General features: G+C 45.8%; 3 protein-coding genes across 6 annotated transcripts in view; 2 read left to right on the top strand and 1 right to left on the bottom strand.

Annotated features, from left to right (window-relative positions):
* Window positions 1–4,440, top strand: part of LOC117962298 (peroxiredoxin-1-like) — a 6,179-nt gene extending 1,739 nt beyond the window's left edge. For 2 of the 3 annotated variants that reach the window (XM_059008139.1, XM_059008140.1), the window contains exons 2-6: window positions 138–252; window positions 1,051–1,204; window positions 2,175–2,297; window positions 3,215–3,345; window positions 4,164–4,440. In XM_059008139.1, the coding sequence (XP_058864122.1) occupies window positions 150–252; window positions 1,051–1,204; window positions 2,175–2,297; window positions 3,215–3,345; window positions 4,164–4,249 (597 nt within the window). In that variant the 5' untranslated portion in view covers window positions 138–149 and the 3' untranslated portion in view covers window positions 4,250–4,440. The remainder of the gene's footprint in view (window positions 1–137; window positions 253–1,050; window positions 1,205–2,174; window positions 2,298–3,214; window positions 3,346–4,163) is intronic. The other variant, XM_059008141.1, reaches the window with a different exon arrangement.
* A 5,611-nt stretch (window positions 4,441–10,051) lies between these two features.
* Window positions 10,052–12,178, bottom strand: LOC117401971 (transcription factor JunB). 2 transcript variants are annotated; one of them, XM_059008098.1, is made up of 2 exons: window positions 12,005–12,178; window positions 10,052–11,637 (listed from the first exon to the last, which is right to left on the bottom strand). In XM_059008098.1, the coding sequence occupies exon 2, from the start codon at window positions 11,609–11,611 to the stop codon at window positions 10,712–10,714; it is 900 nt and encodes a 299-aa protein (XP_058864081.1). In that variant the 5' UTR covers window positions 11,612–11,637; window positions 12,005–12,178; the 3' UTR covers window positions 10,052–10,711. The 2 variants fall into 2 exon arrangements, with proteins under 2 accessions (XP_058864081.1, XP_058864080.1); XM_059008097.1 differs by having other exon boundaries at window positions 10,052–12,178.
* Window positions 12,179–49,220: 37,042 nt separating this feature from the next.
* LOC117402088 (protein Hook homolog 2-like) lies at window positions 49,221–67,424 on the top strand. The gene is made up of 22 exons (XM_059008035.1): window positions 49,221–49,431; window positions 50,976–51,058; window positions 51,673–51,745; window positions 52,527–52,577; window positions 52,677–52,809; window positions 53,121–53,188; window positions 53,916–53,978; window positions 54,216–54,296; window positions 56,769–56,923; window positions 57,354–57,494; window positions 57,750–57,951; window positions 58,241–58,351; window positions 58,673–58,760; window positions 59,103–59,172; window positions 59,315–59,452; window positions 60,565–60,652; window positions 61,799–61,833; window positions 63,046–63,128; window positions 63,500–63,603; window positions 64,021–64,128; window positions 65,317–65,388; window positions 66,648–67,424. Exons 1-22 carry the CDS (start codon window positions 49,387–49,389, stop codon window positions 66,786–66,788), a joined length of 2,133 nt encoding a protein of 710 aa, XP_058864018.1. The 5' UTR covers window positions 49,221–49,386; the 3' UTR covers window positions 66,789–67,424.
* The last annotated feature ends 3,569 nt before the right edge of the window (window positions 67,425–70,993 follow it).

Genomic DNA, 70,993 nt, shown 5'->3' with positions numbered 1-70,993 from the left:
ACACTGCCGACTTGCAATTGTGATCTGTGATGTGTTGGCATTTATTACATGGGAATGGGGATGGAGGGCAGGGGTATTGATTTTTAAAAGGTGTCTGACCGCTAATGCATTTGAAAACTCTCGTTTCCTTGCATCAGGGTAACATCGGGATGTCTTCCGGGAACGCTAAAATCGGTAAACCGGCTCCTCACTTCGAAGCCACCGCCGTGGTGGACGGACAGTTTAAGGACATCAAGCTTTCTGACTACCGAGGTACAGATTAAACTCTCCCTTGTAGAACAGATTGCAGCTGTTTGTGTTTCTGGATGCTGGGCGCTTTGCAAGCCCAGACTCTGAAGCTGAGGGGACGCAGAGCTGCTTTGTGGTTTGGGACTTTGGTTTCAGGAGAACAGGTTTCAGTGCCACTGCGAGGCACACCGGGGGAGACTTGGGGGTTTGATACAGAAAAGCCGCCTCAAACTACAGCTCTGGCCAAAAGTTTTGCATCACCTAGAATTTTCGGATTAAGACCATTTTTTTAAACATAATTTTAGATCTTTTATTTAACATTGTGTAATCAAAGAAAATGCTAAATATGGCAAAAGTCTACCTGGAAGCCACAATAGTAATTATTATTATTATTATTATTATTATTATTATTATTATTATTATTATTATTATTATTATTTATTTCTTAGCAGACGCCCTTATCCAGGGCGACTTACACTTGTTACAAGATATCACATTATTTTTACATACAATTACCCATTTATACAGTTGAGTTTTTACTGGAGCAATCTAGGTAAAGTACCTTGTTCAAGGGTACAACAGCAGTGTCCCCCACCTGGGATTGAACCCACGACCCTCCGGTTAAGAGTCCAGAGCCCTAAACACTACTCCACACTTTATGAAGCAGAGTGAGTTCATTCTATAGAGGGGGGGGGGGGGGGGGTGATGCTAAACGCTTGGCTTCAAATGTCTGGCTTTGTGTATCCCTCCCATGAAGTAATATTTCAGCGTTCCTTGATCTGGCGCTCCATCTCCACCGCGTTTTTCGTTTTTCGTTTTCAGGGAAGTACGTGGTCTTCTTCTTCTACCCTCTGGACTTCACCTTCGTCTGCCCCACCGAGATCACCGCCTTCAGCGACCGCGTCTCCGACTTCAAGAAGATCAACTGCGAGGTCATCGCAGCCTCCACCGACTCGCAGTTCAGCCACCTGGCATGGTGAGTGATCCCCGAACCCGAGCCCGGAGCAGAGCTGTGCTGCAGGCAGGGCTCCCCAGCAGCAGGCAGGGAGCTCGGGAGGGGAGTGTCTGTGTGCTATCTGTCTCTGCTCAGTGCAGGCAGGGCGGGTATCTGTGGAGTGCAGACGGGCATCCACGCCCGTGATAAAAGACTCTGGCTGCTTCAGAGCAACCGTCCTGCCCACGGGGAATGCAAACTCATCGGAGTGTCTTAACTAGGGACCCCAAACCCAACGGAACCAATCGTGTGCTCTATTAGATTTTGTAGTTTTGTTCTCGGCTCCTGAAAAGGTACAGATTTCAAGTTGGTTAACTTCATCTCCAGCTGTTTTTAAAGAGGTGAAAATGTTTCACACTGTCTTATTATTATTATTATTATTATTATTATTATTATTATTATTATTGAGTCATTTAGCAGACGCTTTTATCCAAAGCGACTTCCAGAGACTAGGGGGGGGTGAACTCTGCATCATCAACAACTGTGTGTAGGAGGCTGTGTGGTCCAGTGGTTAAAGTAAAGGGCTTGTAACCAGGAGGTCCCCGGTTCAAATCCCACCTCAGCCACTGACTCATTGTGTGACCCTGAGCAAGTCACTTAACCTCCTTGTGCTCCGTCTTTCGGGTGAGACGTAGTTGTAAGTGACTTTGCAGCTGATGCATAGTTCACACACCCTAGTCTCTGTAAGTCGCCTTGGATAAAGGCGTCTGCTAAATAAACACATAACTGCTGCTGCTGCAGAGGCACTTCCAATAGGACCTTGTTTGTTTTACGTGTCATCTGAAGGACGGAGCACAAGGAGGTTCAGTGACTTGCTCAGGGTCACACACACACAGTGAGTCAGTGGCTGAGCTGGGATTTGAACCTCCTGGTATCGAGCCCCTTTCTCTAACCACCGGATGACCCTCCTTCAGAAACGTGTCGCGTTTTTAATCCCGCCTCCTGTTTTTAGGATCAACACCCCTCGTAAGCAGGGGGGTCTGGGCTCCATGAAGATCCCCCTGCTGGCGGATCTCTCCCAGTCGATCTCCCGGGATTACGGGGTTCTGAAAGAGGACGAGGGGATCGCTTACAGGTGAGCAGGAGCGTCGCGTCCCGGGATCAGCGGCTTCCTTATCCGGGAGCGTTGCTGGAAGCACAGGATCGCTTCACCAGCTTTACTACGTGCTGCGATGAACTAGAAATTCATTTTGATTTATTTCTTAGCAGACGCCCTTATCCAGGGCGACCTACAATTGTTACAAGATATCACATTATTTTTACATACAATGACCCATTTATACAGTTGGGTTTTTACTGGAGCAATCTAGGTAAAGTACCTTGCTCAAGAGTACAGCAGCAGTGTCCCCCACCTGGGATTGAACCCACGACCCTCCGGTCAAGAGTCCAGAGCCCTAACCACTACTCCACACTGCTGCTGGTTTTGATCTGTCTCTATATCCTCCTGTATGCCCTTTAGTCATGAATTTTATTGCATTTAAATTTTTAAACAGTTTCTATGGAGTTTGAGAAGTCAGCCCTGCCAGTTTTTTATTTTTTTATTATTATATATACAAATTAAAACATACCTACAGCTCTGGCCCAAAGTTTTGCATAACCTAGAGTTTAGGGTTGAGACGTTCATTTTAAATTGAACTACATGAACACAATTGAGAGATTTTGTATTTAGCATCATGTAATCAAAGAAACTACAAAATGAAATCGCAAGAAAAGTCTACCGGAAGCCATAATAGTAACACAGCAGTATTTCATGTTCGATTTTGAAATGTTTCATTTTTTCAATGTTTTTCGCGAAGTATCTGGGAAACTCCAAAGCGGTGTGGAATTCAATATGTTAACGTCACGTTATTCAGCGGGTTTCGTTCGACTGCATGAAGCAACGTTAATTCTGATGCATAATGTTTGGCCGCAGCTGTATTTGCATTATAAAATGGATTCACTGTCGGCATAGAGGCGGAGATGTTGACCCTGGCTGTGTTCTGGTTTGCACAGAGGCCTCTTCGTGATCGACGACAAGGGAATCCTGCGCCAGATCACTGTCAACGACCTGCCTGTGGGGCGCTCGGTGGACGAGACCCTGAGACTGGTGCAAGCCTTTCAATTCTCAGACCAGCACGGAGAAGGTGAGAGGAGGAGGAGGAGGAGAGGGGGGGAGAGAGGAGGGGAGAGGAGGAGGAGGAGGAGAGGGGGGGAGAGAGGAGGGGAGAGGAGGAGGAGGAGGAGGAGAGGGAGGGAGGGAGGGAGGGAAGGAAGGAAGGAAGGAAGGAAGGAAGGAGAGGAGGAGAGGGATAGGCGGGAGAGGAAGGGAGGGGGGAGGAAAGGAGAGAGGAGGAGAGAGAGAGGGGAGGAGAGAGGAGGAAGGAGAGGAGGGGAGGAGTCTGCACACACTGCACTGAACATCAAGCGAGGCATCGATGAACAGTTTGAATGTATCGTGAACAACAGAGCTAGCACACCATGATCATATTGCAAACATTACCAAGAAAATATACCACTGTGTTTGACAGACCAAGAGCCCCGAGCACCGCGCAGGATCGCTCTGTGAGAATTAAAAAGTGGCTACTGCACTTCGGAGATCTGTCGTGTGAAGGATCTCTGATTTCTGATCTGCAAGCCGGTGCAGATTTTAAAGGATTTCCTACAGGAGGATTCAAAGCGCTGTGCTTCAGCGTGACAAAGCAGATTAATTAAAACTGAGCAACAGAACATGCAAATGAGACTTATTTTTATCAGCGACGGTCTGGAGGTGTGTGTGTGCATGTGCGTGTGCGTGTATATTTAGATAGACACATTAATAATTACACATGCACTTTCCACAGTTTCACATGCCTGTTTAATCCTAGCCGATGGGCTAGTTCTTAACGGGGGGTAATGGATTTGAATTGTACCTCCCAGTTGCTCCTGTGCTTCACTGAACTGGTTTCTGTCGTTCTTTCCCCAGTTTGCCCAGCAGGCTGGAAGCCGGGCAGCGACACCATCGTCCCCAACGTGGAGAAGAGCAAGGAATATTTCTCCAAGCAGAAGTGACGCGAGAGCGACATCCGTCCTCTGTGGGGTAGCGAGCACTGATCTGACAAGGGCGCCCCTTGTGTTCTAGCGAGGCACTGCACGCTGAGACCTCAGGGCTTCCCACTTTATTTTAGTATTTTTCTTGATTTGTAAGAATGAGACAAAGTGTTAAGTTTGTGCAAAAAATAAAAGCTGACATTTCAAAACTGGTGCGCGTCTGTTTTATAATATATGTATATGTGAGTGTGTGTTTTAGATCTGTCTGTCCTTGATTGGGTAGCAGTCTTAACATACACTTCTGTAGGCATGGCAGATTGTAATACAAATATTTATTTCTTAGCAGACTTACAATTGTTACAAGATGTCGCATTATTTTTTACATACAATTACCCATTTATACAGTTGGGTTTTCACTGGAGCAATCTAGATAAAGTACCTTTTATTATTATTATTTGTTTATTTCGCAGACGCCTTTATCCAAGGCGACTTACAGAGACTAGGGTGTGTGAACTATGCATCAGCTGCAGAGTCACTTACAACTACGTCTCATCCGAAAGACGGAGCACAAGGAGATTCAGTGACTTGCTCAGGGTCACACAGTGAGTCAGTGGTTGAGGTGGGATTTGAACCGGGGACCTCCTGGTTACAAGCCCTTTAACCACTGGACCACACAGCCTCCTTACTCCAGCCACCTTGCTCAAGGGTACAGCAGGAGTGTCCCCCACCTGGGATTGAACCCACGACCCTCCGGTCAAGAGTCCAGAGCCCTAACCACTACTCCACACTGCTGCCCGGATTTTAGGTTTTAGATTTTGGTTTCTCGAATTGCGTTCCGTGTGTGTGTGTGTGTTTTAATTAAATATTCAGACCGCTTGTAGAATTGGGTTCATCGCAGTGGAGCATTGGGTCGCCACTAGACTGCAGTTGCTTGGGCCGCCACTAGAGGGCACCACAGCCACGTGGAGAGCGGTCTGGAAAACGCATGCGTCATGTTTACAAAGCGCCTGGAATAGAAGACGCTTGCTTGTTTTATTACAAAGTGACTAACTGTTTGTTTTTATTTTAATGTATTTATTTGGGGGGGGGGGGGGTTCGTCACCCTATAGAAATAACTAATTTTGCTTCATACAGTCGAATGAAACCTGCTGAATAATGTCGCGTTAATATATTGAATTACACACCGCCGCTTTGTATAGTTTTCCACATATCAAAAAATTAAAAAATGTGACATTTCAAAATCTAACACGAAATGCCACTGTATTACTATTCAGCGTGATCCAGCGTGTTTTTGCCGCGTTATTTGTGTTGTGAAATGTGCGTCAGAGAGACCAGGCTTTGGTCAGACACGGTAAAGGGCGGCAGCGTTGAGCGTCCACCACTAATGATTATTTTCACGGGCAGCCGACCACAGCTGATCTCTAGGGAGGTGTTAATTACATGCGCGTCCCGACCCGACCGCCGGGTCCCCACTGCTAAAACTAGGAACGCACCCTTATCACTCTGAACAGTAGCGGTGCTGTCGACAAAAAAGACAAGAACGCGTGTCTCCTTCTCCTACCGAAAAAAAAAAACCTCAAACCGGCCGGCCAGTCCTTAAGAGAGCAGCTGCTGGTTTGCCCGTTTGCTCCCTCAATCATGGGCTGGAAAATAAGAGCCTACGAATCCGTCACTTCTGTGCTCGGTCAAGTTTAAACACGCTGCGGCCTCACCTGAGATGGATGAACAAGCCCAAGATTATATAAAACACGCGAATGGGAAATAAACTTCGTTACGCAGGGGTTAGCCTTTGTTTCAGAACTATATTGTTGTAAAGCGCAGGGGACCCAGGCTCTTGATACTGTATCAATGGTTCCTTCCTTACAGCTGCGTGAACAGCTCCCAATAGCCAAGCTACAGACATGAGGCTACTCATGCTGTGAGAAATCTAGAGGAGATTTAGCAGGAACCTCATTCTATAAACTCCTGGCTCCTAATAATACTAGACTTCATTGAGGGGAGCTCTGAACCCCAGGACTGGGTGCAGCAGCAGCAGGGCTAGTGTGAGTTTGTAACCCTGCTCAAACTCCTGGCTCCTGATCATTTCAATATTAATAAGACTTCATTGAGAGGAGTTCTGAACCCAAGGACTGGGTGCAGCAGCAGCAGGGCTAGTGTGAGTTTGTAACCCTGCTCAAACTCCTGGCCCCTGATCATTTCAATATTAATAATAATACTAGACTTCATTGAGGGGAGCTCTGAACCCCAGGACTGGGTGCAGCAGCAGCAGCAGCAGCAGGGCTAGTGTGAGTTTGTAACCCTGCTCAAACTCCTGGCTCCTGATCATTTCAATAATAATAATAATAATAGATTTCATTGAGGGGAGCTAGTGTGAGTTTCTAAAGCTCGGCAGTGTGTTTGTCTAATTGTATAAATGATATACTTGTGTGTATACTGTATATACACACACACACCTTTTAAAACTACAGAAAAGGTACTGAAAAACATTGTAATGACAAACATTTCGACTGCCTTTCTCTTAATAATAATAATAATAATAATAATAATAATAATAATAATAATAATAATTGGAATAAAATAACCCAGGAAGATCCCAATTTGCTGACAGGATGTGGCATTGTGCTGGATTTTAAAAGGCTGGACCGAGTTAAAAATAATAATAATTGAGAAGCTGACATATTTGTATTTTTTTGAAGTCAGCTTCCTTCCTTCCTTCCTTGCTGCCTGGCAGAGAAAGTTTTGGGATTCTTTCAGGGCGACGCATTCCCGTTGCTGGCAGGAGAGGAGAGGAGAGGGGAGAGGGAGAGAGGGAGGGGAGGAGAGAGGGGGGAGGGGAGAGGGAGAGGATGCAAACGTCAATCTTCTTCCCACACAGGTTTCTCCAGCCAACTCGGAAAACCCAGCATTCCTCAACGCAATGTCACTTCCTGCCATGTGAATATCTGTGCATGCACAGCCTGGCCACTTTATTAGGACCTGTCTGTCTCCCTGCCTGGGTTTGGTGTGGGGCTTGTTCTCCTGGTAAACTCCGGGTCCCCACACTGATGAGGCAGAAGGATCAAGCCTCCCCAGCAATGCCTGCACCCAGAGGGCAACGGCTGCTTTCAAGACTATAATGCAGCCGTCCACCATGCCAGCAGAGACTTCAGAAGTGAAGACTTCCCTGGATCTCAATGCGATTGAGCACGTGTGGGATGAGCTTGCACGATCGTCACCCCGATCCCCTGCCGTATCGCTCTATGGACTGGTTTTGTGAAATGACTCCCTGGAGACGCCATCCAGCACCTTGTGGCGTCTGTGCCATGTTGTGTCAAAGCCGTGATTGGGGTGCAAAAGGGTGACCCAACTCGCATGGGACGGGGGGGGGCTAAGAGGAGGGGAAGGCTTCTTATAAAGCTGTACCATCAGGGACTGTTCAAGGGGAATTTATTAGGAAGGACAACTACATCAAGATCGCATTGAAAATGGATCCTGTGACATTAAGGGGCGGAGCCTTTAATGGGTCAAGCGGTGACGTCGCCTGTCTAGAATCCTCGATGTCAGCCCGGACTGTTCTGCAGTCAAAAGGATACCCTGCGCTGCCATGCATGACACATACAGGTGTGGCTTGCTCGCTAGAGCTCCTGCAAAACACATTAACAACACCCTGCACATCCAGCAGCCTCCTCAGTCAGTATAGCTAACTGCTTTAAATACATGGCTGGTCCCAAGACTTACCGCTGATGAGCCAAGCTAATCACTCCCCACAAGCCTTGCTTTGTGTAGAGCTGCTTCATAGCCCTACCCAGCTATCACATCTTAATCTGAGGCTTACAATGGATCAGCTATTTATAGAGGTGCAGCTCATTTATAAAAATTACCTTAGCACGATCTACACCAATTATCACCTAGAGTGGTAGACTGAACTGCTCCCTCCCTCCCTCACCTCCCTAAGAGAAAGGGTGCTCCCTCCAGTCCAGGGCAGGCTTGAGGCATGGAGACTGAACTGCTCCCTCCCTCCCTCACTCTACTAAGAGAAAGGGTGCTCCCTCCAGTCCAGGGCAGGCTTGAGGCATGGAGACTGAACTGTTCCCTCCCTCCCTCACCTCCCTAAGAGAAAGGGTGCTCCCTCCTGTCCAGGGCAGGCTTGAGGCATGGAGACTGAACTGCTCCCTCCCTCCCTCACCCCCCTAAGAGAAAGGGTGCTCCCTCCAGTTCAGGGCAGGCTTGAGGCATGGAGACTGAACTGCTCCGTCACCCCCCTAAGAGAAAGGGTGCTCCCTCCAGTCCAGGGCAGGCTTGAGGCATGGAGACTGAACTGCTCCCTCCCTCCCTCACCCCCCTAAGAGAAAGGGTGCTCCCTCCAGTTCAGGGCAGGCTTGAGGCATGGAGACTGAACTGCTCCCTCCCTCCCTCACCTCCCTAAGAGAAAGGGTGCTCCCTCCAGTCCAGGGCAGGCTTGAGGCACGGAGACTGAACTGCTCCCTCCCTCCCTCCCTAAGAGAAAGGGCCCTTTGGACAATTTCAGCTAGTGTCTTTAGTGTCTAGATGAATTGATAAGTATTAATTACACCTTTTTCAAAACGTTTCTTCACAGTAAAAGCACAGCAAAGCATAATACAGCACGGTAACAGGTAAGGTAAAGCAGATTGTATTTTATCTTGCTCTTAATTGTATTATCACTTGTACTGTGATTCTTGAAATGTATTTTTGTTTACGACTGTAAGTCGCCCTGGATAAGGGCGTCTGCTAAGAAATAAATAATAATAATAATAATAATAATAATAATAATAATAATAATAATAATAAACGTGGAAGGAACTGTGGTGTATGCAGATCCGTGTTGTTACCCGTTAGCGTCTTGTTTTTTTATAAAAAAAAAATTTCCTTTTTTTTTGTATTGTTTTTTATTAAGGCTGCTGACGCACGCACGCACGCACGCCCGTCGCAGTGGAATTGTTTTTTTTTTTTTTGAAGGGTAATGAATTGAAATAGACGGTCTGATTTGTGCAGCGTTGCTGGAAAGTGTCTGTCCTGGATCTCGTATTTGAATCTCTGCTGTTTTCACCACCCGTGGTTTTAGAGCGCCGGGTAACAGCGCGGTATCTGGGAAACTCCCCCGGCGCCTCGTTTATTTTCATACTAAGGCAATTTGTGTTACTGACATCTACCCAAAACACCTAGCTCTGACCGGCAACGTGGGCGGGGGTTCCCGGAAAGCCTCTTCGTGGAACGTCACTAGCAGCTGCAATGACCATATATGGACATCTTTCTTGTGCGTCAACAGGAAAAAGCCCCCCGACGCGCTCACGTCACGGCTGCCACAGCCCGCCCGCCTGGGTAGCTGTTGAACTCTGAACACAATATCTTCTGTGTTTATTACGTTTAGAAGTTGTTTTTTTTAACCACACTACACCCGAAATAGAAAATGATTTTTAGGAAAACTAAGCTGTTTTTAAAACTTTCCCATGTGATCGTTTTAGAATGCACGACAGTATTCTGTGTTCTGCAGTGCAGGAAGTGTCGATGCTATAGCCGGCTATTGTGTATGAAAATCTCTTCAGAACTGTGTGATGCTGTATATGGTTCAACAGGTTCAGTAATTCATACGAATCACAGCAGCAGGATCATGCATTATGTTCTGCGTTTCGAGAAACGACAGTGTGTCACAAAACTAAACAGATCGTTTCCTTACTCTAGTCAAATACCATACTGTGCTGTGATTCAATCGAGATTCTCGTGTAAATACAGAGGCTGTGACTATCTCCACCGATTCCTATAGATCATATTATACACACAGCAATACACTGTTATATATAAAGAAACGAAACAGCGAACCGTGTATCAATTTTTCTCAGAGACTTTAATTAAATATTTCAAAACACAAACAGAAACGTAAACAGACCAGTTAATAAAACTTTTGCATCCGGGATCAACCCGGTACAATAATAATAATTTAAATCATTTTCAAAACGCAGCATCATAATGACATCGTGGAAAAAAAATAACAATACAATGAAGAAAATAAAACACACACACACACACACACACGACACAGATAAACGGTTACTAGTTTCCTGAAATGAGTCAGATATTTAGCACTAGTTTGACCGCTTGCTCGTCTTTCACGCAGTGTTTCTGTGTTACACGTTGCCTGTACTGTAACAATACGACAACGTAAATTCTCCCTTTTAAAAAATACAAGTCACTGGTCCCTTAAGATCCGCTTTTCTATCCCCATTCTACCAGAAGTACCATTCATCCAACCCGCTCCACTTCCATTATGACTGGTTTGGCTACATATCTCCCTCCCTTTGCAAAATGATATCAATCTGGCTCATTAATAACAACCCTATCCAACAGCAAACACAAGAATGTTTCACCAAATGCAGTGCAGTGAAAATAGTCCTGTTTTTTTTTCTGTTCTGCATTGTTTTACACAATAAAACATTTAATACAAAAGTCTTTCATCCAGTGTTTATATTCTTGTTTGTTTGTTTGTTTTTAAAACGATTGCATCTTGGAGGTAAGCATGAGCTGACACCCGCTGCTAACGTGGGTCATGACTTTCTGTTTCAGCTGAGCCACCTGATCTCTGAGCACCGTGGCTGTGCTGGAAAGACCCGCATTGTCCGATTTCAAAGCCTTCACTTTGTCCTCCAGGCGAGCGATGCGTTCCAGTTTCCTCCGCCTGCACTTGGTGGCCGCCTGTCGGTTCCTCAGCCTCTTGCGCTCGGCTTTGATGACCTCCTGGTTCTCCATGTCAATCGGGGACATGGAAGGCGAGTCGTCGCCGCTGTGGAAGTCGGGCACGGTCTGCGGCTCCTCTTTGAGGGAGACGAGGCGGTGCGGATGCAGCGCAGAGGCGGCTGACACAGCGTGCTGGAAGTGATGCGGGGTCCCGTGTTGCTGTTGGTGTTGGTGGTGGTGATGATGGTGAGGCAGGTAGCTAATCGTAGCCGTCGGGAAATTGGAAGCCGACGTGAGGCTAGTGTTGGGGCCGTAGCTGTTCAGGTTGGTGTAAACAGGCGTATCCGGCTGTAAGGAGGAGCCGTAGACGCTGGAAGGCGCACTGCACGTCGTCACTCCGCCGGCTCCGATGGACACGTTGGGCGGAGCCATGTGGTTAATTTGATGGAGCTCGTCCAGAGCTTTGACAAAACCGTCCGCGAACCCCTCCTGTTCTTCAGTGATCCCCCTGCTGTAGAAGTACTGTCCCGGGGTCGGCGTGGTGGTGATGACACCGTTGCTGTTCTGGATGATGAGGCGCTCCAGCTCCGGGGAGGCGAGTTTTAGGGAGCCAACGTCCTGGGACGCGGTGTAGAAACCTCCCCGGTCCGCTCGGAGGTGGGACTTGAGGTTCCTGTACGGCTCGCTCAAGTTCAGGCTCATGTTCGGCTTCATCAGCTTGTAGTCTTGGAGAGCCGCGTCTGGGTGGCCATAAGCAGAGAGAAACGAGTCGTCATGATAAAAAGTTTGTTCCATTTTTGTAGACATAGGATACAGAACAGCACCGCTGATTCCGGCAGCTGTATTATTATTATTATTATTATTATTATTATTATTATTATTATTATTATTATTATTATTAGTCTGCCGAGCAGTAGATCCTTTATATTGTATTACAAAACCGGGCAACCCCTCGGTTCTCAATGCAGTTAATAATTGTCTTTCGGGGTTATGAAACCACTCTTTTTTCCTCTTTAGAGTCCACTACACAACTGTCAAAGAATGTCTCGCTTCAATTCAAAGTAAGCAGTTTTTTTTTCCAAAGTAAAGTTGAGAAAACTACCGTACCGATCGCCGGATATGTTTCCTTTTCAACCAGCGAGGGAAAATGCTGTAACGCCTCCTTTTTTAAAATCTTCTAAAAACAGAGAGAAAGATCTCAGAGAGACGCTGCTGTATGCAATCCGCGAGTTTGCAGCCTCCTACCGATCTGCACAGTTCTGTCTCAAGACAAGCCCCACATGCTTATATATATATAAACCCGGCCAAGCCCGGCTGCTCGCTAATTGGCTGTCACGCTGAAGTAACCACACCCTTCATCGAGACGTCACAGTTTATGACGCGAATGCCAGGAACTCCGGCTGTAAACAACCCACTGGGTAAGAACTGCGCAGGTGCGGTCTTGTGACGTGAGCACACACTGCAGCCTTGGGAGCAATGCATTTGAATCCACACAGCAGCTTTCTTCTGTTGATTGGAAACCGGGCTGATTTTTTTTAACGGTGTACGATATGTCCTATATATATGTATGTATGTATATATTTACAGAATTGGTCAAATGGTTTAGCATCGCTCTATAGAATTAACACATTTTGCTTCTAATGGGGAGTAGTGGTCAGGGCTCTGGACTCTTGACCGGAGGGTCGTGGGTTCAATCCCAGGTGGGGGGACACTGCTGCTGTACCCTTGAGCAAGGTACTTTACCTAGATTGCTCCAGTAAAAACCCAACTGTATAAATGGGGAATTGTATGTAAAAATAATGTGATATAAATAATAAAGTCGAATGAAAGCTGTTGAATAATGTTACGTTAACATATTGAATTACACATCACCGTTTTCCATAAAAATTGGAAAATGGTGACATTTTGAAATCCAACATGAAATACGACTGTACTGCTATTAGGGCTTCCGGTAGGCTTTAGCGATATCATTTTGTCGTTTCTTTGATTACACGATGAGTGCAAACATCATATCTATAAGCACCTGTTCAGAACATTGATATAATATAATTTGATTCATTTTTGTGTTTCTCAGAAATAACAATGAAAATCTTCCTTACAGTAATTGAAATCCCTCTAGTCCGGGTCTTTGGACCTTATAGGCTTCTAAAAGTTATTATTATTCTTATTCTTATTCTTATTCTTATTCTTATTCTTATTATTATTATTATTATTATTATTATTATTATTATTATTATTATTATTATTATTATTATAACCCTACCTACTGCGCCACCAACACTCCCCAATTCAAAGTGTGACATGCCAATAGCGCTGGCGTGCTGACACGCAGACGCGCCCAGTAAAGAAGCCGTGTCCTTCACATCTTCATATACCGGTATGTGTTATAATGAGGTAAGAGTCCGTGTTGACAGATCTGAACAGGTTTGTGCCAGCATTGCTTTGCTTCCCCGTAGGCGGGGGTTTGCTGTGCCAGGCTGCACGGGCGCGGAGATGTTTGCTTATATCCACTGTAGCGCTATTGTGTGTATTCCACGCGTTAAGGTGGGGGACGGTGACTTCATGAAAGGTCCATTGAGATTAATGGCTTTTGTGAATGCATAGCCCCAAGTCACCGAGTCGCATCTTAGCGCGCCTTTTCTATACCGCGACTTCAATTGCATGTCAAATCAATGCAGGCAATACAAATACAATGTGGGAATAATTGATAAAAAAAAATCTATCTCGGACTGCAAGTGCTTCTTCAGCTGGATAGTAAAGCGGAGGCAGTGTGCTGCTGCAGAATTCAAAGCGACCCACATAAGCGTTTGATCAAATTACAACGTGGGCTGCATCGTTCTAGAACGGGACCAGCAATCTTCTCAGCTTCCGGTACAGTCAGGCACCTGCTCAGCTATGACCTGCAGTTCAGCATCCCCCTATAGAATCAACTCACTCTGCTTCATAAAGTCGAATGAAACCTGCGGAATAATGTGACGTTAGCATATTGAATTACATGATATTGTAGTTTTCCATACACTTAATGACAACAAATTTGAAAATGTGACGTTTCGAAATCTAACATGAAATATACTGTACTACTATTATGGCTTCCAGGTAGACTTTTTTTTTGCGATTATCATTTTGTAGTTTCTTTGATTACACGATGTGAAATAAAAGATCTAAATTATGTTCATATAAATATGCACACAAGGCTAAGCGCGTACCCTGCACACAGGAGCCGGTTACGCGCATACTTAGCCTGTGAGATGATCATGTATCAGTAAAACGGGTCCCCAGAGCTGGCCAACCCCAGACAGAAGCTCAAGACAGCACACACACGTGTTTGCTGAAGAGCACTGCAACCAGAATTATCCCGGGTTTAAAAGGCATGTGGTATGCAGACAGGCTAAAAGAATTGAATCTATTCAGTCTTGAACAAAGAAGACTACGCGGCGATCTGATTCAAGCATTCAGAATCCTAAAAAGTATTGATAATGTCGACCCAGGGGACTTTTTTGACCTGAAAAAAGAAACAAGGACCAGGGGTCACAAATGGAGATTAGATAAAGGGGCATTCAGAACAGAAAATAGGAGGCACTTTTTTTTTACAGAGAATTGTGAGGGTCTGGAACCAACTCCCCAGTAATGTTGTTGAAGTTGACACCCTGGGATCCTTCAAGAAGCTGCTTGATGAGATTCTGGGATCAATAAGCTACTAACAACCAAACGAGCAAGATGGGCTGAATGGCCTCCTCTCGTTTGTAAACTTTCTTATGTTCTTCAGACACTGGCCGGACACGTCTGACAACAAATTCTGACTCCAGACGTACAAGAACATGTCTCAGCGTCTCAACAGTAGACTTGTACAAACACTGGCAACATTTTTGTGTTATTACGGTATTCAAATGTAAGTCCTATCATTCTCGTTGCAGTGGGTTGTCTGCGCCGCGTTCCTGGTTTAAAACAACACAGGTTAACAACCCTTACTTGAGCGCAAAGAGTTCATCTCCAGTGAAATGGCACTGAAGCGCGCATCTTTGTTGCCTTGTCCTTTGCATTTAGCTACATGGTCAGTCGGCTTTAAGAATGCCTTGCTTTATTTTACAACAGCAAAGCGATCCCTCAGAGCCAAGGAGGAAGCAGATTCACCGACAACCGAGGTTGCATACCCGATCCCTTAAATGGTCTTGATGGCGCGTTGTTCTTCCGGCAAACTGGGCTCGGCCTATCCTGCCTCGGACCGGTTCCAGCGCAACGCCCTCGGGGTCTGTTTGGAAATCTAGGCGGGGAGGCTAGATGACGAGTGCCCCGGAACAGATGAGAAGTGGCAGAGCCGGCCGGCGCTCAGGTGGAACAGGGGAGCGTGTCTTGGCTTGAGGAAAAAAAAAATGGAAATGCAAAAAAACTGCCGACTCGCCCTTTTGTCAGCTGGAAAGGAGCGGTGAGGGGTAATCTCTGCCCCAAAAAACAAGAATTATAGGCCTACCCCTTCCACACCCCCTCCAGCTGACTGAAGGGCGAGTCTGCAACACGCTGTCGTTTTTACTGCATTATATTTACTTCAGTAATCTAGTAATCCATTATATATATATCCAGAATATTTCCTGGTGTTTGTACTTGCTTGCGCCCTGGCTTATATAAATAACAACACAGATTATCCCACCCACACACAATGACAATTTCACTACAGTTTTCGCGTATATATACATATATATATATATATATATATATATATATATATATATATATATATATATATATATATATATATATATATATATATATATGAGCGTAGATGCCAAATACAATACCAGGCTGCAATTTATTATTATTATTATTATTATTATTATTATTATTATTATTAATAATAATAATAATAATAATAATAATAATAATAATAATCAGCAGACACTTTAGTAATAATATACCAGTAATAATGTAGCTCTGTTTCTGTTTCCCTGGGTGAGGTTGTTAATAAGATAAGGGCTCGCCCTGTAACTCCCATTTGAATAGAGGGCGCGGTTCCAGTATAAAGTCCATAAGCTCAATTGACCTCGTACCAACTGTCTTCTCTGGGCACTGGGCCCACGCACTTAGCACTAAATATGGGTATGCAACTTTTTAACCATTGAATTCCCCCAGACGCACTGACACATTGAAGACTAGACTCGACTTGAGCGGTGTGACGTGGTTTTTGGACAGTAACAGTCGAACACAGAACATTTGAATAGATCGTTTTTAGCATTATTTTTAATGACGTTTTTCAACAAGGAGCACATGTAGTTTATTCTAATGATTCAAATTAAAGTCTAAATGTTTCTGTCAGTTCTGCAGACACAGCCCCCTTCTGATGATTTCATGACGCCTGGATACATAACGGGAATCTGCAGCCTAAAAATGGACCCATGTCTCGTCGTTTTCCTCCCCCCCAGTGATGATAAAGCTGCTCCATTTCCTCAGTGTTGAGCTTCACAGCCGGTGTGAAATACTCGGGGATACGTGCTGTAAACACGTCTGTCATTTTTACACTTCTGAGAGATTGCACACGTCTCCAATGGCAGCGTGTTGATTTACAGCGAGTCAAATTACACAACTCGGTGCTTCACGGGTTAAAAAACACACAAAGCTGCTGGCATCGGAGTTCGTTTGGGAAACAGCCATGCAGGAATGTGCCAAGTCGTTTACGATAACCTCCTCCCTCCCTCTCCCCTCCCTCCTTCTCTCTCTCTCTCTCTCTCTCCTCTATCTCTCCTCTCTCCCCCTCTCTCCTCTCTCCCTCTCCTCTTTCTCCTCTTCTCTTTCTTCCCTCTCTCCCCACCTCTCCCTCTCCTCTCCCCCTCTCTCCCCTCTCCTCTCTCTCTCCTCTCCTCTCCCCTCTCCTCTCCTCTCTCTCCTCTCCTCCTCTCTCCCCCTCTCTCCTCTCCTCTCCTCCTCTCTCTCCTATCTCTCCTCTCTCCCCCTCTCTCCTCTCTCCCTCTCCTCTTTCTCCTCTTCTCTTTCTTCCCTCTCTCCCCACCTCTCCCTCTCCTCTCCCCCCTCTCTCCCCTCTCCTCTCTCTCTCCTCTCCTCTCCCCTCTCCTCTCCTCTCTCTCCTCTCCTCCTCTCTCCCCCTCTCTCCTCTCCTTTCCTCCTCTCTCTCCTATCCCTCCTCTCTCCCTCTCTCCCCTCTCCTCTCCCCTCTCTCTCTCTCCCCCCTCTCTCTCTCTCTCTCTCTCTCTCTCTCTCTCTCTCTCTCTCTCTCTCTCTCTCTTCTCTCTCGGTATGATGGAGAGCGTGTGTGGGCAGGATCCTACACGCACACGGTAAATACTCGACAGCTCTGCTATACGAGGAGCTTTTGCTATATAAATAGACATTTGCATAACAGTCTGGTGACTATAGCAAACTCTGCACGTACACACTTTATTTTTTAAATTAAATGATAAATATATGTCCCAAAACAGCTACTTTCCATATAGGCATAAGGGCAGCAGTGTGGAGTAGTGGTCAGGGCTCTGGACTCTTGACCGGAGGGTCGTGGGTTCAATCCCAGGTGGGGGACACTGTTGCTGTACCCTTGAGCAAGGTACTTTACCTAGATTGCTCCAGTAAAAACCCAACTGTATAAATGGGTAATTGTGTGTAAAAATAATGTGATATCTTGTAACAATTGTAAGTCGCCCTGGATAAGGGCGTCTGCTAAGAAATAAATAATAATAATAATAATAATAATAATAAGGGTACCGTGTAGTGTAACAAAATCCAGACAGTTATCGTGTTCACAGTGTAGAGTCTGACGGACAGATAGACTTGACTGACTGACGCGCGATCAGGACTAAACATCACAGCCCTTTGATTTTTAACCGAGGTCTCATCAGAAACATTTTAAACAACCCGGTGGACGGATGATGACTCCCTGATGCGTGACGTCCAGTTCAAACGCAGGTGCGACAGTTCGTTCTGACAAACAGGCGCAGACATACCTGCCAGGAAGTAAAAATGCGTTTGTCGTCAGGTCGAAACGTTTCTTTTGCTTAGTCATATTATTATTATTATTTTTTTTTTTTTTTGGGGGGGGGTTGTAATCTCTCCTTACTATGACAATACCGAGGCAGTTATCGAGTCATTGTGAAAATATGATAGTGCAACTTTCACAGCGACAAGTGAAACCCTAGCGCACTTCTGACAGCAAAAGACTCAAACTGCCTCAGCACGAATTGGGTCTGCTGGGGCTGTAACATCTCAGACAGGAAAACCGACTTCCTCTAGCCGGCTCTTCGGCTTTCCACGCGGTTTCGTTCTTAAACACGCTTAATAAAATGTTCTCTTACCCTGCCCACGCTGCAGGCTTGGATACCGGCCCAGGAAAGAGAACTCGCCTCAACTGAAAAACTAAAGTATAAAGGTTGCTATGAATACTGAATCAAGTCTTAGTTTTTCATTGAAGTGCGCCAAAGTTCAGATGTTATCGGCTGGTTTCACAGCCCCCCGATGAGCACGGGTCTATAATCAGCATCTGTGAAACCAGCCAGCCAGCATCAAACCTTTTTAAGATACAAAGGAAGTGCGTGTCCCACAAATGTATGCTAGCTTTCAGTATTATTATTATTTATTTCTTAGCAGACGCCCTTATCCAGGGCGACTTACAATTGTTACAAGATGTCACATTATTTTTACATACAATTACCCATTTATACAGTTGGGTTTTTACTGGAGCAATCTAGGTAAACTACCTTGCTCAAGGGTACAGCAGCAGTGTCCCCCCACCTGGGATTGAACCCACGACCCTCCGGTCAAGAGTCCAGAGCCCTAACCACTACTCCACACTGCTGCCCGTACATGTAGGGTCTACATGTATGTTAGCATCTCTGATTGAGAGATCGATTTTTTTTTTATTTTTCATAAAAGATAGGAGCAGATTCGAGAATGCAAACAAACTGGACAGTTTCTACTGCCGTAGAGACAATCTTCAGCGCTGTTGTTGTGGGCAGATATAATTAGACCGTCCGGCGGTCAAGCTGTCCTTCACTGCAGCTTCAGGGAGTGAATCACCACAGAGCCATGCCTCAGAGACCGCGGCTTCCAACCTTCCCCCGACCTCTCACCTCCAGCCTCTCATGTGAAGAGGCGTCTTGACAATGCTGGGGTCTGATGACTCCCTGGCTTCACTGAAAACAAGACAGGGCTCTATCAGGCTTTTGTTCAAGTTATTTGTCTGCTATTTTGGGACCGTACATTGAACTTTTTCTAATGATCACGAAAACTGTGTGTCTTGTGATTAGCTTACTTTCTTGTAAGGCCGTTCGGTCCGCTTTTTTTTTTAATTCCACTTATTTTTTTGTTTATTAACGGCTGACATACATTGTAACATTTCTGAGCTACGGGTTAGACATTGAGATCTTTCTAAATGAATGTAATTGTCATTGAGTCGACAGCTATGGCCAGCAGTGAACGTAACATTCTTCAGCAGGTCTCGTGCGACTTTATGAAGCTCAGTGAGTTCATTCTATAGAGTGAGGCAAAACCATTGCATCGAGGGACTGGGTGAGAGTGTGGCTTTGTGGTTAGAGCTGGGGGACTGGGAGGAAGGGAAGCAGTGTGGCTCTAGTGGTTAGAGCTGTGGGACTGGGAGGGAGGGAAGCGGTGTGGCTCTAGTGGTTAGAGCTGTGGGACTGGGAGGGAGGGAAACAGTGTGGCTCTAGTGGTTAGAGCTGAGGGACTGGGAGGGAGGGAGGCAGTGTGGCTCTAGTGGAGCTGAGGAGGGACTGGGAGGGAGGGAAGCAGTGTGGCTCTAGTGGAGCTGAGGAGGGCCTGGGAGGGAGGGAAGCAGTGTGGCTCTAGTGGTTAGAGCTGAGGGACTGGGAGGGAAGGAGGCAGTGTGGCTCTAGTGGAGCTGAGGAGGGACTGGGAGGGAGGGAAGCAGTGTGGCTCTAGTGGAGCTGAGGAGGGACTGGGAGGGAGGGAAGCAGTGTGGCTCTAGTGGAGCTGAGGAGGGACTGGGAGGGAGGGAGGCAGTGTGGCTCTAGTGGAGCTGAGAAGGGACTGGGAGGGAGGGAAGCAGTGTGGCTCTAGTGGAGCTGAGGAGGGACTGGGAGGGAGGGAGGCAGTGTGGCTCTAGTGGAGCTGGAGGCAGCCTGGCAGTATAACCTGACGAACTGGAAGGTATTTAATGTTTAATAAAGTAGACGACACAAAAAGGATGCGCAGCAGAGGAACAGATTTTATTGTAGCGTAAAAGTGGATGATTAGTGAGCACTTGAAAGGGCGCTAATGGTCTGGGTCCAACAGTGAGTCAGGCTGTTCCGCAGGGCTGCCCTGGGGAAGTGAGTCTGATTAGCGATCAGACCTTCATTATAACATGGCCTCTGGGGGGGCACAGCTCTAATCGTTTTAATGAAGGCAGCACTAATGGGGTTCCTGGGGCTTGCGTTTTAATCCACAGCAGCCTCTCAGCACCGGGAGACCTTTTCAGAAAACGACAGCTGACCGCACGCAGTCTGAACACGAATCTGCAATGCCGTTGCAGGGTTGGGTTAAGGGATGAGGTGAGCAGGTCTCCCCCACGAGGGTCCTTTCAAAATCCTGCACTGATTCGAGGGTCCCCCCCCCCCCCTCCTCTCCCTGCTCACCCTGAGATCGATTGTGTCAAACCCGCGCTCAGGGTCACCATATCTGTGTGACACGCACTTCCAAACCAAATCAACGGTGCTTCAGTACTGCAGGGGCGATGCAACTGAGCTCCCAGCTAAAAACGAATGGTGTCCTTCGTGTGTTACTGCTGCAGGACTCCAGGGTGCGCTGTGCTGATGCTGCTGGACGTGCTTTTTTTCGGGGACCCGGCTGGGTGTTCTGGGGTGTCTGTTTATCTGGGGTTATTTGGGGATCCCGGTGAAGGTCGGGGTTATTTTTTTCTGGCGAGGAACACGCTGGATTTCCAGGTTGGTCCGGCGTGGCACAGGAAGTAGAAGAGTCACAGGGCTGTCTGGAGGAAGTGATGTCATAGAGGATTGCGATTCCACTGCAGAACCTGGGAGAGAGGAGGGAGGAGTGGGGATGAACCAGAGACACACACACTGACACACACACACACACACTGACACACACACACACACACACTGACACACACACACACACACTGACACACACACACACACTGACACACACACACACACACTGACACACACACACACTGACACACACACACACACACTGACACACACACACACTGACACACACACACACACGCTGACACACACACATACTGACACACACACACACACTGACACACACACACTGACACATACACAGTCTCACTCACACACACACACACACACACACACACTGAGACACACACACACTGACACACTGACACACACACAGTCTCTCACACACACACTGAGACACACACACACTGACACACACACACACAGTCTCACTCACACACACACACAGAGACACACACACTCTAACACGCTGACACACACACACACTGAGACACACACACACACACTGAGACACACACACGCACACACACTGAGACACACATACACATGCAAACACACTGAGACGCACACACACACACACACACACACACACACACACACACACACACTGTATATGTACCACAGTGTTCAAAAGTTTGGAAACAACAAACCATTTATTTTTCAAGAGGAGAACATTTCGGGGGAGCGTTCTGCTTGCGAGATGTCTTGCTCATTAAATCATGAAGCACGTTTTAAAGAGGAGTCGATGATCTATTCAGATACGCGGGTACTTAGTGAGTAAAGAGTCTGAGTGAGGAGACACGGGCATCGCAATCCCCAGCCCTAGCCTTACTAGAAATCCTTCGTTGTTTCCACACTTTTGAACTGCACAGTTGCTGTCAAGACGGGCAAGACAGCAGCGGCAGGCGCGCTAGCTGGGAAAGACAAACTAGTGCGGGCCATGCAGGAGACTTCAACCTCCCTGCAGGAATTCGAGGGCAGCCACACACCTTATACAGCCGCTATGGCTGCCCAGGTTTGCAACCGTTCTCAAGTGCGCGTTGGTTTTAAAGAAGTCTGGTTTCCTGTAAGTCCCCAGCTCTCCAGCCAACCAGTTTGCAGACCCGTACAGAGCTAGGGCCTTCGCTGCCGGGCAGGGGAGCTGTGAAAACGCAGAGGCGGCTCTGGAGGTATTTATAGACACACTCAGCCCAGACTCCTGAGACAATGCTGCTGCTGCTGCTGCGTCACTTTTCTCAGCAGAAAGAACAGAAGGACTTCCAAGAAAAGACAGAAAGAAAAAGAGTAAAAACATTTTTAAAAAATAATCCACGCTGTACTTTCGCGAAAAGAAAACTGATTTACAATTAGGGCTGCTGTGGTTAAAGGCAGGTAAAAAATTTTTAAAAAAAGAATCGCTTCAGCCGGCCAGTGTGCTTTTTTTAAAAGCATATTCGAAACGACTGGGATTCATTTTGAATTCCAATAGCATTCATTCAGGATTTTTTTGGGGATTCAAACTGGATTCCAAATGAAAGGCGATGAGGATTGAAAAAAAAAGACATACCAGGAAATATGAGGCATATAATAGAGGCATTTAAGAAAGGGGTTTGTCAATACTGAATATTGATGAAGGGATCAAGGAGGGTTTGTCGAGAGAAAGAATGCAGAAAGAATTCGCCTTGAATGCAGATTCCTGAGTCGGGAGGGGAGGACAGCGCTTTTGTGCCGTTTATCAAACTCTGCTTTACAACCCCCCTCCAAACACACCCCACGGTTCATATAAAGACTGCTTTCTCATCTCAATAGCAGCTTACTCATTTTCAGACCCCAAAGAAACAACTGCTTTTGCGATGTCATTCCATCACGATTGCAACTTTCGATAGCGTCTCACTATCCCGCTCTCTCTCTCGCCTGTGAACCGGAGGCTTTTTTCATTGGTGTTCGCAGGTCACGTGACTGGGGTGTGGTTTCAGACGGGTTCAAGGGCAGTTCCGTTATTAACGTGCAAATTATATTTCGTTTATAAAATCCCTATCATGTTTAAAATATAGCGCTAAAAAAAGACAAGTCGGTATGCTCACAAATACAGGATGTGTTATTTAAAGAGGCGATGGACTAATAGTGCAGGGAGAGAACAGCTGTAATAAATACAAATGAGGTCAAACCCTATCTTAATAGACGAAAGGGCGTCAAGACGTTTCACAACGAAATGTATGACTGTGTACGAAAGGCAAAATATGAATAGTTGGGGGTTATACCACTGAAAAACTCAATTTAACTGGTACATCGGGACTTAGAGTTTGCACGAGTGTGTGAAACCACTGACAGCAGCACGGCTTACAGACCAGCAGGCTGTTAAGACTGGTGAAGGCTTGTTTGTTGTTTTTTTTAGATGGGTTTGCACTGCGCGCTTTACCAGCTCTCTTCAGAGACGTTTTCTGAGCTGCTCCAAACACGTGGAGGCGGGAGTATATCGAGGCGCGGTGAGACCACGTGGTGTGAGCCTGCGTCGCTGCACCCCATTCACTGGTGTGTGAAAGTGACGTGCGAACCGCTCTTCTGAGCAATCCACTTTCACACATGCACAATCGGGAGTGCTTTTAAAGTGGGTCTCAAACAGATTAGCACAGAGAGGTCTGGTAAAGCATAGGGAAGCATTGTAAAGCACAGAGAGGTGTGGTAAAGCATAGGGAAGCATTGTAAAGCACAGAGAGGTCTGGTAAAGCATAGGGAAGCATTGTAAAGCACAGAGAGGTGTGGTAAAGCATAGAGAAGCATTGTAAAGCACAGAGAGGTCTGGTAAAGCATAGGGAAGCATTGTAAAGCACAGAGGTGTGGTAAAGCATAGGGAAGCATTGTAAAGCACAGAGAGGTCTGGTAAAGCATAGGGAAGCATTGTAAAGCACAGAGAAGTCTGGTAAAGCATAGGGAAGCATTGTAAAGCACAGAGAAGTCTGGTAAAGCATAGGGAAGCATTGTAAAGCACAGAGAGGTCTGGTAAAGCATAGGGAAGCATTGTAAAGCACGGAGAGGTCTGGTAAAGCATAGGGAAGCATTGTAAAGCACAGAGAGGTCTGGTAAAGCATAGGGAAGCATTGTAAAGCACAGAGAGTTGTGGTAAAGCATAGGGAAGCATTGTAAAGCACAGAGAGGTCTGGTAAAGCATAGGGAAGCATTGTAAAGCACGGAGAGGTCTGGTAAAGCATAGGGAAGCATTGTAAAGCACAGAGAGGTCTGGTAAAGCATAGGGAAGCATTGTAAAGCACAGAGAGTTGTGGTAAAGCATAGGGAAGCATTGTAAAGCACAGCGAGGTGTGGTAAGCATATTAAAACAGTATAAACTTACCCTGATAAATGTCCCCTAGTAAAAGCACAGCGAAGTGTAATAAAGAAAGTTCAAAACGTTCGGCTTCAGTTTCGTAACAAGACCTGTTTTGGTTTTTTGGGTTCTTTGTTAACTGAAAAAAAAAAACGAATCTTTGAGAGAGCCTCGTCATAACTAACGAAACAGCCAGCAAGACACAAGTTTCGACAGAGAGACCACATCAAATGAAAACCAACCACGCCAGCATTCAAACAGTTAACTCTTGATTCAGCGTCACCCGAAACCCCGGCATCAGAAAACGAGGCGGTGCGAGAGAGAGAGAGAGAGAGAGAGAGAGAGAGAGAGAGAGAGAGAGGAGAGAGAGAGGAGAGAGAGAGAGAGAGAGAGCAAGAGGGAAAGAGAGAGAGAGAGAGAGAGCGAGCAAGAGAGAGAGAGAGGGAGAGGGAGAGAGGGGGGAGAGAGAGAGAGAGAGGAGAGGAGAGAGGAGAGGGGAGAGAGGGGGAGAGAGAGAGAGAGAGAGAGAGAGAGAGAGAGAGAGAGGAGAGAGAGAGAGAGAGAGAGAGAGAGAGAGAGAGAGCGAGTGAGAGAGAGAGGGAGAGAGAGAGAGAGAGAGAGAGAGAGAGAGCGAGTGAGAGAGTGAGGGAGAGAGAGAGAGAGAGAGAGAGAGAGAGAGAGCGAGTGAGAGAGAGAGGGGAGAGAGAGAGAGAGAGAGAGAGAGAGAGAGAGCGAGTGAGAGAGTGAGGGAGAGAGAGAGAGAGAGAGAGAGAGAGAGAGAAAGAGAGGGAGAGAGAGAGAGAGAGGCAAAATCGTTGAGAAAGCCAGACTTTCATTGGCCGCTCTCAATTTCAGTCACCCTCAAAATCATCGCCCTGCACAGACTCAATAAGACAACGGAAACCACTTTACAAGATATGAAACGCACCTCAGAAACCACAGCTTTAACAGAAAAAAAAGAAGGGAACAAACGAGGGCCTGACTAAGAGCGGGCTGGACGTTTTGACTGCGTGCAGGGTCGCAAAATCACAAACACGACATGAATAAAATCTACGCATCGCAGACCGGAGCTCTGAATAGGATTCATTTACTGTAAAGCTAACTGATAGGGTTAGTGTGTTAGTGACACGCGATACACAATCCTCCCATGGTAAAAGCACAGCAAAGTGTAATAAAGCACAGTGAAAGCTACAGGGAAGCATTGTAAAGCACAGAGAGGTCTGGTAAAGCATAGGGAAGCATTGTAAAGCACAGAGAGGTCTGGTAAAGCATAGGGAAGCATTGTAAAGCACAGAGAGGTCTGGTAAAGCATAGGGAAGCATTGTAAAGCACAGAGAGGTCTGGTATAGTTTATTTATAGATTGCAAAATGACTGTACCCTTGAGAGTCACAAGCACTGAATAAATAAATAAAACAATAAGCGTTTCAAACTGTGTGCAGCACTGAACGTGTCTGTGTCCCATTAGCTGTGCTGCGTGCTTCATCGGGGCTGGGGATGCTGTCTGGTGATAAGAGTGTCTGTGAGCAGAGCCGCCCCAGACATGACTGTGAAGCTGAACCACATCACAAAGCATGGCTAGAGCAAGCACCTGTGAAACTGATCTCATTGCAATCACCCTCCCAGATTCCATGAACAGCTGGGCACGATACCAAACAAAACAAACACTCACGAGCGCACACGCACGCGCACACACACACGCACACACACACTCACACACACACACGCACACACACTCACTCACACACACACACACTGCTTTAGTACACTTTGCTATGCTTTTACTATGGGAAACTTTTATAAGGGTCAGTTTACCATGATTTGTTTTTTAATATGCTTTACCCAATCTCTCTGTGCTTTACAATGCTTCCCTATGCTTTACCAGACCTCGCTGTGCTTTACAATGCTTCCCTATGCTTTACCAGACCTCTCTGTGCTTTACAATGCTTCCCTACAAAGCAGCTGAGTTTAGCAGGAGTTCACAAATAACCTAGATTAGTCTTTAATACGCGAGCAAGTTACTTTTCACTAAGATGGAAATGCAGACAAACAGAAAGCGCATTTCAGCCAGGAAATCAAGAAACACACGAGCAGAAAGAAAGAAAGAAAGAAAGAAAGAAAGAAAGAAAGAACGAAAGAGAAGAAAGAAAGAAAGAAAGAAAGAAAGAAAGAACGAAAGAAAGAACGAAAGAAAGAACGAAAGAAAGAAAGAAAGACTAGCACGAGAGACAAGCACAGAGAGAGATGATTGCTTGTCTTCTGCACTTCCCACAGACTGAGTCTGGTTCTCAAGTCCATCCTCTGGTATCTATTATAAAGCAAGTGGTTTGTTTATTAATGTAACAGTGAAGTGCCTCTTCCTCTCTGAGTTCATTCGATCACAGCCGTCGTCACTTTCATTCGTTCACATGAAGGAAAGGTGTCCGTGTCGCGCACAGTGCTGTCCAACTTTGTGAAGGAGAGAGAAAGATTGAGGGCTGTGCTTCTGGGGACTTGAACCCAGGTCCAGACATTCAGGTCTGTCTCCTGCCAGGAAACCATTCTGCAGCCCAGAGTCGCAGCTGATGTGGGGGCAGAGCACACCCGGCACACCCTGTGCTGTGGAGCAAAGGGATCAAACTGTATCAGTTATATATTGGGTTGAGTGTTTGCGGCAATCAAAACTAAGAAACATAATCTCCTGTATTGATTGTTTAATAATTCTGATTATGTTTTTAATGATTCATATTCTGTCCTGGAGCATGTCTAGCTGTTTTTTTTTTAAACTTTATCAAAACTGCCTGGAAAGTTTCATCAAACAGGGAAGGTGTACTTTTTGATCGAAGGACTGTACTTTTTCAAACACTGCACAAGAACAACAGTTAAAAAGATTCTACGAAATTCAAAACAAATCCTTCAGCTAATTGAGAGGGGAGTTTGAATCTCCTGGTGTGCCTCATCTCTCCTGTCTCTCTGTCTCTCCTCTCTCTCTTTCCTGTCTCTCTGTCTCCCCTCTCTCTCTTCTCTCTCCTCTCCCTCTCTCCCACCTGACTCACAGGATGTGGGTGTGCTAGCTGGAATAGACCCAAGTTGGCTGTAACAGTTTGTGTGTGTGCGTGTGTGTGTGTGCGTGTGTGTGAGTGTGTGTGTGTGCGTGTGTGTGAGTGTGTCTCAGTGTGTGTGTCTATGTGTGTGTGTGTGTGTATGTCTCAGTGTTTGTGTGTGTGTCTCAGTGTGTGTGTGTGTGTCTCAGTGTGTGTGAGTGTGTGTCTCAGTGTGTGTGTGTGTGTGTGTGTGTGTCTCAGTGTGTGTCTCAGTGTGTGTGTGTGAGTGTGTGTGTCTCAGTGTGTGTGTGTCTCAGTGTGTGTGTGTGAGTGGGTGTCTCAGTGTGTGTGTGTGTGTGTGTGTGTGTCTCAGTGTATGTGTGTGTGTGTGTGTGTCAGTGTGTGTGTGTGTGTGTGTGTGTGTGTCTCAGTGTGTGTGTGTGTGTGTCAGTGTGTGTGTGTGAGTGTGTGTCTCAGTGTGTGTGGGTGTGTGTGTGTGTGTGAGTGTGTGTGTGTGAGTGTGTGTCTCAGTGTGTGTGTGTGTGTGTGTGTGTGAGTGTGTGTCTCAGTGTGTGTGTGTCTCAGTGTGTGTGTGTGAGTGTGTGTGTCTCAGTGTGTGTGTGTGTGAGTGTGTGTGTCTCAGTGTGTGTGTGTGTGTGAGTGTGTGTCACTGGGTTTGCTGGCACCCAGTCCGTGTTGGGTTGCGCGGGTGACTCACACTAAGCCCCTCAGCAGTGGTTTCTGTTCCCATGTTGTCTCAGCTGGGGGCTGCTGACTCAACTCCGGAGCGGGAGGCTGGGGACTCGGGGAGAGAGGGAAGGAAAGGTCACCTGGGTGGACAGACAGACAGACAGCTGCCCTTGTGTTACTGGGAGACCAGTCCAGAAACAAGGACCAGGGGTCACAAATGGAGATTAGATAAAGGGGCATTCAGAACAGAAAATAGGAGGCACCTTTTTATACAGAGAATTGTGCGGATCTGGAACCAACTCCCCAGTAATGTTGTTGAAGCCGACACCCTGGGATCCTTCAAGAAGCTGCTTGATGAGATTCTGGGATCAATAAGCTACTAACAACCAAACGAGCAAGATGGGCTGAATGGCCTCCTCTCGTTTGGAAACTTTCTTATGTTCAAGGTGATTTGGAAACACGGAGGGCTGCGTTAAGGAGGCTGTGTGGTCCAGTGGTTAAAGAAAAGGACTTGTAACCAGGAGGTCCCCGGTTCAAATCCCACCTCAGCCACTGACTCACTGTGTGACCCTGAGCAAGTCACTTCACCTCCTTGTGCTCCGTCTTTCGGGTGAGACGTAGTTGTAAGTGACTCTGCAGCTGATGCATAGTTCACACACCCTAGTCTCTGTAAGTCGCCTTGGATAAAGGCGTCTGCTAAATAAACAAATAATAATAATGATAATAGTGGCACGCTGCCAGAGTCGCAACAGCGTCTGATTGGACAGCCTGGCTCAACCGTGTGAGCAGAACAGCACGACTTCAGCTTGACTCCCGCTCGCTGTGGCTGTGCATGCCCTCGACAGATCCTCGCATGTGTGATGTGGCTAAGCGCTGTTGTATCGCGCAGGCACTGTCCCGTTTGATGTGGTCTGTTTAAATAATTCCTTCACAAGCATTGAACGCGGTCTCGTTTCATCTTGTTGCCGTGGTTTCCGTTTACTGACACCACTGAGCTTGTTTCTGTGTGTTCAGAATTAGGTTGAATTATTTTTCAGTTAGGAATTGGTACAAAAGATCATTTTATATAGCATCATGTCATCAAAAAAAAATTACAAATTCGCAAAAGTCTAACGAAAGGAAGCCATAATACCAATACAGTAGTATTTCATGTTACAATTTTTTTGCGGTGTGTGATTCAGTATTTTAACGTAACCTTACTTCAGCAGGTTTAATGCGAAACAAGTTAATTATGGGTGACGCCAAACTTTACTGGCTCTTGAGCTGTAGCTGGGGGGTCATTATAATGTTTTTTTTTCACGGCGTTTTTAAACAGCCCCCCCGCTGCTGACGCCCTTAGCTGTTTTTATTACACCATTTCCCGGCTGCAGTCCTTTTCATTATTGTATATATATATATATATATATATATATATATATATATATATATATATATATATATATATTTTTTTTTTTCTCAAAGAGCAGACGGACAAAGAAACGGAAAAGCAGCTGTTGCCAACCCATCCAGACAGCAAAACATTAGATATTTCGCAAGGTCTCTGCAGCTGGATTTCTAGTTCAGATTGACACTGTTTTGGTAAGTTTCTGCTGCGTGTGACGTACTGAAACGTTGTCACGTCGCCCCTCTGACGTAAGCAGTCCTATTGCTGTGCCAGCTGTTTAGGGAGCTGTCCGATATTTCTGATTACAAAATTAAAAATTTTTAAAAAAACTCTTAACAATAAATAGTGAGTTCATAAACAGCCATGCAAAAAAAATACATTACCAAGAAAACAAACAAACTGTGACATATAGGTTTATTTAGCTAAAAACGAAATACAGTGGAACCTGCCGTATCCGATTGAATTGGTTCACGCGGTCCATCGGATATGTGGAAATATCGTATCTCGGATATTGCTGCTTTATTAACATCCGCATCAAAGTAGGATACTGCCGGCATACTGTACAAAGAATATCTGTGAAAATGATTGCTAAGGAAAGCAGGGTAATACAGTATTTGAAGTTTACAAAAGGGCAATCCACACATTTCTCAGGCCTGTATTCATCAAGCGCTTCCCGCAAATTCGGTGTTCGCATTATTTTATTCGGAAGGCTGCAAACGTCCACAGAAGATGTAAAACGTATCATGACAGATTTGCTCATGAGCAGCATCTGTAAAATAAACCACGTGCGCGGTGACTGCTTGCGTTTTAACTTTCGTTTGTATTTTATTCCATTTAGAAAAGAAAAGTGTGGGAAACAGCGATTTGGCGGGAAACGCATGATGAATAGGCCTCTGTCCGTGCTGGAAGAACCCGACATTGATTTTATTTTATTTTTTGAAAACCAGAGAGAGAAACAGCAAAGAAAGCGAATTAACGTGAATTTTATATGAATTCCTTTCTTTTCTTGTGTTTTTTTTTGTTTTTGTTTGTTTATTTAACGCGGTTAAACTGTGACCAATCACAATGAAGCTCCACAGCGCGGGGCTTTTAAACGCTGTTTGAAACTGACAATGAAAATTTACACGTGACCCTTGACGTCACTTCCAATTGGATTTTAAAACACCCCGAAGCGCCAAAGTCAAATGCCATTGAGGGGGGGCCACTCGATTGTAAAGGTGAGGGGAGGACAGACTCTTTCTTCTTTTGAAATCAACAAATGAAGGAACGGATTTAATACTTCTGAAAGGCAATTACGATTCCTTTCTCTATATATAAAACTGCTGATCGGGGAAGGGAAGGGTTAAATTAAAAACCTTCCCCTCCCTTTAAGGAGTCGTTGGGTTCGTGTTTGACGTCAATGGAGCCGGCAGGTTTCTCAACTATCTCCCAAACCACAAGAGCAGCCTTACAACAGACCCGAGCATATAGAGTCACAATGTAAAGGAAAAAAAAAAAAATTAAAAATTCCGTTGTGATTAATGTTTTTAAAAGAGGCCAAATTAGGAAGCTACAGTCATGGGATGTGGTCGGTTTCTGAATCGCATGATTTTTGTGTAAAAATATGACATAAACACACACACAGACACGCAGACACACACACACACACACACACACACACACACACACAGACACACACACACACACACACACACACACACACACACACACTGTCCTGTGATGAGTTTGTTTGTCACATTGTTTTTAAAAATTCCTTTGACTTCAGTTTCACTTCCCGTTTCTATTTTAATGTTTTGGTTTTGAAATCAGGTTTTTTTTTTCTTTTCCTAGTTCAGCTTCTCAATCTCTGATCTTTGCTTGGAAACGTCTCTGACGGTGCCACGCTATAAAACGTCCCTCTCATCCATGTTGGTGCGCAGATCTAAGTGCTCCCCGTTTGCACTCTCAGAAGGTTCCTTTCTTTAATTCCATGACTATATTCCTCAATCTCGTGGCTAAAACATCAACTTAATACATTTTATTGTAGTGGGAACTGATTACTGCGTTTGGAGAAGGACTTTGAAGGAAACTGATAGTGACTCCGATCTCTGGACAGTATTATTAAACAAGTTTCAGTTTTAAAAGGGCTAGGATTTAGCAAACAGATGAATTGCAACACCCTGGATTGCTAACTGTCCTATTATTATTATTTATTTCTTAGCAGACGCCCTTATCCAGGGCGACTTACAAGATATCACATTATTTTTACATACAATTACCCATTTATACAGTTGGGTTTTTACTGGAGCAATCTAGGTAAAGTACCTTGCTCAAGGGTACAGCAGCGGTGTCCCCCATCTGGGATTGAACCCACGACCCTCCGGTCAAGAGTCCAGAGCCCTAACCACTACTCCACACTGCTGCCCCTATTACTAATTAGTCAAAAGATCAATCAATTAATATTTTATTTTAAAAGATGCTGTAATTATGGGGCAGCAGTGTGGAGTAGTGGTTAGGGCTCTGGACTCTTGACCGGAGGGTCGTGGGTTCAATCCCAGGTGGGGGACACTGCTGCTGTACCCTTGAGCAAGGTACTTTACCTAGATTGCTCCAGTAAAAACCCAACTGTATAAATGGGTAATTGTATGTAAAAATAATGTGATATCTTGTAAGTCGCCCTGGATAAGGGCGTCTGCTAAGAAATAAGTAATAATAATAATTACTCCTTGCAAAAGCCCAGCTGACCAGACTCACTGCGGCTCATTTGATTTTCGCTCTTCACCTTTCTGCTGCTGTGGCGTTCACTGAGGACGGTTTTCTCAAACGCGCGTGTGCGTGTTCCCCACAGCGCCCGTTAACAAACTGTTCTCAACAGCCATCGGGTACAGCACAGCAAACCAGGCCTGTAAAAACAGGACCCAAGGCGTGTGCGGACCAACGCTGGCCCTGATTCAACTTAGCTTTATGAGATCTGGAGCAGATCACAACACAACAAGCAGAGAGACTGACCAATCCTGACTCGTCCAAGCTTATCGGCTCTTAAACAAATCACCGAGGACCAGGCCTGACTCACTTTAACAGACTCAGTTTAAAAGTTCAGGATAGACCAGAAGGATGACTTTCATGGCTGGAGCAGGGAAAGCCAGTGGTGTGTATTTAGAAGCCAATAAGTCGACAGCAACACTTTTGATTTTTGAGTTTTGTTTTTTTTTAATGAGAAGGTAGCTGTCTGCCTGTGCTGGGACTCTCGTGGGAATGTGACTGGGCCATTACTCACCTCTGAGCTCAGTCACGGAGCGTACAAGCTTTTGAACGCTGCCTCACAGCTGAGGAATGCGTCTCAGTCTGGAGGTACCATCATTTTTTGATTAACATCTGAGAGGTCTCTCCCCACCCCCCCTAGTTTCTGTGCATTAACTTTGTATTCAATAAATAAATGAAATGCCCATTGCTCACGGAATTGAAAAAAAAGAAGCTTGATTCAGCTGTGTTAGAAACTTATTATATTTTATTGATACCAGATATTACAGTCAAATTACTTCATGGTTTCTTTGGAGAGAGTCTGAATTTCATACACAACTCAGACACTACTGACTTCACTGACTATGTGACCAGGAAGTGGGGTGGCCTAGTGGTTAGAGTTAAGGGACTGGGAGACGGGAGATCACAGTTTTAGTTTTAGTTTTAGTTTGGAATAAAAGGAGTCTTGTTTTTCAACCCTGCTCGTCATTTTTTAAAAGAAGTCTCCAATAAGAATCATATCAGGACGTAACTGTTACTTATATTTTTGGATGATCATAGTCATTTCTTTCCAAAGATATTTCAGAACTCGCGACAATCCTTTCCGGTTTGGCTTATTAAATCATCAGTCGGTATTTCGTTGCTTTGATTTTGAGCCGGGTGGTTCTGATCTCCGGTCCATTCCCTGTGCACCGAGCCCTGCAGAACTCTGAATGCACAGGTGGGTTCAGATCCTGGTTGCGAATGCCGGCTCTGGGGAAGTGGGTGTGTTTGGTCTGTCCTGGAACTGATCAAGGGTTTAGAAGATGGGAGCTTTGCCTTCAAGAGACAGGAATGAAATGTGTGCAGCTGTGTCCAGAAACCGGCAGGGACTGTTTCTCCTCATCGCGCCGCAGCGAATCCTGCTGGCCGGGCGCCTGGAGAGCGGACACCTGCAGGGCTTCACCTCCAGGAGGCGGTAGCGTGCTCACATCCCCTCTGGAGTTCCTGAGTGTGGAAGAGGAAGCTGGCTCGGTTGTGGGATCGGAGGACGCCCGCTGGACCTTCAGTCCTCCTCAGCAGCTGTGCGGGGAATTGCTGAGGGCAGGGGAAGGAATGATTGGATGTTCTGAACTGGGGAGGAAAGCAGAGGGTAAAATAATTAGGCGCATTAAAGGAAAGGTCTGTAGCCTTGAATTGGGTTTGAATTGAGAGTCTTGAAGTCCAGTTTGAAAAAGATAGTTTATTTGTATAATTTGGGGTATTGTTGAATGACTTGCAGGTGTTCCAGGGTTACAATGCCAGCTCAATGTTTTCACTATAGTGTAGTTTACAGTAAGTGCAAATTATGCTATTAAAACACAAAGTGGGAATGTTTCAGCGGTTTCATTTCAAATGCGCAGCAAAAACAGCAGGAGCGACGGGTTGTTAAATTTAGACTAGTAATCTGTGTGTTTGTGAATCATTAGTAGTTTTAGATTTTGCACCTGGTGCAAAACAAACCTCAGTGAATCAAAAAAGTCATGTGTTTCCCACGCCTAGCGCTGGCACAAACACACTAACACTTACCAGAGTCATGCTCGTAATGCATACAAATGTTTAAAAGTCTTGTCTGTTTGTCCAAACCCCCGCAGTCGCTCCATTTCAAAGCCCGCGCTGGTTGGAGCGACGCTGGCCGGGTTTAGCAGCTGTGAGGTGGTTAAAGTTTTGGCGGAGGCACGCATGACTTGGATAGATTCGCTGCTTGGGGGGCGGGAAGAGTCATAAAAAAGAAAAGTGGTGAGTCACTATAGTTCCGAAAACCCCCTCTTCCCTCCTCCCGGTTTACGGGAACTGGAATTTGTTATTCAATTTTTTTTTTTTTTTTTTTCTTAAAAAAGCCTGTAGGGTCAGATGTCGGGTTCATGTTTGTCTGTGTGCTAGTTTGATCCACAGGGGGGGCGTATAATTACGACTGCGCCGCAAGGAAGCGTCAGATGTTATATATATATATATATATATATATATATAAATATTATTTCTATCGAGTATTATTTTTGTAAGCATATTTTTCGTTGTTTAAATACACACACACACACACACACACACACACAGACACACACACACACACACACACACACACACACACACACACACACACACACACACACACACACACACACACACATATATATATATATATAGCTCTGGAAAAAATTAAGAGACCACTGCAAAATTATCAGTTTCTCTGGTTTTACTGTTTATAGGTATGTGTTTGGGTAAAATGAACATTTTTGTTTTATTCTATAAACTACTGACAACATTTCTCCCAAATTCCAAATAAAAATATTGTCATTTAGAGCATTTATTTGCAGAAAATGACAACTGGTCAAAATAACAAAAAAGATGCAGTGTTGTCAGACCTCGAATAATGCAAAGAAAATAAGTTCATATTCATTTTTAAACAACACAATACTAATGTTTTAACTTAGGAAGAGTTCAAAAATCAGTATTTGGTGGAATAACCCTGATTTTGAAGCACAGCTTTCATGCGTCTTGGCATGCTCTCCACCAGTCTTTCACACTGATGTTGGGTGACTTTATGCCACTCGTGGCGCAAAAATTCAAGCAGCTCGGCTTTGTTTGATGGCTTGTGACCATCCATCTTCCTCTTGATCACATTCCAGAGGTTTTCAATGGGGTTCAGGTCTGGAGATTGGGCTGGCCATGACAGGGTCTTGATCTGGTGGTCCTCCATCCACACCTTGATTGACCTGGCTGTGTGGCATGGAGCATTGTCCTGCTGGAAAAACCAATCCTCAGAGTTGGGGAACATTGTCAGAGCAGAAGGAAGCAAGTTTTCTTCCAGGACAACCTTGTACTTGGCTTGATTCATGCGTCCTTCACAAAGACAAATCTGCCCGATTCCAGCCTTGCTGAAGCACCCCCCGATGAGTCCAATTTTCAGCTTTGCCCAACACCTGGTCGTCTAATGGTTAGACGGAGACCTGGAGAGGCCTACAAGCCACAGTGTCTCGCACCCACTGTGAAATGTGGTGGAGGATCGGTGATGATCTGGGGGTGCTTCAGCAAGGCTGGAATCGGGCAGCTTTGGCATGAATCAAGCCAAGTACAAGGTTGTCCTGGAAGAAAACTTTAACATTAGTATTGTGTTGTTTAAAAATGAATGTGAACTTATTTTCTTTGCATTATTCGAGGTCTGACAACACTGCATCTTTTTTGTTATTTTGACCAGTTGTCATTTTCTGCAAATAAATGCTCTAAATGACAATATTTTTATTTGGAATTTGGGAGAAACGTTGTCAGTAGTTTATAGAATAAAACAAAAATGTTCATTTTACCCAAACACATACCTATAAACAGTAAAACCAGAGAAACTGATCATTTTGCAGTGGTCTCTTAATTTTTTCCAGAGCTATATAAACATCTGTGTGTTTTAATGATGTGAAGTCTGCTGTACTGTGCGTGTTTGTAATAATTAAACACACTGGGGAGCTACATGTAACGTATCAGACTACACAAATACCGAGTCTGCGTTTGATTTAATGGGTTAATTTGGAATATATCTTAGTGATATTAACCGAATTGTGATATTATCCATATTGGGTCCCATTATAGTCTCGCACCACACACAAAAAAATGCTAGCCATGGTTATCTTAATTTGAAGGGGGGATCACTTTAGTCGTATAACATTCGTTTGTTTGTTTGCACTTTTCTATTTAAATGCGGGTCTGTGTGAGAACCTCGACTCGCATTTCCACACAGGTGGTTGGAGAGCTGTGAGTCTCTCAGACGGGGCTTTCCAGCCATGGATTAGGGTTTCTGGAACAGTTTAAAAATACAAGCTTTGAATAAACAAGCTGACACTGTCCACCTCTGGGAAAAAAATATGAAGCAATACCCCCAGGAGAGCAGAGTCTGAGAGAGAGAGAGAGAGAGAGAGAGAGAGAGAGAGAGAGAGAGAGAGAGAGAGAGAGAGAGAGAGAGAGGAGAGCAGAGTCTAAAACAGCAGAGAGAGAGAGAGAGAGAGAGAGAGAGAGAGAGAGGAGAGCAGTCTGAAACAGCAGAAAAGAAGAGAGAAATGAGAGAGAAAAAATAAAGAAAAACCTCAAACAGCTGTCTCTAAATAATAGAAATCCAAATATTGTGAGTCAGACCGCAGACCCCCCCGCCCCGCCCCCAGGTTCATTCTCTCAGGCTGGGCTGTTCAATACACTTCAAACCCTGGCTGTGTCAAACAAACAAAACATGCCACATGTAGCACACACTTTCGCGTGACCTTAAATTCGAAATATACTGGATACCTATGGCTAGATTAAATTCAGAACCCAGTGCCACATGTAGCACACACTTTTACAGAGATGGGCTGTATTTCAGTTTTTGGAAATTTGAGTGAACTCTGTGGAGTTCGAGAAGTCGCCCTGACGTAACTTTGAAACAAAACAGACACAGTATGCTTTGTAACCATAGATAGGAAACTTAACATGGTGCGATTAGACACGGGGAGACTGGAGGGGAGATAATTGGGCAGCAGTGTGGAGTAGTGGTTAGGGCTCTGGACTCTTGATCGGAGGGTCGTGGGTTCAATCCCAGGTGGGGGACACTGCTGCTGTACCCTTGAGCAAGGTACTTTACCTAGATTGCTCCAGTAAAAACCCAACTGTATAAATGGGTAATTGTATGTGAAAATAATGTGATATCTTGTAATAATTGTAAGTAGCCCTGGATAAGGGCGTCTGCTAAGAAATAAATAATAATAATATTAAACAAACTGCCAGTCGGTTTCAATCAAAAATGCCAAAGACAGTTCATCAGATTCCTAACCAACAGCAAAGCTGCAAAACAACAGCTGTGGATTACAAACCGCATCCAGCTTCCATGAAGGCATGCAAGAGCTCAGGGCAGAACCGTCCCGGGGCAAAAACACTGCAAGGGAGGGGATCAGGAAACGAAAAAACAAACTAGCGCAGTGCAAATAAACATCCTGAAATAAGAGGTCATTAAAAGCAATTTGCATGCAGCGCGCCTTTTCAAACAATCACAGCAGCGTTCACCGCAAAAACAAAACATTAAAATGGGAGTGAACTCCAGTGGAAAGGTGGCAGGGTTTGTAGCATGCAGGGCTGTGACCCCGCTGAGCTCACCAGCAGCCCTGAAGCTAGCCTCCTCAGACAGGCCTTGCTTTGTGATCTCTGCTGTGCAGACGGCACAAACACCTGCTTGATTTTTGTATTGTTGTCTGGAAGAGGAGGCGGGTACCTGGCCCGGCCTCCGTGACTCTCCCTGTGCTTTTTTGAAGCTGTGCCAACCTGCCTACATAATCTCAGACACTCCAACCACAGTCACATTCCTCAGTCTGGTATCGAACCCTGTTCTCACACAGAGAGAGTTCAAGATGTCGTGCCCTTTTCTCTTGGGGTGGGGGGGGGAGGGAGGGAGCAGTTCAGTCTCCGTGCCTCAAGCCTGTCCTGAACTGGAGGGAGCACCCTTTCTCTTAGGGGGGTGAGGGAGGGAGCAGTTCAGTCTCCATGCCTCAAGCCTGCCCTGGACTGGAGGGAGCACCCTTTCTCTTAAGGGGGGTGAGGGAGGGAGGGAGGGAGCAGTTCAGTCTCCGTGCCTCAAGCCTGCCCTGAACTGGAGGGAGCACCCTTTCTCTTAGGGGGGTGAGGGAGGGAGGGAGCAGTTCAGTCTCCGTGCCTCAAGCTTGCCCTGGACTGGAGGGAGCACCCTTTCTCTTAGGGGGATGAGGGAGGGAGGGAGCAGTTCAGTCTCCATGCCTCAAGCCTGCCCTGGACTTGGTAGTACAGTGTTAAATTTTGAAATGTCACATTTTTCAATCATCGTCAGTTTTTTTTTTGTGAAGTAGATGTAAAACTACAAAGCCGCGTGCAGTTCAATATGTCAAGGCAACATTATTCAGCGGGCTTTTCGCTCGACTTTCTGAAGCAGTTCATTCTGTAGAGCGATGCAAAACGCTGGGCCAGCAGCTCTGTACAGTTTGGGTGCTGCAGACACACGTCATGATCATCAATCTCTCCGTCATCTTCACACCTCTCATTTTGAACCCAGAGCCGTGGCGATGGGGGCCGGGCGTCGCTGACACACTGGCTTTGCATGTGATGTGCTTTCTAACAGCAGGAACCTTCCAGTGCTGCTGTGAAAAGTTGAGACAGGCTTGGCACGGCTCCAGCTTATCTGTGGGAGACTTGAGTGCCGGGAAACGCTTTACAGACAGACAGTGTGAAGCAGGGACAGTCTGATCACAGCCAGCCTGCAGGCAGCACTGAAAACAACAGGCGGGGAATTTGCATGAAGAGATCACATCGGGAGCCCAGACAGGAAGTCAGTCTGTATTGGAGCTGTGCCATTGCAGTACCTGTGGACTGTTTTGAATGGATCATCCGTAACCCTTATCAGAGTGAAAGCACAGCAAAGTGTGATAAAGCACAGAGAGGTCTGGTAAAGCATAGGGAAGCATTGTAAAGCACAGAGAGGTGTGGTGAAGCATAGGGAAGCATTGTAAAGCACAGAGAGGTTTAGTAAAGCATAGGGAAGCATTGTAAAGCACAGAGAGGTGTGGTAAAGCATAGGCAAGCATTGTAAAGCACAGAGAGGTATGGTAAAGCATAGGGAAGCATTGTAAAGCACAGAGAGGTCTGGTAAAGCATAGGGAAGCATTGTAAAGCACAGAGAGGTCTGGTAAAGCATAGGGAAGCATTGTAAAGCACAGAGAGGTGTGGTAAAGCATAGGGAAGCATTGTAAAGCACAGAGAGGTCTGGTAAAGCATAGGGTAGCATTGTAAAACACAGAGAGGTCTGGTAAAGCATAGGGAAGCATTGTAAACCCTTTTAAAACCTGATTTGCATTCATTTAATATTAAAAACTAAAACAGATGCTGTATTGTTTTAATATTCCAACAAAAAGCCTCCTATAATAATAATAATAATAATAATAATAATAATAATAATAATAATAATAATAATGGACAGCCTCTCTCTGCCCTGTAAACACGTTTCTGGCTGAGTCAGGCTGCAGTGTCACAGTGTGTAAAGCAGGGACTTGATAAACACAGCGTGCTGACAGGCATAGAAGCTACTCCAGCAGATAATTACCATCATTAGGAGACCTGACTTCAGAGTAAGCAGATTCAAATGACAGGGTGAGGGAACGGTTCAGTCTGCATGCCTCAAGCCTGCCCTGGACTGGAGGGAGCACCCTTTCTCTTAGGGGGGTGAGGGAGGGAGGAAGCAGTTCAGTCTCCATGCCTCAAGCCTGCCCTGGACTGGAGGGAGCACCCTTTCTCTTAGGGAGGTGAGGGAGGGAGCAGTTCAGTCTCCATGCCTCAAGCCTGTCCTGGACTGGAGGGCACACCCTTTCTCTTAGGGAGGTGAGGGAGGGAGCAGTTCAGTCTCTGTGCCTCAAGCCTGCCCTGGACTGGAGGGAGCACCCTTTCTCTTAGGGAGGTGAGGGAGGTGAGGGAGGTAGGGAGGGAGCAGTTCAGTCTCCATGCCTCAAGCCTGTCCTGGACTGGACGGAGCACCCTTTCTCTTAGGGAGGTGAGGGAGGGAGGGAGGGAGCAGTTCAGTCTCCATGCCTCAAGCCTGCCCTGGACTGGAGGGAGCACCCTTTCTCTTAGGGAGGTGAGGGAGGGAGGGAGGGAGCAGTTCAGTCTCCATGCCTCAAGCCTGCCCTGGACTGGAGGGAACATTCTAAGTGGATATTTGATTGTATTTATGTTTTGCTAGGAGCCTGGGAATGTGCCTTTAGAATCTATTGCAGACATTGAGGAAGACTTCTAGTATCACAAATTAAGTTAAAAAAAAAACTTCAAAACAATTTAAGCTGGATAAAATCACAAACCGAGCTGGTAACGCTGAGATCCTCCCTGACTGCACCTTTCAGAGACGCCTCTCTGTGTTTGTCTCACAATGACACACACGTGCCACGGCACATGCTGTTTTGTAAGCTGTGCTCTTGCCCGGTCTTAATTAGCGGTTGCAGCCCGAACGAAAACAGGTCTGACCTGACCAGGGATGAAGCCTTTCCCAGACTGCACCAGGTGCCGCCCCCTGGAGGAGCACAGCAGTCACGTCAAGCATCTGAACCCAACCCAGGTGCCTGCTCCACCTGGAGCGGCTCTGTGCATCGCGCAGAACCCCTTCAGCTGCCGAAACAGGCTCGCTCCTTGCAGCAGAGGGAGGTTATGACAGCGTAGCCCCGCTGCATCTCCATTTTCTCTCAGGAAACCAAACTGGGGGGGAGGAAGCTACTGGTTTGGTGTTTTACACTGATAATATTTTACAGCACAGACAGTGGCTGTGATACTTTACACTAAGTTCTGTCACAGGATTCTTAAAAAACAAATGTTTTCTTTTGGGGGTGGTGGGTGGGTGGGGTGGGGGCGGTGAGTATGGTACACCTGGTCCTCACGTCATGTCTACAATCTGCCCTTTGATACACCGTCTCCGTGGTCCCTGTGTTTGTGTTTGTGTGCCATACCCAGCACCTGTGTGGATGCCCTGTGGGAGTCTGTCAGTGTGCCAGCATTCCAGACAGGAATCTTCGGGGGGGGGGGGAAGGATTCTGTTCTTAAAGGCACAGCGCACCGTTCTGAAACACCACAGTTATTATTATTATTTATTTCTTAGCAGACGCCCTTATCCAGGGCGACTTACAATTGTTACAAGATAGCACATTATTTTTACATACAATTACATTATTTTTTACACGTTATTCTTATGCACAGTCACAATGCACTTAACCATGCAGGATATATGTAAGTACACAATTGTATCGGAAATGGGTTAGCGATAGGGTTAGGGTTATATCATGACACATTAAGTGCATTGTAACAATGCACACTAACATTGCAATCATGTGTAAGTACACGCGTGTTGGCTAAGCAGCTATGATGTGAATACACAGGAATCAGAGACGCTTCAAGGTAAGAGTTTCCAGGAAGTGCAAGACTACCTGAAAGTCAGGCCTGCGATCCGATCCCTTCCAGAAATACATTTTAAAACTGAAAAGGCTTTGTGACACGCTAGCCAATCGCAGGGCGCGCTGAGTAAAGGCATATGTAACTGCCCGCCCCCTACCCCGTCGCAATTAGATTGTTCTGAAATTCCAAAGTGAGGAGGGAGGGGGGGGGCTGAGTTGAGCAGTCCTGAGACGGGAGTAGGAAAGGGTTAAGCTCACAGCTGCTGCCAGTTTTAATTTGAGGAAGGAAACGCTTCCCCTCTCCCCTGTTAGTCAGCCAGCCCTGCCCTCTCTTTCCAGAGCGTGATTCTGAGAGCTCCTGCACCCGTCCACATTAACACCCACCTCGGGGGGGTGGGGGGGGGCACCGGTTTGGGGGAGCCACGTCTGATTCGCGAACCTCACTTCACGGGCTCAATTCAATCTAAATGACGGCACTGCCATAGCCATTATGGCGCCATAAACTTGATTATGGCGCCGTTGTCCTGAATTGTTTAATTGAGCCAGTTAACCTTCTGACTCCCCAAAGCAGTTAATGAATGATCCATTCTGTCTGCGGTGCGGAACAGCCATCCTAGGTCTGTCACTTTCACAATGCAGGTAAGGAACTAGAAGCTAGATAAACAGGCTGGCGGAGAGCCAGCGGGATTGCGCCACCGTCACAGGTGAGCTGAATCACGCAGGTAATCCGGCAGGAAGTGGGTGAGGTCAAGGGGGTGGCGTGAAACAAACAGGAAGCAGGGTTTATTGCGAGGTGCAGCCTTTGAAACGGAAAGACACACGCGTTACTCAGCGCCTTCGTTTCATTGGCCAGCCCCCTGTCAGCTGAGCAAGCGCTCCGTTTCCTATTGGCTGTCTCGTTCCTGACATCATCACCTCTCTTTCTCATTGTCGGTGAATTCTTAAATAAGCATTGTTGGTCTCAGAACTGGTCTCGCTGGGATGAGGTCGTTTCAAACTCTCTCTGTCTTGGTCAGTCTCCCGCTAGGAATATTTTCTAAAGAGCAAGTCCATTCTTCAAGCTCAAAGGTGCATGCTGGGATACGTTCCTGTTTTGAGTCGCTGGAACAGCACAGTGCTGTACTACCCATCCCCCACACTGAGACCTGCATGAACCTGCGTGCAGAGGGAGAGGAGGGCAGTCACTGGAACAGCACAGTGCTGTACTACCCATTCCCCACACTGAGACCTGCATGAACCTGCGTGCAGAGGGAGGGGAGAGCAGTCACTGGAACAGCACAGTGCTGTACTACCCATTCCCCACACTGAGACCTGCATGAACCTGCGTGCAGAGGGAGGGGAGGGCAGTCACTGGAACAGCACAGTGCTGTACTACCCATTCCCCACACTGAGACCTGCATGAACTTGCGTGCAGAGGGAGGGGAGGGCAGTCACTGGAACAGCACAGTGCTGTACTACCCATTCCCCACACTGAGACCTGCATGAACCTGCATGCAGAGGGAGGGGAGGGCAGTCACTGGAACAGCACAGTGCTGTACTACCCATCCCCCACACTGAGACCTGCATGAACCTGCGTGCAGAGGGAGGGGAGGGCAGTCGCTGGAACAGCACAGTGCTGTACTACCCATCCCCCACACTGAGACCTGCATGAACCTGCGTGCAGAGGGAGGGGAGGGAATTATTGGAACAGCACAGTGCTGATGGGGAGTGGCGTTCGGAACTGGGCTGGTGCCAGTGGAAACTTTGAAGTCTCTAGCAAGTAGACTACACTGTGTAACTTTGTGGAATGTTTTATTCAGACACTATTTATTCATACAGGAATTTAACCCAATGAGACCTAGACCGTTTACAAGGGGGTCCTGTCAGCGAACATACACAACTCCGTAGCATGTGTGGTACCATCTTAATCGCTGTAGGAGTCAAAAGCAAAAAACAGTAACCCTTGAACATTTACAAGAAGCCCTAAACAGTTCACAGAGATCATTTTTAAAACATGGAAAAGAGAGAAGGTCGCATTTGCTCCTTACATCGCGGTCAAAAAGGGTTTTGGAAGCCGCTAGGCAAAGGGAATTCTACCCAAACAAGTGTTGAATTTAAATCAAGGGAAGTCATGTTAAAACTTTACAATGCATTAGTAAGACCTCACCAAGAATATTGTGTTCAGTTCTGGTCACCTCGTTACAGTAAGGATATTGCTGCACTAGAAAGAGTGCAAAGAAGAGCAACCAGAATTATCCCGGGTTTAAAAGGCATGTCGTATGCAGACAGGCTAAAATAATTGAATCTATTCAGTCTTGAACAAAGAAGACTACGCGGCGATCTGATTCAAGCATTCAAAATCCTAAAAGGTATAGACAATGTCGACCCAGGGGACTTTTTCGACCTGAAAAACAAGGACCAGGGGTCACAAATGGAGATTAGATAAAGGGCCATTCAGAACAGAAAATAGGAGGCACTTTTTTACACAGAGAATTGTGAGGGTCTGGAACCAACTCCCCAGTATTGTTGTTGAAGCTGACACCCTGGGATCCTTCAAGAAGCTGCTTGATGAGATTCTGGGATCAATAAGCTACTAACAACCAAACGAGCAAGATGGGCTGAATGGCCTCCTCTCGTTTGTAAACTTTCTTATGTTCATAGCTGGTAATCACACCAGTTAAATAACAAGGCGCCAATCCTTTTAAGAAACTTAAAACGCAAAGCAGTGCGGGTGATGAAGCCTTCGGTCTGGAAGTGAAAACCAGCCTAATCTGACACACAAGTCGCAGTGATGATGAGTCAAGGCGGGGCACTAGAAGAGAAATGTGCAGCGTGGGTTGAAAAATACGTCTAGTTTATGTAGGAGTAGAAGTGAACGGGGGTCTGCTAGGACTGAGAAAAGATCCCCCTATTTCTGCAAGGGAAGCCTAATTTAGGTCTTACCTGTGAAATCAGTTTGTCAATATCACGATTAAACGTACGATGCTCGTCAATCCATCTGCCTAAGTCTTGACAGTAAGGCGGTGTAAGCATAGTCTCACTGATAGCTGTAATTCTAACAGGTCTGTGTTCGGTTACTGTGAATTAGTTAATAAAGGCAGGAGGGACAGAACTCGAATACTGCCCCCTTGTGGTCGTTTCCGATAATAAAACCTTCGCTGGTCAGTCTGCTTGCCTGCCGCTGGCAATGTTCAGGATTGCCGGATTTCTGACAGAAAAATAGCGACCTCGTTCTTCAAAACAAGCCAAACACGCCCCAAACAAGCCTAAACAAGCCCAAAACAAGCCCAAAACAAGCGCACCCCATGTTAGAGTATTGGCGTTTATGTAAATTAAAACCGCGACTGTCCCCAAAAATAGCCCAATCCCGCTTATTATAAGCGGACTTGGCAACTGTGCCCCCACATTGTCATGGTAAAGACTCGCTCTGTGCACACGGTAGGTTCGTCTGCATAGTATAGGACGCTTGTTAAGGAAGGTCCCTCTTGAACCCGCGCCGTGACCGTGTCTCTACAGCAGTGTGGAGTAGTGGGCAGGGCTCTGGACTCTTGACCAGAGGGTCGTGGGTTCAATCCCAGGTGGGGGACACTGCTGCTGTACCCTCGAGCAAGGTACTTTACCTAGATTGCTCCAGTAAAAACCCAACTGTATAAATGGGTAACTGTATGTAAAAAAATAATGTGATATCTTGTAACAATTGTAAGTCGCCCTGGATAAGGATAAGGGCGACTGCTAATAAATAATAATTTTTTTTTTTTTAAATGCTCTTCTGTAAGAAGCCAGGACGCGCACACTGACAGCAGAAAAGGAAATTATTCAGGAAATGAGATATGACGATAACGGTGTGGTTTTTAAAATACGTGCTTTACTCCGCGTGATTGAGCACCGGTTAAAACAAAAAAAAATACCAGTGTAATCAAATATTTCCACAGAATGCTTATTTCATCGTAAAAAAAAAGTTATTGAGGAGCACAGAGCTGGCGAGTCATGTGCCCAGTGCTATAGTGCTGTAGCCTGAGGCTAGCATCGGTGTTATAGCGGGCAGTGCTTCTCAAACGTGTAAACATAATGAATTAATAAGACGGTTTGTTTTTGTACTGTGTTGAATATTCCTCAGAGGAGCTTCATGAATAAAAACCTTCTCTTTTGTGTGTCTTGCGTGCGGCTCGAAATTCGCTTTTGAACTCTCGGGAAGTTTCTGAAGTTTCACATAGAAGGTCTGGTTTGTTCGCCCCTGTTGGGTTTCGAGAGAAAACGTCGGAGATAACATCAGAATAAAATGAAAACACCACATTTCTCAGAGAAGTGAAAGATGATGAAGTTCCATCTTTGTTAAGGTGAGGGATACAGTCCCACGTCATCGGGGGCTGATCTGCAGAAGAGAATTCTCTCCCGTGCGCGGTCGAACCCTCGGCACAGCCCAATTCACAGAACTTAAACTACCGAGCCACTCCCGGTCCATTCTCCCGGAGCACTCAGATAGGGAGGCAACAAGACTCTGGGCTTGTTAGACTCCGGGCTAACATGCGACAGTGATGTGTCAAAGGGGATCGTTCCACTCTATTTGGGGTTACAGCTTGCTATGCTAAGGAGACTAGCACCCTATTTCTTTTTTTAGTGGGGTGCCAGTGATTTCATTCTAAGCTAGGATTGACTACGGGCTGTTATTTGGAAGAAAATTGTTCATGATCCTGAACTTGAGTCTATGCTGCCCCCTCCTGATCAAAAATGGAACACCAGATAATTCTTAAAACGATACAAGTGAATGACCTTTTCAGAACTATCAGCTCTATAGTTTTCTATTCTGTGCTGTTGGGATGGTTAGGTTTGGTCTCTCCAGTTCAGGGCAGGCTTGAGGCATGGAGACTGAACTGCTCCCTCCCTCCCTCACCCCCCTAAGAGAAAGGGTGCTCTCTCCAGTCCAGGGCAGGCTTGAGGCATGGAGACTGAACTGCTCCCTCCCTCCCTCACCCCACTAAGAGAAAGGGTGCTCCCTCCAGTCCAGGGCAGGCTTGAGGCATGGAGACTGAACTGCTCCCTCCCTCCCTCAACCCCCTAAGAGAAAGGGTGCTCCCTCCAGTCCAGGGCAGGCTTGAGGCACAGAGATTGAACAGCAGGGCAAAGGTGCTGTTGGCAGTTTTTTTTTTTTTTTTCAAGAATAGTGACAGGAATCTGTGTTCTCTGAAGTTGTTTATGTGCTCTGTCTGCATTTCGGTTCTGGGAAAAGCCAGCAGAGACCCGTGTCAGAGTCACAGAGGTGCCCCGATAACATCTCACTGTGTGTTCACTCATTGGCCATCCGGCTGGGCTGAGAAACACACAGGCTGATGAGAAGGGAGGCTGTGGCAGCTATCATCAGGTCCATCTCAAAACCACAGAGTGCAGTCACAGTGAAAATCATTCTGTGGAAGATGAAGGAAGGGGGGGGGGGGTTATCATTAACAAAAAAACACTTTTGCAGAAAACAGAGATTCAGTAAATATAGCTTCAAAGGGATTCCATGAAACGTCTCTGTTTTGTGCTGCTTGGTTTTGAAACATACATTAATGTGTATTATTATTATTATTATTATTATTATTATTATTATTATTATTATTATTATACTTTTATCCAAAGCGACTTCCAAATACAACTGCTGCTGCTGCTGCTGCTGCAGAGTCACTTCCAATAGGAGCTCGTTTGTTTGACGTCTCATCCGAAGGACGGAGCACAAGGAGGTTCAGTGACTTGCTCAGGGTCACACACACACACACACACACACACACACACACACACACACTCACACACACACACACACACACACTGACACACACACTGACACACACACACACACACACACACACACACACACACAGACACTCACACACACACACACACACACAGTGAGTCAGTGTCTGAGCTGGGATTTGAACCTCCTGGTATCGAGCCCCTTTCTCTAACCACCGGACCACCAAGCCTCTTGTGAAGATATTAAGATGTCATTTTATTAATCAAAAAGAGACTCGCAGTCTGTTGAAACTGAATCAAAGCAGCCCACCTACAAATAACCAGTCCCTTTCTTCCCTGTCCAAGAATGCTTCAGTGACACACTTGTGGTTTTTCGTGTGTAGTTTTTGCTATAAACAGCCCCAGTTCCCAGGAAAGAGGTCTGTCTCTGATTCAGATCACAAGCACTTTTCTGCCTGCCACATATATATAACAATCTGAGTAGAAGAATGTCCTCTCTTCTACTCTCTGAACAGCCTCCCTCTGCTCTGTGCTGGTGGAGCAGAGAAAGAGAAAGGGAGGCTTTTATACTCTCTTAACAGCCTCCCTCTGCTCTGTGCTGGTGAAGCAGAGAAAGAGAAAGGGAGGCTTTTATACTCTCTGAACAGCCTCCCTCTGATCTGTGCTGGTGGAGCAGAGAAAGAGAAAGGGAGGCTTTTATACTCTCTGAACAGCCTCCCTCTGATCTGTGCTGGTGGAGCGGAGAAAGAGAAAGGGAGGCTCTTCTACTCTCTGAACAGCCTCCCTCTGCTCTGTGCTGGTGGAGCAGAGAACGAGAAAGGGAGGCTCTTCTACTCTCTGAACAGCCTCCCTCTGCTCTGTGCCGGTGGAGCAGAGAAAGAGAAAGAGAAAGGGAGACTCTTATACTCTCTGAACAGCCTCCCTCTGCTCTGTGCTGGCGGAGCAGAGAAAGGGAGGCTCTTATACTCTCTGAACAGCCTCCCTCTGCTCTGTGCTGGCGGAGCAGAGAAAGAGAAAGGGAGGCTCTTATACTCTCTGAACAGCCTCCCTCTGCTCTGCAATAAAGCTCCAGTTTTAGATATGTGTTGCTCATCAGTAATGACCTTTGTTCTCTTGTTAGATTTCCAGTACAGTGTGCCTCACCATTTTGTTTTCTTTTCTTTTAATTGATGACAAATCAGCCAGAGCCAGGCAGTCCCAAAACGTCTCTAACATTTTACACCTTTTTGTAGATTTCTGATTCACGGTCTTTTCTCCACTCTCTAAAAGCACTGAGGAACGATCCCATGCATGGATTTATTATGACCGCGTAACAACACATAACTACATTAAAAGAAACGAAAAAACCAACAAAAAAAAAAAACTATCAATTTACTCGCTGGTGGTTTTGCTTCGGGGCTGTATAAAGATCCTTACTTAACTATATATATATATATATAAATTTAAATGGTCAGTTTTTAAGTAGTATACGTTTTTATTATTTATATTGCTGAATTGAATTGTTGGGGTTAAAACATACAATATAGCTACTGTATTTTGCTTTATTGAATGATTATTATTATTATTATTATTATTATTATTATTATTATTATTAATTATTATTTTCAATACACACACACAATTGTTTTAACTGTTGGGAGTTGTTCCACATCTTAGCTGACATGATAAACGGCGATAGGCCTACATGTGTTTTTTTTAGTTTTTCCACAGAACACTTTGACTAAGTCTCTTTCATTCAAAAGCATCGCGTTTAGCAAAACAAAAAGTTTTACGAATCTCAGCGACAGCAATTTTTTTTTTTTTTTTGTACTCAATCAAAGTATTGATTATTTTTGACCTTCAGTAATCCGACCCCGACCCGACCCTAGCCGGTGCAATTTTAAACAGACATGTATTTATCTTGCTCTTAATTGTATTAATACTTGTAATGTGATACTTGAAATGTATTTGTTTACGATTGTAAGTCGCCCTGGATAAGGGCGGCCTGCTAAGAAATAAATAATAATAATAATAATAATAATAATAATAATAATAATAATAATAATAATAATAATAATAATAACATGCGCACAGGACAGCTGTGACTGAACACGTTGCTATGGCAAAAGGTCGTTTACGGAAGCCGCGCTGAGCCAGCACAGACGGTTTCCACCCGCTAAAAGCGAAATTCCAGAGGCAGGAGCAGCGAGCGGCCATTCCTGTTTGAGCGAGGAGGTGCCGGGGAGGAATTACTCCGAAAGGAAAACAACACGACACGAAATATTTTGTGCTCGGCAGCCGCCATGAGTTTGGAGAAAGCCCAGCTGTGCGACTCGCTGCTGATATGGGTGCGTAAACGGTTTTATTCTGTGATGGTATCATCTCTCTGATCTCCCCTTTCGTTTTCCAATGTGAAAAAATGTTCCTGGGAGTAACAGGTGGCTTGTTTGCAAATGTCGTCTGATTAAACTGCAGATGAAAATGAACAGTAATAATACACAATGGCATGTCGTTTAAGCTACTGGTGGCTTATTCGCTATTTAAAAAAAAAACTATGTTATTATCTAAGTATGGAGTTTGTGTGGAACTCGTGTGAAATTCTACATAAACTTTTAAACACGTCAAATCCTCAAACTGTACACCACGGTGCAACACAAGCTGTACTGTACTGATAAAAAACTAAGTCTACACTCCTCAAACCAGATTTGTTAACTTCAAAACAAAAAAAAAAAAACGAGCTATATCAATTATTACGTCATTGTTTTCATAAATGAGTTTTTTTTGTTGTTTGTTTGTTTGTTTGTTTGTTTGTTTGTTTGTTTTAATAAATAGGTTTGCTCAATAACAGTGGAACGGGTCAAGAGGTCCTAATAACCTTTCGTTAAGCAATCGATGTAAATCAAAATTAATTAAATGAAGGTCAGCTGTAAGAATAATCTTTGCTTTTATCGATTTTTCTGGTGGTAGTCGATCAGATTTCATTTATTGTACACTTTTTTATTTCAACACTCTTAGTGTGTTTGGTACACTTTTGTATTTGAAGATTACGTCACTGCGTGTTTCGTGTTATTGCGTCACACCGCATATTCAGTTGCCTACCACATTACGTCACCAACTTCCACTTCAGTAGTTCGGGACAAACACCAATCACAAAATGTTTTAGTACAAATATTTATTGTAGAGAATGCGGAGTATGCGATTTAACAGAAAAGTATGCTGTATATACACATTCATTTGGCATCAAACCTAACTTGGTTTGAGGGTTCGCTGCCTGGCCAACTGGACGAGGCTGAGACCCCCATTTGATAAAACATAAAAACTGTTATTAAGAAAGGTGGAGATGGGGAGGTGGTGGGTTACGATGAAATCAAAACGCAACTGAGAGATAAGTGAAGAGGGTATTTATAGTGCTAACAATTTAAATTAGCTAATGTGTAAATTGAATGATTCAATTTGGTGATGCGGAGATTGGTGTCTGACCCTCCTCCCGAACTTTAATTATAAATTTCATTAAGTGCCATATAGACAGCTGGTTTAATCCGGGCAAGAATTTTCTCTTAACTAATGAAAGTTTAATGTCAATACCAGTCTTTCCTTTCTAATTTCTTTTTTTTTTAAATCAATTCCAATTCTGATTCCAGTCGCGATTGCTCAGTTGCTTTCTCGTTAAGCCAGTTTGAATGGACTGACGCGCGGTGACTCCAGTGCGAGTCGTTTGTTGATGCCGCTGTTCTGAGAAGCTCCTTTGAACAGAACGCTGCCGGATTGCAGTTTCGATCAGCGATGTCTTGAAACGGATTAAAAGGGAACAGGAATTGGGGTAGCGATGGACCCTCACCCCGGATCTAATCCTGTGTCTTTTTTGTTTGTTTCTTGTCGTTGTTTTTTTCAGCTGCAGACGTTCCAGGTTCCCTCCTGTTCCTCCAAACAGGAACTGACGAGCGGCGTGGCGGTGGCACATGTGCTGCACAGGATGTGAGTTTACTGGAAGCGAACGCGTCAGAACCACGTTGCCATCTGCCACTAGGACTGGCTTGAAAGCGGCCTGAAATCGGACTGCTTCATTTCCTGCCAGGTCCTAAAGGCTGTGAATCACTGTCATGATTGATCGACATTCGCTTTTATAATTTGTTTATTTAGCAGACGCCTTTATCCAAGGCGACTTACAGAGACTAGGGTGTGTGAACTGTGCATCAGCTGCAGAGTCACTTACAACTACGTCTCACCCGAAAGACGGAGCACAAGGAGGTTAAGTGACTTGCTCAGGGTCACACAGTGAGTCAGTGGCTGAGGTGGAACCGGGGACCTCCTGGTTACAAGCCCTTTTTCTTTAACCACTGGACTGACGGAACAGCGACTTCAGTGGAAGTGATTCATGCAGTTCGTAACAGAATACTGCGGATTTGCAATTACGATCGATGAGGTGTTGGAGTTGATTAAAAGGGAAGGGGAATTGATTTTAATAAAAATAAAACAGGACCCCATCCCTGCTGCTAGCGGTGGGAGGGAGTAGCGAGTGTCCAGCCTGGTTTGCGTTTGGCGCTGCCTGCCTGGGTTGGCTGAGTTCTGGGTGTGCTTGTGTGTTGCAGAGACCCTGGCTGGTTCAACGAGGCGTGGCTCGGACGAATCAAAGAAGAGAGTGCAGAGAACTGGAGGCTGAAGGTACAGACACCGCAATCATTGAACGCGTTGAGTAGTCAATTATTGATCGCTGCCCAGCTTGGAGCCCCACATACTGGACAGCTCTGGTCAAAAAGCATTGCATCCCCCTATAGAATGAACTCATTCAGCTTCATAAAGTCGAATGAAACCTGCTGAATAATGTGACGTTAACATATCGAACTGCACACAACGCTTTGTAGTTTTCCCAAATACTAAACAGAAAACTGACAAAGTGACATTTCAAAATCTATTATTATTATTTATTTCTTAGCAGACGCCTTTATCCAGGGCGACTTAAGATTTGTTACAAGATGTCACATTATTTTTACATACAATTACCCATTTATACAGTTGGGTTTTTACTGGAGCAATCTAGGTAAAGTACCTTGCTCAAGGGTACAGCAGCAGTGTCCCCCACCTGGGATTGAACCCACGACCCTCCGGTCAAGAGTCCAGAGCCCTAACCACTACTCCACACTCCCCTCTCATTTCTAGCATGAAATACTACTGTACTGCTATTATGGCTTCCGGTAGACTGTAGTTTCTTTTGCTGTTAAATAAAAGTATTTATGTAATTTGATGCGTCACATCTAGACTAAACGCAATTGGAGTAACACAACAATATAGTCCACATTTAAAATAACAGGAGATGCGGGCAGTTAAAAATGCTCCAATTTTTTGCAAAGCAGCCTATCCTCAAATGAGGGCAGTGGCCCCTTGGCAGGTTAGGAGCACAGCGCTTCCTAACACGCTGGTGTTTGTGGTGTGTGTGTTTAAACAGGTGAACAACTTGAAGAAGATCCTGCAGAGCATGCTGGAGTACTTCCATGATGTGAGTATGCAGACTCGCTCGCACGGCCGTCCCCCCCGTCCCGCTGCTCTCGCTGGGGAAAGCCGCGCTCAGCTGGCGTCTCTTGGTTTCTGCCGGTAGGTTTTGGGCCACCCCGTTTCAGACCGTCACCTGCCCGACGTGAACCGGATCGGGGAGCTCAATGACGAGACTGAACTGGGCAAACTGGTCCAACTGGTGCTGGGCTGTGCGGTCAGCTGTGAGAAGAAGCAAGGTGAGGAGGAGGAGGAGGAGGGGGGGAGGAAGGAAGGAAGAGGGAGGGAGGAAGAGAGAGGAAGAGAGGGAGGGGAAGAGGGAGGGAGGGAGGGGAAGAGAGAGAGGAAGGAGGGGCGAGGGGCGAGGGGCGAGGGGTCCAAATAATGCCAGCACTTCTCCCAAACTATTCACCACACAGCCTCCTAAGAATATCATGGTTTTTCTGTACCTTCTGAAGAGTCCCAAAAGCCAGGCAGGGCCGTACGTTATTGTGATTCGGATGTTGTCTTGTTAAATCTGGGGCTGGCTCTGAACTTGTCTCCTGTGCAGCTCACATCCAGCAGATCATAACCCTGGAGGAGTCCGTGCAGCATGTGGTCATGACGGCCATCCAGGAGGTGAGAGCCCCTCAGCTTCCTGACCGTGGTTTACTTGCACGTCTTCTTAACAGCCTGACCGTGATGTAAATCTTTGCAGAAATAGCTACCTGAGCGTATGCTGGAATGCACAAGCAGAGCAGATCTGCAATTGGATGCATCGTCCCGGGGTTCCGAAAAAACCTGGCGTTGCACGTCCCCCACGTGCTGCTACACCTGTTTAAATAACGGACCTGTCATTTCTCTTTTCATTCTTAACACCCTGATTTAAGCTGATGACTTTTTAAAGTCTGTTTCAAAGCTCTTTTCAAAATGTCCGCTCTAGTGCACTTGGGGTTTGAGATTTCTCCTCTAAATCGCTCTGTTCCGTACCACGTCGTGGATCGTGGTTGCTGTGTTACCTGTTTGACAGTCTGGGCAGTAATCCTGACGCTATCAGTGCACTAGAGCGGACATTTTGCAAAGAGCTTTGAAACAGACCTTTTTAAAAGTTGTAAGTTTTTCAAGTAAGAAGAAAAATGACAGGTACGTTATTTTATACTGGGGACGTGCCACGCTGTCTTTTTCGCCCCTCCAAAAAGATGGTGCCCCACGAGACCCATTGTGTTTAAAGAAACGTCCTGCTTGTTCGGTCGGCATGTTTCTGAAACTCCGTCCGCATCTCGCTACGAATTGAGTGATGAGGATGATGATGATGATGGTGGTGGAGACTCGTTCTAACCTCCATGTGTTCGCTCCCCCCGTTCAGTTGATGACGAAGGACTCCGCAGATCCAGGGACCCCAGAAACATACGGAGACTTCGACAATCAGGTAGCGTGATGAAAACCCTCCTGTACGAACTAGCAGGGCTGTGAAGCCTAAAGAGATTGCAAAGTCCTCTGTACCGCAGCGTGCAGCAGCCGTGGAAGAATTGTGTATTTAACGCTGCCTGTTTTGTTTAACCTGCAGGCATTTTTATTTGTTTTGAGTACGAAAAACGAAAATAAAAAAAAACAAGTTCTCGATTTTAATATTCCGATAATCGGCCTAACCTTGTCTGTGTCGCAGGCCCAGAAGTATTATTTCTTGAGTGAGGCTGTGCATGAGAAGGAGGATTTGACCCTACGATGCAGGGAGCTGGAACAGCAGGTAGGGGGCAGCGATGAGTCGGTGTAGGTGCATGATTCGGACTGTTATCTCCTGTCAGCATTTCAGAAGGTGAAACGTACAGCTATGGCCAAAAGTTTGGCATCGCCTAGAATTTTAGGATTGGAAAAAAAAACACTTGAAATGTATTTGCTTACGATTGTAAGTCGCCCTGGATAAGGGCGTCTGCTAAGAAATAAATAATAATAATAATAATAATAATAATAATAATAATAATAATAATAATTCAGATCTTTAATTTTAACACCATGTCGGGCAGCAGTGTGGAGTAGTGGTTAGGGCTCTGGACTCTTGACCGGAGGGTTGTGGGTTCAATCCCCAGTGGGGGACACTGCTGTTGTACCCTTGAGCAAGGTACTTTACCTAGATTGCTCCAGTAAAAACCCAACTGTATAAATGGGTAATTGTATGTAAAAATAATGTGATATCTGTATAATGTGAAATAATGTATAATGTGATATCTTGTAACAATTGTAAGTCGCCCTGGATAAGGGCGTCTGCTAAGAAATAAATAATAATAATATTAAATATCGGTAACACTTTTAAACCTTGTACAGAACTGCTCAGATAAACAATCTGAACTAAATAGACCTTGATAATCTGGCCCTGTGTGATCCTTGCATTGCAACCTGATCTAAAAGAACGCTGTCTGTCCCTTGAAGATGAACTTTGTCAGGGTCGAAGTTCGCTGGCAACCGCTGCTGACGGTGGGGGAGGAAGGTAAGTCCGCTTATTCAAGAGAGCTCAACGTAACTGCACGTCCCGAGGCGTGCTTCCACAGCTCTCTCCCAGTTCAGCAGTCTCTTCACCGCGATCTCTCCGGTAGTATTTGCAGTATTTTTTTTTTTTTTTTTGCGTGATCATCATTTATTTTTCTAAACCCCTTTGGTGTCCCTGAACTGAACTACCCCTCCAAAGAGATCTTCGCAGGCCAGGTGTCTCTGTGTTTCAACCCCCGAGCGACTCGAGTGAAACTGACAGTTTGGATAACCCTGATCCAACCTGTCTTTCTGTCTGTCTGTGTGGCTGTCTGTCGGTACATTTTAAACCCTGTTGTTTTGGGCACCTTGTTACAAAAATAAGATAGTTCGTATTTATTTATTTATTTTAATATATTCCCTTCAATCAATCCATACGCTGCCAATCCAGAGTTATTGGGTTGGCGATATTTCCTATATTTTCTACAATGTTGCTAGAATGAGGTCAAGACTGACACAGCACAAACAAGGGAGTCTCCTGAAAGCCGCTTAAACCAAGCAAGGATAGACAAGTAACTCAAACCAGCTCCCAAAGGTCGCTCCCTGAACACTGTGTTTGTAGAAGCATGTTAAGCCTCAGTTAAACACTTCGGAGAGTCGATCTCCTTTTCATCAGTCTCCGTGTGTCCCGGGAGACGCGGTGTGACTTGGGACAGTACAGATTTGGCATTCCCCTGCAGCTCATTCTGCGTGCCCCTGCATGTGTCTCTCTGTGCAGTCTCTGCGGTCTTTGTCCGTGCGTTCCCTAACGGAGCAGCAGACGTGTGCAGCGCTCTGCTAGCGTGTTCTGATGTCAAACAGCCGCGCGCACGTGTTTCAGAACGCAACGCGGCTGCGGTAGTTTTTGATTTGTTGCGCATCTGAAATCAAACCGCTGGAACTGAAAACCTTGGAAATTCATTTAAAACAGTGAGAGTAAAGGAACACAGAGCCACACATGGTGAAACGCAGGAGACAGATGCATGATTGAAGCACAAAGCGGTCTGACGTTTTCACACAGGAGCGCCTGTTGTTTCTATATCCCTGATTACTGAGCTGAATGTGAATTCTCCCCCCCAGAGGTTTTCCTGCAGGCGGGTCTGTAAAGGATATCGAGGACACATCTGGAGGCGTTCTCATACATGTGCACACGGCTGTGTAACCGCATGCCTTTTGCACAGCTAACAGTTTTGTCAGTGTGTGTGCCTCTAACTCTCTCACCACAATGCCAAACTACACTGTCTCTAACCTGTGTGACAGCATCGAATGTGCGACTTTTCTAACACAGCAACACAAATATTATTATTATTATTATTATTTATTTCTTAGCAGACACCCTTATCCAGGGCCCTTACAGTTGTTACAGAATATCACATTATAACTCTGTGTCACTCTGTGTGTGTCTCTCTCTCTCTCTCTCTCTCTCTCTCTCTCTCTCTCTCTCTCTCTCTCTCTCTGTCTGTGTCGCTGTGTGTGTGTCACTCTGTGTGTGTGTCTCTCTCTCTCTCTGTCTCTGTCTCACTGTGTGCGCGTCTTTGTGTGTGTGTGTGTGTGCATGCGTGCGTCTCTCTCTCTCTCGCTCTGTGTCTCTGTGTCACTGTGTGTGTGCATCTCTCTCTCTCTCTCTGTGTCACTGTGTGTGTGCGTCTCTGTCTCTCTCTGTGTCTCTGTCTGTGTGTGTGTGTGTGTGTGTGTGTGTGTGTGTGTGTGATTTCAGGTATCCTCTATCCAGGATGAGAGGAACGCTCTGCTGTCTGAGACCCGCAGCCTGAGAGAGCAGCTGAACCAGCGAGACCCGCCCACTAACATCACGGGCAAGAAGCTGCTGCTGCTGCACAGCCAGCTGGAGCAGCTGCAGGACGAGAACTTCAGGTAGGCGATGAGCGTGGAAGCCATGAAAACCAAAAACACACACAACACCTCTCCGGGATCTCCACGGGACGTCCCAGAGAGCGACGCGTTCAGTACAGGCAAAGGGAATGCAGTTTTTTGACTACTGTATTAGAAAATTCTGATGGTTTCATTTGAATGAATGAAAATATATAATTCCAGTATGCATAGGGAAGGGTGCGTTTATTAAGCTCAGACTACCAAGAATACTATTAACGTTGCGCACGCTGAAAACCTGTCCAGTCTACACATCCGCCTTCAAACTCCACTCCACTCTGACCCCAGTGTAGCTTCTAGACCGCTACAGCAGGACAGGACTTCTCTTGATCAAACCACAGCTGCGTCCAAAGGGTTAGCATCACCTAGGATTTTAGGATTGAGTCATAATTTTAAAAAAAGAATGTGTCGACAGGCTGGAGAGCTCCAAGGATGACCTGCGACTGCGCGCCGAGACGCTGGAGAGGGAGGTGTCCGAGCTGCAGCGTCGAAACGAGGACCTGAGCAGCCTGGCCGAGGAGGCCCAGTCCCTCAAAGACGAGATGGACATCCTGCGGTAAGTTCGTTGCCGTCCCCTTGGTGCACAGAGACGAAGGGAAGGACAGATTTGTCTTGTTTTGAGACACGTTTAAACGACTGGATTTGTAGAAACACCTGCCAAAACACTTCATAAAGGCGATTTGCGAGTCGGAGCGTCCGAGTGTCGCCGCAGCTCCGACCTGTTCTCGACACCGCTTTCGTTAACGGCTCCTCGCTGTGCTGGGTTTGACCGGTCGGATTGTGATTCCTTTGATTTTGGTTGGCCGTGCAGGCACTCGTCGGACAGGGTGAGCCGGCTGGAGGCTCTGGTGGAGACGTACAAGAGGAAGCTGGAGGACCTGGGAGACCTGCGCAGGCAGGTGAAGCTGCTGGAGGAGAGGAACGGCGTGTACATGCAACGCACCTGCGAGCTGGAGGAGGAGCTGAGGAGAGCCAACGCCGCACGCAGCCAGCTGGACAGCTACAAGAGACAGGTGAGGGGCTGAGGAGAGCCAACGCTGCGCGCAGCCAGCTGGACAGCTACAAGAGACAGGTGAGGGGCTGAGGAGAGCCAATGCTGCGCGCAGCCAGCTGGACAGCTACAAGAGACAGGTGAGGGGCTGGGTTAGACAGCTACAAGAGACAGGTGAGGGGCTGAGGAGAGCCAACGCTGTGAGCAGCTAGCTGGACAGCTACAAGAGACAGGTGAGGGGCTGGGGTAATAAAAGACCCCTGTCCATCTGTCCAAGTCTTCCTCCGTCTGAACACGATTTCTCCTCCAAGGTCCACGAGCTGCACAGCAAGCACTCCTCGGAGGCGATGAAGGCGGAGAAGTGGCAGTTTGAGTTCCAGAACGTCCACGTGAAGTACGAAGCCCTCCTGAAAGAGAAGGAGGTGAGGGGGGCTCCACGGGGGTCGAGCTCTCTTTCCTACGTTCACCCCGAAGAGGAGACCTCTGAGGTCTCAGCTTGCGATTCATTCTGGTTTAGTTGGTCCAATGAAAGGCGTCGCCTCTCTTTTGTCTGTCACACCTGGACTGATACGGCTCCCATTTCATCTAGCAATGCCTTCAATAGAAACGCTAAAAGAGCTGTTTTTAAAACTGAATTCTAAATCCTCTATGCACACGAATTGTATTTAGATGTCCTTCTGTGCGGTCCTGTATGGAAAGCGCTGTATAAATACAGTGTTGATGGATTTGGTTTGTTTTTTCAGAGGCTGATCGCTGAGAGGGACACCTTACGAGAGACCAACGAAGAGCTCAGGTGTGTGCAGGTGGAGCAGACGTTCCTCAGAGAAGCAGGTACACGCAGACCCTCCAAAGCGACCCCTCGAATCGACGTGTGAAACGTCCCGGCAATGCAGCTGTGGACAAAAAAGCTTTGCATCACCTAGGATTTTAGGAACTCGATTTTCAAAATGTAATGTATTTATTACAGATATTTTATTTAACATCATCATGGGATCAAAGAAACTGCAAATTGATTTAAAGAAAAAAAAGTCATTGGGAATGGAATTGGAATTCAAAAACAGGAACTGACCCCCGACCCTGCGCATGTGTGTGGATTCTTAGTCCTCCTCTCCTTCTCCTCCTCCTCTCCTTCTCTCTTCTCCTCCTCCTCCTCCTCCTCCTCTCCTCCTGCAGATTCCCTTGGTGAGGAAGACGCCAGTTCAGTGGGTAACCTGGCAGCGGAGATTATGCCAGCGGAATTCAAGTGAGTCGGTTTATATATAAAAACAAACCAACGAGCTCTATTGTCTAAATAGTTCTTCACACGGAGAACCGATGCGGGCGCGTCCCCTGCGGGCCAGGCTTGCGTAACGCCTTCCCGCCTCCCCTCCTCTTCTCCCCCTCAGAGACTCGATGGCGCGGCTGCAGTCTGAGAACAGGATGCTGTGTGAGCAGGAGGAGAGCTGCCGGCAGAGACTGGCGGAGGTGCAGGGCCAGCTGGAGGAGTCCCGTCGGAGCCAGAACCGCCTGGAGACTCAGAACCGGTACCGTCCCGCTTCCACTGGCACATCTAAGGAGGGGGAGGGGGGGGGGACGGGAGGGGAGGGGAGGGGAGGGTTTTGGTGGTTTGGGGGGGAGGAGGGAGGAGGGAGGAGGGAGGAGGGAGGTGGGAGGGGCAAGGCCTGGGTGCTTTTGAGCAAGAACCGATCTGTGAAGCACAGCCAAGCAGGGTCAGGGGTCGTGGTTATGGGGTTCTCGGTCATTTTCATCATTAACGTTGGGTGGGTGTGTGAGTGTGTGAGTGTGTGAGTGTGTGGGTGAGTGTGTGAGTGTGTGGGTGAGTGTGTGAGTGTGTGAGTGTGTGAGTGAGTGTGTGAGTGTGTGAGTGTGTGAGTGAGTGTGTGAGTGTGTGAGTGTGTGAGTGAGTGTGTGAGTGTGTGAGTGAGTGTGTGGGTGGGTGGGTGGGTGAGGTACACTCAAGGAAGATGAACAACATGACGTGCAGAGAGAGAGAGGTTTCTTGGTTCTATCTTTCATGAGCCTGAATCCAGTTTTCACTGAACCCCTCCTTTTTATCGTGAAACGTTTTGCTTTCCGATCGATTTTCTGGAGGCACAGTCCCACCCAGCAGCTCTCTCCTCCCTGCTGGTCCGTCTCTATTAATGTTCCCCCCCTCTAACGCTGCAGATAAAGCCCTTGTTTCAGCGTGGGACCTGCGTACCAACGAGCTCTGTGGTGTCGCAGGCCTTCCCAAGACATTATCTTGCGTATTTTTAAACCTACGCTTGCAAGGGATTTGAGATTTGATGTAATTTTGTGTGCGTTTTCAGTTCCAATTCCTTTTTAAAATGCATTCCAAGTCCTTCAAAGGAATTGGCATGGATATTTTAGAGACGTCCTAATCGCTGCCATCGTCCAGCTGCTTTCACACGAAGCCAGTTTCAATCGCCTGACAAACAGCGACTTCAGTGGAAGCGATTGGCTGTGGCCGCTGTCTGCGAGAAGCTCATTGTAACAGAATGCTTCAGGATTGCGAACGGCGATGCGTTGGGATTGATTTGAATGGGAATTGGAAATTGCTTTTTTAAAATTGAATTGAACACACCCTGACTGTGTGTGTGTGTGTGTGTGTGTGTGTGTGTGTGTTTCACTGCAGGCTGGACCAGCAGCACATCACTGAATTGAAGGCGCAGGTGCAGGAGCTGCAGAGAACTCTACAAGAGCAAGACACCAAGACTGAGGACGTGAGTCGCACCCTGACATGAATCGACACGCGCTGAGCTGCAGCACACCCCTGCTACTCCAAAAACAGGCTGATCCGCGTGCAGCTTCGTGCAAAAGTAGCATCACCTAGAATTTTTAGGATTGAGAAATTGAAAAAAAAAAATAATAATAATTTTAGATCTTTTTATGCAAACAAAGAAACTGCAAAATGATTTAATGAATGTTTACCGGAATAGCAGTATGTCATGTTAGATTTCAAAATGTTACATTTCTTTTTGAATTTGTCAGCTTTTCTTGTGAAATATATGGGAAACTACAAAGCGAGGTGCAATTCAATATGTTAACGTGACATTATTCAGCAGTGAAATATATGAAACATACCTGAAATTGCTCTTCGCCTGGCTCCATATAAATGTCCAGCCTCCAAAAACGAATCTCTTTGTAGCCGGGAGCCGTTTCCTGTTCCACTGCCCTCCGCCTCTCCTGACCGTTACAGACGTTAGCCTCGAACAGGCCACCTGCAGAAAAAAAAAAGTTTTCAAATGTTTTCCAAAAGTTCACAAACGTTTGCTTGTTTGGACCAGCCCCTGGTTCTGCTTCTCAAACATCAACTATAATGTTCTGTACCATCCGCAGCATTAAACATTAATAATAATAATAATAATAATAATAATAATAATAATAATCATCTCTGATCTTACTGTGTATCGGAAGCTGTAAGTACAGCAAACGTGAGAGAGCCGTTGTGCTCAGGTTCACAGTTTCACTGAGGGCAGACCTGAACAAACGTCAGCCTCGCGTTCTCAAAACAACCAAAGCAAAAAATAAAAAACCCAGCTTCTCGTTTTCCTTTTACAGCTTTGCATGCAGACACACTGATTCAGACAGGATTTTACAGAAGTCTCCTTTTAAAATCACTAATATGATTCTTTCTTTCTTTCTTTCTTTCCTTCGTTCTGTCCTTCATGCGGTTTTGTCTCCTGCCAGGCTATTGTAAGTACCACTGAAAAAAAAAATCTGCATGCCAGTTGTGATTTTAGCGCGTGTGTGCGTGCGTGTGTGTGCGTGCGTGTGTGTGTGTGTGCGTGTGCGTGCGTGTGAAGTGTAACGCACACAAGATAATTTCTGTACATCAGGCTAATTATTTGTGTTTTTCTCTTTTCCAGTCATCCTTGTTGAAGAGAAAACTAGACGAGCATCTGTAAGTAAAGCCCTATCCCAGAGGAGGCAGTGCGGTCCAGTGGTTAAAGTCCAGGGCTTGTCACCAGAAGGTCACCAGGTTCAAATCCCACCTCTGCCACTTACTGCCTCGCTGTGCGTGACCCTGAGCAAGTCACTTCACCTCCTTGTGCTCCGTCCTGCGGATGAGATGTTAAATCAATGTCCTTTTGTAAGTTACTCTGCATATAACGCGCAGTTCACAGCCTGCCTCTGTGAAGCGCTTTGTGATGGGGGTCCACTATGAAAGGCGCTATATAAAAAGAGATATCGTTAGTGTTCTTGTTATTTGTTTCAGCAGTAGACCGAACGCAGTGTCTCCGCACTAAGCTGCTGTGCCTCTTAACAGAGTCCTAGCTGCTCTTCGTCTGTTTCTTGTGAAGACACAGAGGGTTGTTCTGAAGGGATGAGACGTCCAGACTGGTGGAGAGGCTGTTTCTCTCCAGCCTTGTGAATGAAACCAATACAGCGATGTGCGAAACGTTGAGCATCGCCCAGAGCTTTAGGGTTGAGACCGTAGTTTAGATCTTTTATTTAACATCGTGTATTCAAAGAAACGACAAAATGAGATTGCGTGAAAAAAGCTATGCGTCATCATCATCGTCCTCATCCTCATAATCATCCTCATCCTCATCATCCTCGTCCTCATCATCCTCCTCCTCATCATCCTTCTCATCCTCATCATCCTCCTCATCCTCATCCTCATCATCCTCGTCCTCATCATCATCATCATCATCATCCTCATCCTCCTCATCCTCATCCTCATCATCCTCGTCCTCATCATCCTCCTCCTCATCATCCTTCTCATCCTCATCATCCTCCTCATCCTCATCCTCATCATCCTCGTCCTCATCATCATCATCATCATCATCCTCATCCTCCTCATCCTCATCCTCATCATCCTCGTCCTCATCCTCATCATCATCCTCATCATCCTTCTCATCCTCATCATCCTCGTCCTCATCATCATCATCATCATCATCAGGAGCTTGTTTGTTTTACATCTCATCTGAAGGACGGAGCACAAGGAGGTTCAGTGACTTGCTCAGGGTCACGCACACACACACACACACACACACACACACACACACACAGAGTGAGTCGTTGACTGAGCCTGGATTTGAACCTCCTGGTATCAAGCCCCTTTCTCTAAGCACCGAGCCACACCCACGATGCTGTCTGTGTCTCTCCTCAGAGAGAAGCTCCACGAGGCGCACTCGGACCTGCAGAAGAAGAAGGAGTTTATCGATGACCTGGAGCCCAGAATCGACGATGACGGTAAGAGGCCGCGCTTCTAGAATCCGCCTTTTAAAGCAGGCGTGGCCAATCACGGTCCTGGAGGGAGACTCCACTCCTGGTCTGTGTTCCAACAGCCCTGTTCTAAACCAAACCAAATACACCTGAATCCAGACCCTGGTTCAGGATCTTATCTGTTAAACCTGGAGTGGAATATCACATCCAGGATCGGGATGGATTGATTTTAACACCACTGGTTTTAAACCCTGCGGTCAAGCAGGAACTCTGTGCTCAGTTTAGGGGAACTTTGTTATTTTTTTTTAACAAGCTTCTATAAGGATACTGGCACCGTAATTCGATTTGAATTGTATTCAGTTCCTCTGTCCTACGCCCGGCTCTCGTTCTCGTTGTAGCCGCGAGGAAGATTGACGAGCTTGAGGAGAGCCTGAAGAAGAAAGACGAGGACATGAAGGCGATGGAGGAGCGCTACAGGAAATACGTGGAGAAGGCCCGGACGGTCAGTGTCAGGGAGGGCAGCAAGGCTCCGGGTGCATAGCGGGTGCAGGTCTTACCAGCTTGGTTCGCCGCGGGGTGTGTGTGTGTGTGTGTGTGTGTGTGTGTGTGTGTGTAGCAAGCTCAGGGGGTGTCGTGTTAAACTCCTAGTGAAAACCAGGAATGGATCGAACCACTGTGCAGCGGGAGCCTCGTTCCCATCCCTGTGTGTTCTGCGAAGACAAGGAGCAGAGACAGGTAAGCCTTTTGCACCGTTGAAAGGATTGAAGGATTCCTGCTCTTTTTAGACGTGGAAAAAGACTTTTGAGTCAAAACGTTTGTCGTTTTGAACTTGCTGAAGTTTTATTATTTTTTTTTTTATTATTTCTTGGCTCATTCAAGCAAAAAACAGGTTGGTGTAACGGACGGTTGTTTCTTGCAGGTTATTAAGACACTGGACCCGAAGCAGCAGCCTGATACGGTGGCTCCCGAGGTCCGGTCTCTGAAGAACCAGCTGCAGGAGAGAGAGAGCAGGATCCAGCACCTCCAGGTGAAGCAGCCTGCGTGCCCCCCCCCCCCCCTCCTGGCTACCACCCTCTCCTGCCTGCCACCTTCCCCCTCCCCCCTCTCCTCTCTCCTCTGCTCTCTCACATCCTCCCCCCCTCTCCTCTCCTCTCTCCTCTGCTCTCTCTCACCCTCCCCCCTCTCCTCTCTCCTCTCTCCTCTGCTCGCCCACCCTCCTCCCTCACACTCTCTCCTCCCTGCCTACCACGCTCCTCCCTGCCTGCCACTCTCCTCTCTCCTCTCTGCTCTCTCACACCCTCCCCCTCTCCTCTGCTCTCACACCCTCCCTCTCCTCTCCTCCCTCTCTGCCTGCCACCCTCCCACCGTCCTCCTCCTCTCTCCTCTCTGCTCTCTCACACCCTCCCCCTCTCCTCTGCTCACACCCTCCCTCTCCTCTCCTCCCTCTCTGCCTGCCACCCTCCCACCGTCCTCCTCCTCTGTCCTCTCCTCCCTCACACCCTCCTCTCTTCCCACCCTCCCCTCCCCCTCCTCCTACCTGCCTGCCCCCCTCCTCTCTCCTCTCCTCCCTCACACACTCCTCCTCCCTGCCTCCCGCCCTCCTCCCTCACACCCCTCCGCTCCTCCCTGTCCTCACACCCTCCGTCAGACCCTCCCACCTCATACACCCTCCCTCAAACCCTCCCTCTCCTCCCTCAAACCCTCCCTCTCCTCCCTCCCTCCATCCCTCTCCTCCCTCAAACCCTCCCTCCCTCCCTCCCTCCCCTCACATCCTCCCTCATGCTTGCTGTGCTGTGGGTTTCTGCACATGAGACCTATATATCGAATGAAACTGAAATACAGCTGTGGGCTAAAGTCTTGCATTACAATCTCCCCTGTAGTTTCATGTAATCAAAGAAACTACAAAACGATAACGCAAAAGTCTACCAGAAAGCCATCACAGCAGTACAGTCGTATTTCATGTTAGATTTCGAAAATGTCACATTTTTCAGTTGTGTGCAGTTCGATATGTTCAGGTCACATTACTCAGCAGGTTGCATTCCACTTCATGAAGCAGAGTGAGTTCATTCCATATAGAGGGTGATGCTAAACTGACCGCCGGAGCTGTGGATGTCAGACTGCCTGAATTATTTTGTGAGCTCCAGTCGCCTCTTCCTCTTCGTCTTTTGAACTCTGAGTTGATCCGATGTTTGTTTGTAACCCTGCGGTTCCCCAGCATGACTTTGAGAAGTCCAAGTCCAGACATGACCAGGAGGAGAAGCTGATCATCAGTGCCTGGTACAACATGGTGAGTGTCCAGCCTCGAAGACGTGACCGAGCCCACCTGTATTATTATTATTATTATTTATTTATTAGCAGACGCCCTTATCCAGGGCGACTTACAATTGTTACAAGATATCACATTATTTTTACATACAATTACATTATTTTTACATACAATTACCCATTTATACAGTTGGGTTTTTACTGGAGCAAACTAGGTAAAGTACCTTGCTCAAAAGTACAGCAGCAGTGTCCCCCACCTGGGATTGAACCCACGACCCTCCGGTCAAGAGTCCAGAGCCCTAACCACCACCTCCTCCTCCTTCTCACAGTTCAGTGTGCTTTTAAAAACTTGCTACAGGTGTCAAACACGTCTCTTGAGTGATGAATCGCTTTGATTTGTCATTGTGTGTTTCACATCCTGGAGACTTGGAGTTAACAGCAAGCCCGTGGCCTCTCTTCCACACGCTGTGCCCGAGCATTTTTAAAATGACAAGAGCTGCTTTTATTTGTGTGACTGCAGCTCTGGACAAAATGTTTTGCATCACCTAGAATGTTAGGATTGAAAAAATAATAAGAAGAGCATAAGAAAGTTTACAAACGAGAGGAGGCCCCATTCGGCCCATCTTGCTCGTTTGGTTGTTAGTAGCTTATTGATCCCAGAATCTCATCAAGCAGCTTCTTGAAGGATCCCAGGGTGTCAGCTTCAACAACATTACTGGGGAGTTGGTTCCAGACCCTCACAATTCTCTGTGTAAAAAAAGTGCCTCCTATTTTCTGTTCTGAATGCCACTTTATCTAATCTCCATTTGTGACCCCTGGTCCTTGTTTTTCAGGTCGAAAAAGTCCCCTAGGTCGACATTGTCTATACCTTTTAGGATTTTGAATGCTTGAATCAGATCGCTGCGTAGTCTTCTTTGTTCAAGACTGAATAGATTCAATTCTTTTAGCCTGTCTGCATACGACATGCCTTTTAAACCCGGGATAATTCTGGTCGCTCTTCTTATAATAATAATAATAATAATAATAATAATAATAATAATAATAATAATAATAATAATAATAATAATAATAATAATAATAATGGTGATGATCTACATGAACATAATTTTTTTGATATTTTATTTCACATCATGTAATCAAAGTGATGTTGTGAAAAAAGTCTACCGGAAGCCATAATAGTAATACAGTAGCATTTCATGTTAGATTTCGAATGTAACCTTTTTAATGATCAGTTTTTAAGTATAAGCTGTGTAACTGCTTGCTGCTGCTTGTGGTCTGCAGGGAATGGCCCTTCATCAGAAGCTGGCGAAGGAGAGGACTGGGGCTCCGGCACTCGCACAATCCTTCCTGGCACAGCAGAGACAGACGACCAGCGCACGCAGAGGACTGAAGAGCAGGCTGCAGCAGGGCCTGCCTCGATGAGGGAGGAGCCAGGGGGTCGGGGGAGGAGTCGGGGGAGGAGCTAGTGAGCCAGGGAGGAGGGCAGGGGAGGAGCCAGGGGAGGAGCCAATGGAGGAGCCAGGGAGTCAGGGGAGGAGCCAAGGGAGGAGCCAGGGAGTCAGGGGAGGAGCCAGGGAGCTGACTTTTCTGCAGGTGATCAGGACAGGGAGCAAATGAACACGCTGCCGCCCTGCTGGTGACACCTGGGTAACGCAGTCTAGTTTCAGTTCAGAATTAAGAGTCAGGGATTATCTAATGGTATGTAATGATCCACCCACTTTGAAAACAGGTTTCTAATGCAGAGTCTGGTGCTTTTCACTTTTGAATTCTTTAGTTGAAATGCTGAAACACACCGGCCAGGAACTTTACATTTTCTGGGAGTTTTTTCCTGATTTTTTTAATTAGATTTTTATTATTTTATTGGTATGCTTTTAATGTATTGTTTTAATTTCACTACTCTACTGTATCCCCCTTTTCCAAACCAATACCAAACCAAAGTGTTCGGTTTAAAAAAAAAAAAAAAAAAAAAAACTTGCTCCTGAAACGAAAATCAAGATTTTTATAACATCTAAATAAACAATATATATACATATATATAATTTCAAGCCCGTAGACAAAGTTTTCAATACTTTTTTTTTTTTCCTGGTATACTCTGGGGGTGTTTTTGTTAAATATTCTAATTTGTTTCAACTTCAGTACTAAACCTGTCTTGTGTGTGAAAAAGTCTTCCCAGATTAGATGGGTAACGAATCACCCAACGCGACCGTGTTGCTGTATAAATGCAAGGCTGGGTTCAATCAAATTGATTTCATCTATGGGATTGCCATGGGATTGTCTGTATCCTCTCTATATATATAATGAGAGCGAAAGGGTACAGTTGTAATGTTTATTTTAAAAACAGCCATTTAACTACCACAGAAGCCCGTGTGTTTTCAACGGGCTGGTTTTTAATGTGCGGTCGGCAGATGAGAAGATGGGGTTTCTGTGCATGTCGATGGAGGAGTCGTGTTGGAAATGCCCCAGCCGTTCTCTTAGCTTGCCTGCCTTCCTGTGTGTTTGTAAAATTATAATTGCACAGCACAGCCACTGAGAGCACCTCACTAGAATAGTAATACTGGCCTTTCCTGTCGCACTACGTTTAGGTTTACCACTATTTATTATTATTATTATTATTATTATTATTATTATTATTATTATTATTATTATTATTATTATTATTATTGGTAATAGTAGTAGTATTTAATTTTTTGTTTAATATTGAAATCAAATGCAACCCTCAGGAAACGAACAGAAAAAGCAAGCGTTTGTTTGTTCAGAAGTCGCAAACGTATTTCGTTCACTAAAAACTGCACGATTGATTTAACCCCTTCAGCTGCACACAGAATCGAGCGCCCGCTGTTGTTGTTCAAAACGGTTTCTTCTTCAAACACGTTTTGAGAGCGACTCGAGCATCACGAGGAGGAAACTGACAATTCGGACGACCGGATCCACCCAGTCTGTCTGTCGGTGTATTTGAAACCCGTGTCTCATTGCAAAAAAAAATGAGAAAGATGGCATCGATTTTATTTGTGTGGCTGGAAGGGTCGAAGGGCAGATCCTGCTGTCCGCTTCCGAGCACGCGGTGGAGATGTGTGAGTTTCGTATGATTTCTAATGGATTGGTTTGCGTTTTGTTTTGAATCTCATTTCTGTTGTGATCACTGGAACTTTTTAACTGGTCTTGGGGAGGGATTGGGGAGCTGCTGTTTTTAGTTTTATACCAGGTACTGTAAATGAAAGCTGAGCAATCTATTGTGTCTTTGCACTGCAATGAAATAAAACTGGAAATAAGTGAACCAAATGTGTTATTTTGATGGTCCTGTTTTGTTTCATATTCTGTACTGCAGCGTGAGGAAACAGCGTTTGTAATAAACCACAGCGCCTTTTATTAATAACACACACAGGACTGGAACCAACTACAGATATTACATCATAATAAATGTGTTTCTTTCAAAACTGCACATCTGAGACCACACAAAAAATGCAATATATTTTGGGATTTGCCATATGAAGCACAAGGACTTCCTGTTACGTGCATGTGTGCATTCGGCGATGTTGGGATTGATGTTTTATGGGGAGTCTTTTACAGCGTTTTAAAATCGTCTTGCAGTGCGAAGCATCTCCCAATGAGAAGGTCACCCTGCGACTCGCTGAAGTGCACAGCGTCACCTGAAGACTTTTCTACAGCATTACAGTCTCTTTTTAAATAATTATTATTATTATTATTTAGTAGATGCTTAGATCCAAAACGACTTACTGAAAATTAGTCAAAATATAAAATTACTTGTATTTTACAAAGTACTTGTACTTTACCTAGATTGCTCTAGTAAAAAACCCAACTGTATAAATGGGTAATTGTATGTAAAAATAATGTGGTATCTTGTAACAATTGTAAGTCACCCTGGATAAGGGCGTCTGCTAAGAAATAAATAAATAATAAAATTATAAAATATAAAAGTATACTTGTTAAAGGCAATAAAAATACAAAAACAAACACTTATTATTTATTTCTTAGCAGACGCCCTTATCCAAGGCGACTTCCAATCGTAAGCAAATACATTTCAATTTTTATATATACAAAATAAAATATATATCTATAAATAGGAATTTCCGAATAAGGCTTCAGTAAGTGTTTTAAATAGATATGGGTTCAATAGAGTTAATTCCCTTGGAGATGTTTTAATTATTATTTAGCTGGTGCAATATGATGCGTGTCCAGCAGAGGGAGACACAAAATGCCTATGGCAGTTTCACATCTGGTGCAATATCTCGGTTGGCCCCCAGGTGGAGACAAAGCTATAGACTTTTAGGACGAGCTTGCTGTCTGTACTGCACTGCACGCTTCAAAGGGGATTCTCTGACGAAGATAAATCATTATCATCATCATCATAAAAATCAATGCAAAACAAATATCCAGTGTTGTGGTCCCAGCATTGTGTTCGCATTTCATCGCATCCCTGATTTTGATTTCAATTGGATAATATTTTCAATGCATCTTTATTGAGCATTTAAGAGTTTTGTTAGGCAACTCTCTGGCTGGCTCAGTTGGTAGAGCATTGGACTCTGATGCCCAGAATAGTCAGTTCAAATCCCACATGAGTCTCAAGTGTTAGTCCTTCATTTTCAAAACATATTCTTTAATTAATCTTTTTATCAATAAGGTTTGGCTTTGAATCCAGTTCGTCACATCTTGTCCCCAGGTCCACCTCACACAATGTAATAATGTGTTTCACGCAACATGAAAAGCAGCTGGCTGGCTAGCAGTGTTGGGAGAGTGTGGGTCTCTGCTTCCCAGGGTCGTGGGTTCAAACCCCATGTTAGGGGCTTGTGTTTTCCTTTCATTTTCAGATGATCCAGGAGAGTTTGTTTCACGTTCACAGAATGGGTTCTTTAACCTGTTACTCAGCGTGGAGCACAGTATTTCTGCAGGAGCTGGTGGCACAGTGGGCTAATCCCACAGCCTTCTCTCCCTTAAGACAGCGGTTCAAATCCAGCTCATGGTGCTGAGCTCCTGAGGTAAGTAATGGTATTGATTGTAAGTCATGATGCTGGTTGTAACTAATGATGTTGGTTGTGTATCCACAGATGGAAGAGGAGGGCAAATAATATTTGTGAAGGATTAACACTTGTGGGACTTGAACCGACTACTGTGGGCATCAGAGCCCCAATGCTCTCAGTTCAAATCCAGCTCCCAGTACAAGTGAACCAAACCCACAACACAATGGCACAGCATGACTGGTGTTCTTTGATTAAGAGATAAAAATAGATTTGATAAATAATCACCAGAGGTGTGGTTGAAGTCTTGTGTTGTGTGCTTGTGTTTTTCCCCCCACAGCGTGTATTTGTTTGAATCTGTCACAGACACAATAGAAGTGACACGTTTATCGGATGTTTTCAACGCAGTAATCACCTCCATGCTGTATAAAGCATTAGTCAAAGTACTGGAAGGCATTTGACAGCAGTTTCAAGAAACTCTCTGGCTATCTCATTTGGTAGATCATTGGACTCTGCTGTCCAGGGTCGCTGGTTCAAGTCCCACATGAAACACATGGTTTTCTTTTCCTCATTCTTAATAATATTGTTAAATTTAGTCCTATCGTGAGCCTGGGTTTGACTCCAGTTCAAATCACATGCGCTTCTTTATGTATC

Source organism: Acipenser ruthenus, chromosome 36 (genome assembly GCF_902713425.1).
Source record: "Acipenser ruthenus chromosome 36, fAciRut3.2 maternal haplotype, whole genome shotgun sequence".
NCBI lineage: Eukaryota > Metazoa > Chordata > Actinopteri > Acipenseriformes > Acipenseridae > Acipenser > Acipenser ruthenus.
Note: the sequence above shows the minus strand (reverse complement) of the source record. Positions and strands in the feature narration are given on the sequence as shown.

Excerpts from the sequence above, each read along its gene's own strand:
- LOC117401971 (XM_059008097.1), bottom strand. The coding sequence starts at position 11,704 with ATGTCTACAAAAATGGAACAAACTTTTTATCATGACGACTCGTTTCTC.
- LOC117402088 (XM_059008035.1), top strand. The coding sequence starts at position 49,387 with ATGAGTTTGGAGAAAGCCCAGCTGTGCGACTCGCTGCTGATATGG. Across the intron at positions 54,297-56,768 it reads GCAGGGAGCTGGAACAGCAG|GTATCCTCTATCCAGGATGA; the intron begins GTAGGGGGCAGC and ends GTGTGATTTCAG. Across the intron at positions 59,173-59,314 it reads ATTATGCCAGCGGAATTCAA|AGACTCGATGGCGCGGCTGC; the intron begins GTGAGTCGGTTT and ends TCTCCCCCTCAG.